Source organism: Bactrocera tryoni, chromosome 1 (genome assembly GCF_016617805.1).
Source record: "Bactrocera tryoni isolate S06 chromosome 1, CSIRO_BtryS06_freeze2, whole genome shotgun sequence".
In the NCBI taxonomy this organism is placed as follows: domain Eukaryota; kingdom Metazoa; phylum Arthropoda; class Insecta; order Diptera; family Tephritidae; genus Bactrocera; species Bactrocera tryoni.
Genome location: NC_052499.1, coordinates 13,598,846 through 13,659,793, shown reverse-complemented (window position 1 = coordinate 13,659,793; position 60,948 = coordinate 13,598,846). Strand labels below are relative to the sequence as shown.

The window sequence follows — 60,948 nt, the reverse complement described above, 5'->3', positions numbered from 1 at the left end:
TCAAAATTTTGTGTACTCCTCGATCATTAATTGTATTCTTCTGTAATAATAACAAGCTTTTCGGTTTTTGGATGCATAAAAATCGTGCTCACCGCCAACCAACTTTTTTCGGAGATCTTCCTGGAGAACGGCTATGACATCAAGGGAATTAAAACTTTTTCAAAATGAATGTTAAATACTGCAAATGTACATTTTATTAATAATATTAAAAAAAATGCTACTTCAAAAAAAAATCTCAAAAAACGTTTTTTCTGACTTGGAAATTGATATAACCCCTCAAAGTGCATATAACATTTTATTACTGTTTTTTGTTTTTTTATTTTAGTGAATTAATTTTACTTATTTATTTTCGTGTCTTAAACTGCTATATTAAACTGTTATGTGTATTTAAGACTCGGCGTTTTGGCTGCTGTGAATTTCCGAAGAAAAATAATTATTTTGTACGTAAATATTTTTGGTGCGAAAATTTAAATGCTTGATTATTAGATAGAGGAACGTACACGGTTTGCTGGTTAATATTTAAGCTCAGATTGCAAAAATGAGCGAAAGCTCTAACAAAAGCTCAGTTGTATAGAAAAAAGTATTGAGTTAATTAAATTTTTTATTACGAACCGCAGCTAATCAATCATTTACTATAATATTGGGTAGTCGAATAAGTCGTTTCGTATTTCTAATCAAACTTCAATTTATTTTTTTATATGTTTATATTAATAAATAAATAAACAAATATGTACCATTTTGGTCGACCACTTTTTGCAATTTTACCGCTAGAGACATTATTCTATCACTGTAAAACTTTCATTAGTGTAAATCGAAGTTTCGAAATTTTCAGAACGGAAGCGAGCGAAGCATTGTTGTGCTGTACGAACTGATACAGCATCGTCTCCGTAAACTTCAAAAGTTTCATTGGTGGCTTGCGTGGCATTCTTTTCATTTTTTTATACAAAAACTTTAAAATATAGCGAATCTCTTCATTATTTTCAGACCATATGTAACTTTTTTTTTTCAATTTTCCCAAATTTAATTTTTTTTGGTTAAATGCAGCTTAAAATCTCACCTTTGGTATGACACAATGTGTTTGGTAGCACTGTAGATATACGACTGCAACGACATCTATTGACAAAATACGAAAAGACTTTTTCGACTACCCAATACATACTTGCCTATACTTATATATGTATGTGTATATTATTTATTTAATAAATATCTAATTGATTATATTGCAAACTTTGAAAGCGTGACTTTGTTGCACGGCAAAAATCGCGCAAAACTGAAACCTTTTAATAACCTAAACAAAATTCTTTCAAAAAGTGAATTTCCAAATACTGAAAATATTATTCATAATGCAGACCTTATACATACATAAATATGGAGCTTACGTAATTAATTATATGATTAAATTACTTGTATATTTTACTTTAATTGGGGAACAATAACTAGTGACTGTCTTTATATGATACCCGTAATCTTATAAACTGTCAGTCTTGTAGAAGTGACGAGGTTTAATTTAATTATTATTTACTTTTTAATATTTTGATTATGAGTTTTTGATGAGGATTTGAGAAACGAAGCAAATGCGAGTGAAATAATTTGATATTTTAGTTTATAAAATGTAATAAACATTAAATTGTTTAAGATTTTGTAAATATTTGTTAGCAACGCTTGTGTTAATAAATTGTTAATTATTATAAATATCCATTCAGCTGTAAAAAATGAAGTCTTAAGAACTTTAAGCTTGCTTTGGTGTTGGTATAAAATATTGTTACCGTTAAAATTGTGTACAAAAAACCATTAAAATTGTTTTTAAAATTTAAGCTTTATATTAGCAGCGCTAAAAATATTGAAAACTTCGCTAAAATCCTTAATAAATAAAAACTAAATTTGATTAAAATGCATTTTGTTTACTTTAAGTTTTGTCCTATGCACTTAACTTAAGTTAGATTGTTATCTTACATTCTCTTTTTCTCATTTAAGCAACAATTTTTTATAATGGAATCTGTATTTTTTTTAACATAAATATGTATCTTGCCATAACGATTTTCACTTAACAGTACTTTGCAGAATTCAGCTAACAGCGCATTATACATACATCTAAACCTCTTGTTTTAATTTTTTTAATTTTTCTTTTTAATTTAAACTTTTTTAGATTCAATTTATATATGCTTATTTCGTACTTGTATAACATTCCTTTGAGCTAATTAGTAATTTAACAGTAATATTTCTTTGCTTCCACTTCTCTGCGTTGCTCTCGGCTTATGTGTGTTCACTCAACTGCACCGGTTTCGGCAGTTTTGGCGCCACTGAGTAATGAATTGCCGCTGAACACGGTCGTTGCTGTCGTTGTAATACCGTCTCGCAAAGCCAACTGATAGGCCACCTCGAAGGCTTGTCCCAGCGTGAGTATGATATCGGTGGCCAAATCCTGTGGGGTGAAAATGTAATATTGCTTAAGTGGAGACTACTTCAGTAAATTGCATGAATTATCAAATATATGTGATATTGTTATGGCAAAAAATAGTAAGACTTTGTTTATAATTTTAAAGTTTTTTTAATAACGGGTTTTCGATAGGGACCTTACAAAGTAGACCAATAAGGACAGCAGCCATATTTTTTCGCTTTCGGACATTTCTCTTCAGTAAGGTTTGCATTTCATTATGGAAAGATATACGATCCGACAACGAGTCGAAATTATTAAAATTAAAATTTACTACCGAAATTCCGAGTCAGTGGCCTCATTTTTAAGAGCGCTAGGTCCAATTTATGGTCGTTATAATCGTCTTGTCAAAACGAGCGTCTAGTGGAAAAATTTGTATCCCCTGCCAGTGAGACAGAGAAGTACCCCTAGTGTCGAGAATATTCCTGCCGCTACCGCATTAATTGAGGAAGACCCAAAACAGTCTCTCACACGTCGTTCTCAAGCGTTGGGCATCTCTGTGACGTCGTTGTGGCGAATTTTGCGAAAATATCTTGGCCTACATCTTTACAAGATCAAATTAACGCAAGAACGGAAGCCGCTTGACCTCCAGAATCGTCGCATGTTCGTGAATTGGGCTGAGCAACAACTAGAAATGGATGCGGATTTTCATCGAAAAATCATCTTCAGTGATGAGGCTCATTTCTGGCTGAATGGCTTCGTCAATAAGTCAAATATGATTTAATGGTCAAGCAGCAATCCACACGTATTCCATGGGTCAAGTGATGATCAAGACTGGCACGCTACTGTGAATGGGAATCGCTATCGCTCAATGATAACCGAATATTTTTGGCTCGAATTGGATGATATGGACTTCGTCAATATGTGGTTCCAACAGGACGACGCCACAAGCCACACAGCGAATGTTACAATCGATTTATTGAAAATCAAATTTTGGAAGTTGGCAAGTCTGGACTTCTGCAAGCGTGGTGGCCATGCAAAAGAAACACTCAAATAGTCTCCCTTATTGACAGCTAGGCCGGTCGGAAGGAATTCGGAGCGCATAACATCTTGATAATCGAAGAAAACTGTAAATATAACCTTGATTTTTGACTTTCGTGGACGTGGTTTTTCGGCTTCGGGTCACCTTTGCCAGCCGATTGATCGTCTGTTTCCGGGTGGTAAGCATAGATCCAAGACTTATCGCCAGTAATAATACGTTTTACAATATCCTTGTAGTCGGAAAGCATTGTTTCACAGATGTTAATGGGACGCGACGTTCAAATCTTTCAAAATAGCTTTCACTGATCTTTCCGATATTCCAACGATTTCAGTAAGATCTCTGACTGTTGATTGTCGATTCTCAAGCACAAATTCGTTTATTTTATTGACGTGTTGATCGTCAGTCGATGTTGATTTGTACCAATCAAAACCACTTGCTGGCTACAAATAATTACTACCGAGGGATGTGACATTTGGCACGGATGTCACTGACAGTCATACCAATCAAGAAATTTAAATTATAAAGTTTACTATTTTTGCCCACAGTATATTCATTAGGTTGCCCGTTATTTCTCACTTTGTAGTCCAGTCATTTAAGCTTAAATTAGGTAAGAATCTCGGAATTCGATATACCCATTTATATGTCTGTAAATACTTGTATATTGACACCCTAAAGTTTTTTTCAAAACCTACATATGGTAGGTATACCCTTGGGAATCGCTATCGCTAGGTATACCCTACCATATATAGGTTTTGAGACAACTTTAGGTTATACAAGTATTTGCAGACATATATATGGGTATATCGAATTCCGAGGTGAACTTACTAAATGACTGGAATATTGATTCCTTTTTGTAAAGGGCCGCTGAATTTTAGGTTTTAGCACTAAAAGGCGATCTAACGTAAACAATCTTTTTATTTTCTATTTGTGCCGTGTCTAAATCACGTTTTTTTAACCAATTTTTTAGAGCGAAAACTCAAACTTCCGGGGCTGTTTGAAAAAAAAACACTACTTGGGAGATATCGGACACTATAAGTAGTATGCACATATAGAAAACTACATAAATTAGCAATAAAATCGAGCGCTTTTACTTACCGCACCCTCGACATAGAAAACATGGCAGTAGTGTACGTCCAACTCTTTGGTGATGTAAGCGAAATGCCTCAAATCGTCCGAGTCTTGGCAAGCGCAGTTAATATTTTGGATTTCATGTTCACAAATCGTTTGCTGAAAGTGTTAAAAATGTGTTTTATAAAAGCAGAATATTTACAAAAAAACACTAGATATATCTGAGATCGCAATCGTATCAGTAGGTTGAAATGCTGACACAAAATTCTGGTAAATAAAATATTTCCAGAGCAGTGATGCTTTCTGCACAGATGTAGGTGCAAATGGGGTAGCAGACACGTTCTATTTATTATGAGTTAGGTTCAGTGAGGCTATGTAGTATTTTGAGCAACTGGAAATGGGGATTAAAGGAATTTGTTCTGAAATAACTCCGCCCTGAGATTATTGAAGGAAGCCCGTGCCAGATGAAAGGACCCTCTCCTACTTGTAGTAGCAGAGAAAGTGCGGGTAACCATTCAATGGAATTATAAAATTGAGAAGGGCTCGTCCACGCTGGGATTGTGTATAAAAAAGAATATCGGGTGTTGACAAAATATTGCTTTTTGAAGGAAAAAAATGCAGTTGAAGCAGGAGCTTGGCTTGATGACGAGTTCTGAGACACTGGCGACAGTTGTTACCAACGAAAACATCAAAAAAGTCACAAAATAGTTTTGGATTTTTTGTTTGAGATATAAGGATCTCGATACTATGTGAAAGCTTTGTGCAGATGGGTGCCACGCGATCTCAATTTTCCCCAAAAACAACGACGAGTTGATGATTCGGAGTAGTGTTTGAAGAAGTTCAAGCGTAATAAACCCAAGTTTTTGTATCGATATGTAACAATAGATGAAATATGGCGCCATCATTTCACTGCGATGTCTAATCCGATAGTCATCAGAGTGGACTGCACAGGATGAACCTGCTCCAAAGCGTGGAAAAACGGCTGGCAAGGTTATGTCGTCTGTATTAGGGATGCGCATGGAATAATTTTTATTGACTACCTTGAAAAATGATGTTTCTTCCATCAACAGCGACTATTACATACATTGTACCGTTTGAAGGACGAAATCACTGAAAAACAGGCGCATTTGAAGAAAAAGAAAGTGTTTCACGAAGGTAATTCACCGTGTCATAAGTTAGTGAAAACGATGACAAAAATCTATGATTTGGGTTTCGCATCCACCGTATTCTCTAGATCTAGCCCCCAGCGACTATTTCCTGCTCTCAGAACACAAAAGAATGCTCGCTGGGAAGAAATTTTCGTCGAATGAAGAGGTGATCGCCGAAACTGAGGCCTATATCGCAAAAGCAAAGGACAAATTGAACTACAAAAATGGTATGGAAAAGATGGAGGGTCGCTATAATCGGTGTATCACACTCGAAGGGAACTATGTTGAATATGAAAAAACGAATTTTGCCAAAAACTGTGTTTTTTTTAACTAACCTTGCTGTTCACATCGATAAATTCCACGCCTAAATGCGAGATAGCCAAACAGACTAGCGCCGGTTTCTTTCGGTTCACTTTGCCAGAACGCTGTTGTTCGGCGGCTTCATCACGTTTCAGTTTTTGTATGGATTTACGCGTTGATTCGGTGCCACGTAACTCCTTCACAACCGTCGAGCCCAGATACTGTGGAACAATAAAATAATTAGAGAATAAATAGCTATTACTTAATTTATTCTGTAAGAAAAATATTTTCAATTTATTCTATATTTTTATTCCAACAAAAAAGGGGGTAAGCCAAAAAAAAAGATAATCAAGATATTTATGAATCTGTACTCACATAAACTTCATATTTGATTTGTTCGTTAAGCAAAACATTCGCCGAATGTCGCCATTTTGTGCGTAAATTTGCTGGTAGCCCGAGTAGTAGTTCCGATGGTGCGCGTATTTGCAATTGCGGCTGTTGTTGTGGCTTTTCACAAGGCGGCTGGGGTGCAGGTCTGCAGACAGGGTTACGACAGAGTCAACAAATTTTCATAATACATTAGTCTGAAAAGGCTTACCGATTTTTTCTGTAACCCGTAATTGAGGTGCGCTGCTGAGGCTGCGCCTGTTGTGGTTGCCGTTGTGTTTCACCATTCACGGTTGTAGCCATTTTTGGTATTTCGTTGTTTTCGTTCTGGCCACTCTTTTCTGTTTTATTTGGCTCTCGTATTTGCCTTATATAAGCAACCGATTGGAGTATACGTCTACGATGTCCCAGCTTGTTGATTTCTAGCACCGTCTGCAGTTCGACATCCCATACTCCGCAGACGCTATCGATGGTATTGTACAGGTGCTTGCTGCGAGATATACAGAGTACCGTTATTTAGTTTTGTGATATATTTTTTTTTTTTGTGAAATGCAATTCACACTACCTGAAAGATTCAATGTACTCGGGTAGACAGATACTCTGCAGCCATTCGCTGAGCGTCGTCACACCTTTCTTCTCTGTGTTGGCATCACCGTTGTTATCGGGTTTTCGTTGCCTTTCTTTATTTACACCCACAATTTGTGGTTGAAATTCCGCCTTCGGTAATGTGCTTACAAATGCGATCAATTTATTTGCATCTGGCTTCGGTATATCCATCAGTTGTGTGTCGGTTGTTTCAAAGACACCATTCTGAAAAATTGTTGTAAGATATTAGCGATACGTTTAAACCTCATTTGCTTTCGTAAAAATATAGAAGACGTCTTTTTACTAACCATAAATTTAAAATTGTCGTAGCCATTCTCGAAGAGCATGCGTTCCAAGTGCAGCAATCCCGCATTTCGTAAACGCACAGCCAACTCTCGCCGTTCTGTTGGTTCGATACTCTCATCAAACTCCAAATCGATATCGTTTGTCGGTGTTAAAGTCGTATTCAGTATACCGCTACCGAAAGACTCGATTATCTCTGAAATCTTCTTACGCGCCTCTTCGGCGTTGAAGGGACTGAGTATGCCACTGCTTTGTGTTGTGGCTGTTGTGATTGCCGACAGCGCCGCCTCGATATCCTCATTTCCATTACCATTATTTGCATCATTCGCATTTTCATTTCCATTCGCATTTTCACCCTCCAAGCAGATACTTACATTTTGACTCAACCGACTAGTATTATCACTACGGGTTTCGGTTTCATCACAACCTTCCTGATTGCCTGTTGTCTTTAAGTCTTTAGCGCTTACGGTTATAGATTTGAGCATTTTGTTGAATTCGGGCAAAACCGGTTTGGTTGGTATCGGCGGCCGTGTTCGTTGTGGTTGTTGACCCTCGGCTGCAGATGCGGAAGCGCTTCGTGTTGTCGTGGGTATGACGAGTTTACGATTACCCATTGTACGCTTCTCATGTCGCAAATTCACACTCGAACCCTTGAAGAGTCCCGCAAACGGCGCATCGCCTACGAATTCTTCTACACAATCGGTGGAGATGCTGTGATCCGAAAGTGAGACGCTTGAACTAAGCGAACCGGAGGAGCCTTGTATGCCGCCGCCGCCGCCACCACTACGTCGCGCATTAGACAGTGTCGTTGTGGGTGAAGCATTGGCACTTTGCTTCGGTGACAGATTGCCGACGGGGTAATCAAAGGTCGGCGTTGGTATGAGCGCAGACTGCCAGTGCTTGGCCGGTGATGTACTCGAATCGATCATACTTTTGCTGTGCTGTTTCTGCTGTTGTTGTAGCTGTATGAGTGCTGACCGCCGCTTGTACTCCATGCTGAGCGGTCGTATGCGCTCGTGTATGGTGCGTTCGGCTTGACTTGAAGAGGGTGGCGGGTGATCGGGTGTCGGCGGTTGCTGATAGTTTGTCGGACTGAGCGGTATTTGCGGCTTTTCGACATTCTTATTCTCTTTGGTGTCGCTGATGTTTAATGAGCTGAAATACGGTTTTATAAATAATACATTCCTGGTGATAGTAGTTCTTTTCAACTTCAAATAGATACGTACTAGCTGTTGCGATTCCTTTTGAGCTTCCGATTTGGATTGTAAGACTTCAGTGTTGGATTCTCGCAATTAATAATTTCGGTGCTCACGTCACGTGACTTGTTCAGTGGTCTTTTCATTGAGTTCGAGGTAGCCAGCCCTTCTACAGACTCGGCGCGTTCTTCGCTGCTATAGTTCATACGCTCCAACATATCATCTAAAGAAAGAAAATTGTAGTTAAATTGTGGACCTCAGCTTAAATTAAAAAATATGTACTAGAGCTCGACGCCAACAATGCGCCTGTTGTAGAACGTGTACTCTCCCGAGCGCTCGCGTATAGACGTTCGCCTCTCTGTCGATCGCGCAACTGTGCGGTCTCATCGAAGCTCATGCCGCCCACACTACCGTGACTTTGATGTCCACCATGAGGACTCTCTGCTGAGGGGCTGTGGTGTGGTTGTCGTGTACGTTGTTGTGATTGTTGTTGTTGTTGATGATTTGGCGATGTGTAGCTAAATTGTTGTCCTGAGTGGGTAGGCGAAACCGATAAGTTTCGTCTCGGCGGTTTTTTGGGTGGCGCGCCAGGCGCAAAAGTGCTCATATGCATAGGATTGTTAACTGTCATGCCGATAATGCCGCCTATCAAGTGTGTAAAACAGGCGTTAAGATTTTTTAGTTAAATATAATACATTTATATATAATGCAACTTACCCGTTGAAGAGCGTGAACGTGGTGACACCGAGACTGGCTCAAAACTACTCATCGACGATGATGGACTCACGCCCATTTCACTACACAAGATAATTAAGAATGCCAAGTACATTGTAGTAAGGTCGTGAGCGTAAGGTGGCATAGAATGTGTGGTAAATGCAAATTTCATTAAGATTTTCAATGAGATCACTGAATTTTTTTAATGCGAATCAACAGATTTTGAATTATTCAGAAATTGTGTCCATGCAAAAATTGAATTATCGTGTTCAGTGTAGGTATGTTGCAAAAAAGTGCTTAACTACAACTCTGTTGGGATCTTAGTCTTACTTAAATATGATCATTCAAATAGGTGACGTTTCATAATATCATGCTATTTAGATAATTTATAGAGACCATGTGTCTGGATCTCAATAACAAATTAAGATTACTTAAATATATAGTATTCTCTTAATTTTTGAAATTAAAAAACTTTTACCACGTTTTCAGTTCGTTGCATACTTCTTTCAGAACCCTCTAACTTTTTCTTAGCATCAAAATGAATATAAAAAAAAATCGATTTCAAAGGATCCAATGATCCAGTATATAAGAGTCTTTTAGGTCCAATTACGTACCAGTTTTCTAAGCTGTTTAAGTGAGATCCATTTTAGGATCGACCTCTTACCCTTACCTAACCAAACAAAATGCTTGGCAGAATCGGTTTTTCTTTCCATTGAAAATCCAATTTTTCTTTATGGAATCTTGTCTATTAAAATGTAGCATGAAATAGCCGGTACACTCGAGAACTTTTAAGGTTATCTTAGGTGCATCTATAGATTTATTGATGAGGAATGCATCTATATGTAATCACATTTGCATGCGTCTATTAATATATTTTCATCAAATATATCAGGTACGGAGTGTCTTTCGGGACGAGGTTGCAGCCATTAAAGTAGTAGTAGATCTGCTGCTCCAGAGTGCAACCTCCTTCAGAGAAAAGTTTATTCTTTCACCTCGATACTAGCCTTGAATTCATTAACAGTGCGTTCAGGGTTGGTCGAGGAGTGCCAAACCTCGCTATCAATAGCATCGAGTGGCTTTGTGATAAGTCTTGTATGAACGCCAAGCCATAGCGGAATCGCAGTAAACTGTGAAGCTAATGAGCTAACGAAGAAAGGCACCCTAGAACCGCTATCGGTAGAATGGGAGCGGGTCGGTGCTCCCGTATCCTCTTGTATTCTACTACTAGAAAGCTGGGTTTCGCGGAAGCTTGGCCAGCCCTGGGCCACCATCGGTACATGCGCTGTCGCAACAGCCTTTTCCTAGTTGTGGGTCTTTTTACTGACCATTACCCTATTGGCGTCCATGCTGTAAGGAAATCTTACCAGACGCCATTTGCAGAAACTGTATAGAAGAAGATGAGGTGATAACAACTCTTACGATACCTTACATAAAGTTCAAATGCCAATAAGGCAAAGAGCCGCTCGAAGTAACGAAAATATTGCTGCCGTTCAGGCAAGAGTTGCAATTTGTCGATTCCAAAACCCAATTCTCAAGAATTGGGACTGTCTCAAACCACAAACTGGCGGATTTTGAGAAAGGATTTGGACTTGCATCCATATAAAATTGTTCACACTCAAGAATTGAAGCTATGTACCACCGTAAACGTCGTGAATTTGCTGATTTTGGCTTGGAACAACCTGAAACCGATTACGATTTTTTAAGAAAATAATCTTCTCCGATGAGGCTCACTTTTATCTGAGTGGTGCGGTAAATAAACTAAATTGTCGATTTTGTTGCGAAGAAAAACCATTGCACTCACCTAAATTGACAGTTTGGTGTGGTTTTTGGCATGGTGGAATCATCGATCCGTACTTCTTTTAAATGTGGTTAATATAGATCGATGTTAACCAACTTTTTATGGCCGCAATTAGAAGAAGTTGATTTCGACAATATCTGGTTCCAACAAAACGGGGCTACGTGTCAAACAGCACGTGCAACAAGCGAATTATTGCGTGAAAAGTTTGGAGATTTGATTATTTCAAGAAGTTGTGATATTGAATGGCTTCTAAGAAGTTGTGTGAAGCATCTGGTGCGGTTCTTTGAAGTCATTGGTCTTTAGCAGTAAACCAGGCTCTTTTCAAGCCTTAGAACTCAATACTGAACGTGCTATTCATGGCATACTACTTGATTTAGTGGAAAAGTAATAGAAAATTGGTTTCTTCGAATTCGCTTCTGCAAAAGTAGTCGTAAAGGTCGTTTGGTTGGTGTTATATTATTGTAATTCACGCTAAAAAAACTTTTTGGAAAACCCTGTATTAGCAAAATCCACACAAATAAGCACAAATAAACACATATAGGTACTTTCTCACTATTACAGTTGCTCTCATGCATATAAGAGATACTCTAATGCATATGAGAGATACTGCGATGACGCTTAACAGTTGTATTGTTGACATCATATTAGCGAGTAGTCTTAAATTATATGGATTACTTTAAGATCAACAGAGTTTAGTTTTAAAATTCATAACTTATAATTTTATTTACAAAATAATTAATAAGAATGATTGAAAACATTTAAAATATAATTAGTTAAAGTTAAAAACATACTTTTAATTAAGAGTAAGTACAAATGTCATGTGAAGTACGTAAATAATAATGATTTAATAATTTTTACATATGAACATAATATGGAAAACATGCGAATACATATAAAATAGTTAGTAAAATTAATTGCATAATAAATTATAATTATTGCAACACAGTAAAATAATATTACACTGAAAAAAAAGTATTCTGAGCATGCGGTATCAATGAAACCAAGTGCTTGATGACAACAAATAAAAAAGAAAGCGCTTTCATGCCGCTGTTAACATACTTCTGAGAGTTATTGGAGGTGCTGTGCACAGGAGAATTCACTTCGTGATAGCCACCACGTCCCACGACGGCATAATGATCCGGCTGAAGACCGCTATCCAGCGATTTGCCGCCATTAAGATTTGTGCCATAACGTTGTTTACTGTTATTACCAACACTGCCAAGGGTGTTGCCACCACCACTACCGCCTGCGCTGCTGCTACTGTTGAATGTGGAAGACTGTTGTAGCGAGTGTGCGTGATTGAGTAAATGATTGTTCGAATTGAAGTGGTAGTGATTGTTATGTTGTTGTTTTTGATAGTGACTTAGACTGCTGCTTTGGCGCTGTGGTGGCGGTGGCGGTTGTTGATGACGAAAGACGACCACCTCGTCGCTATCCACGTCCATATCCATTTGATTGCGAAAATCTGTAATACAAAGGTGGAATAAACTAAGAAAGGACACTAGAAGTAGGTGAGAGTTAAAGAGCAGGAATGATTAGAAAATATGCAATTAAATATTCTAAAACACTTTTACAAAGTCGTTATAACAATCAGACTTTGGTCAACTTCGAACCACTTTCAAAACGAGAAACCTTCTTATTTGACCGCTAGTGCCTTCGAATAGGTTTACTTTGCTTCATTATTTATTTTGAGTACTAATATTGCATATAATATCTATAAAATTATAAACCAGTTTCCTCGTCTCTTGAGACTTACTATTTATGACAGCAATAATATGCTTAGTCACATGCGGTGGAAACTCCTTGAGTATATCCAATGCAGTGCGGCCTTCCGCGTCGGTCGCATTCAAATCAATACCCGCTCTAAGTAGCGTACGCACGACCGACTCCTTGCCACATAACGCGGCCTCATGCAGCGCCGTACCCGATGGCGTGAGCAAGTTAACACTTACACCAGCAGCGAGCAACACATCAACCACATTCTTGTGTCCATTACGGCTAGCCACATGCAGACAGGTGTGCGGGAAGATATTCCGCGTTGGCGTCACGGGCGAAGAAGTAATCGATGGCGAAGAGGGTGACGGTGTGGAAACCGAACCGGAGTGTGGTAGTGGCGACGATCGACGCGATTTTTGATATTGCTGGCCCACAATGCCGGTGTCGCCACCCTCAATCGCAGCCACACTGTAGTGTGCGATCAATTCCGGGTGAGCGCGTATCAACATTTGTACGGCCTGCAGACGGCCATACTGCGCCGCCAAGTCAAGTGGCGTTTCACCGCGTGAATTACGCATGTTCGGATCGGCATTATGTGCCAAGAGCACCGCTAAAGCGCCCGTATGGCCGTGCTGTGCGGCGCAGTGCAATGGTGTCTCGTTTTCGATGGTCTGCAAGTACAGAAAAATAAATTTTACTACTATAAGAAGTCACTTCTTGTTTTCAACTGGGCACTTACTTGTAAATTTGGCAGCGCCGGCTTGAAGGGATGTGTTAGCAGCATTTTTACTATGTCTTGATGGCCCGCCCAAGCGGCTAAATGTAGTGGCGACGAGCCACGTGAATCGGGCAGATTAGGTGAAGCTTCGTTGTTCAACAGCAGCCGCACTATGTCGCTGTGTCCGTTGAGACAGGCATGGTGCAGTGCCGAATAACCGCCGCTGTCCTGTATATTGACACCGGGTCCACGTCGCAAACTGGCTAACGGACCGGCGCGTTTTGCTCGCTGATTGAGTACTTTTTCGATATAGGTGATGTTGCCATTGCGTGCTGCTTCCAAAAACTCTTGATCCTTACCCATAATGACTAGTCAGTGACTGAGGTGAATTCGTGAATTGTTAATGTTTGGTTGGTAACTGTATAACAACCTGTAAATCAATAAGGAAGAAATGTAAAGTCGCAGTAAAGAATTAGAAATTCAAAGGAATAATAATAGTAGAGAAATTATGTTTTATATTCCAATATAAATGAGTGTATAAAATGTATCAACCCAGTTTTTAGGGAAACCCAGTTACCCTCGAACGAAAACGGTCTATTTTCAATAACTTTTTTTTCATATGAAAATTAAATATTTTATTCAAACTCTCCTTTTTATTCCAATGATACAAATTTTTCAAAGATTTTATGTAATTTTCAAAGGAACATATTTAAAATCTGGTTATTAAGACGTCATTTCAGCAGTCCCTCGGGAAAAAGGAATCTCTTTATTGGCAACAGAACTTCTTACAGGATCATCCGAAGTAAAAAGAAAAAGCTGTGTTTTAATTAAGACCTAAATTTGTATCTTGATCGTAATTTGTATCTTGAAGACCAGTGTAAAATTTTATTACGATCGGTTGAGCAGTTCGCGAGAAATCTTTGAAAATACAGTTCAAGAAAAACGCGTTTAATTTGAGCTAACAACAGCGCGCCAGTCGTTTCTTCTTTTCGCAATATGGCGCCTATTGGAGATTCCGAGCGAAGCCAGGTCCTTCTCCACCTGGTCTTTACAACGCAGTGAAGGTCTTCTTCTTCCTCTGCTTCCCCGGCGGCTACTGCGTCGAATATTTTCAGAGTTGGAGTGTTTTCGTCCATTCGGACGACATGATCTAGACAGCGTAGCCGCTGTCTTTTAATTCGTTGAACTATGTCAATGTCAGCGTATATCTCATATAGCTCATCGTTCCATCGAATGCGATATTCGCCGTTGCCAACACGCAAAGGACCATAAATCTTCCGCAGAACCTTTTTCTTGAAAATGTTGTCATCGCCCATGCATCTGCATCATACAGCAGAACGGGAATAATGTGTGACTTATAGAGTTTGTTCTTTGTTCGTTGGGAGAGGACTTTCCTTCTCAATTGCTTACATAGTCCGAAGCAGCACCTGTTGGCAAGACATATTCTACGTTGGACTTCGAGGCTGACGTTGTTGTTGGTGTTAATGCTGGCTGAAAGAAAGACGAAATAACCTACGACTTCGAAGTTATGACTGTCAACAGTGACGTAAGAGCATAGTAGCGAGTGTGACGACTGTTTGTTTCATGACAGGACATATTTCGTCTTGCCTTCGTTCACCACCAGACCCATTGGCTTCGCTTCTTTATCGATTCTGAAGCAGAAGTAACGGCGCGGTTGTTAATGCCAATGATATTAATATTATCGGCATACGTCAGCAGCTGTACACTTTTTAAGAAGATGTTACCTTCTTTATTTAGTTCTGCAGCTTGAATTATTTTCTCCAACAGTAGATTGAAGAAGTCGCACGAAAAAGAGGCGCATCGGCGGAAGCCCAGTTGGGTATCGAATGTCTCAGAGAGGTCATAGCCGATCCTGACAGAGCTTTTGGTATTGCACGGCGTCAGCTTACACTGCCGTATTTGTTTTGCGGGGATACCAAATTCAGACATGGCGGCATAAGGGCAGCTCCTTTTCGTGCTGTCAGCTTGAAATCGACGAAGAGGTGGTGCGTGTCGATTCTCTTTTCACGGGAATTTTCTAAAAGTTTGGCGCATGGTGAATACCTGGTCAGTTATTGATTTTCCAGGCCTAAAGTCAAACTGATAAGGTCCAATCAGTTTGCTGACGGTGGCCTTAATCTTTCAAACAATACGATCGATAGAACCTTTTTTGCGATTTTGAGGAGGCTTATCCCACGGTAGATGGCGCAGATTGTGGGTCACTCTTTTTGCGTATTGGGCAGAGCACACTTAAATTTCAATCGTCCGACCATATTCTACAAAGAAGCTGATGCATGCTCCTTATCAGTTCTTCGTCGTCGTATTTAAATAGTTCGGCCAGCAATCCATCGACCCCGGCGCTTTGTTGTTTTTCAGACTGGTAATTGCTATTCGAATTTCATCATTGTCGGGCAATGGAACGTCCGCTCCATCGTCTTCGATTGGGGAATTGGGTTCACCATCTCCTGGTCTTATGCTTTCACTGCCGTTCAGCAGGCTGGATAAGTGTTCTCTCCATAATATTAGTATGCACTGGGCATCACTCACTAGATCACATGTGGGAGTTCTACAAGCGTATGATCCAGTTTCTGGATTGCGAGTTAGTAGCCGGGAGAAGTTGCGGTGAAGATGTATTAAATATTGATGGGTTTGTATTGATCTCTCCCAATTTGATACTGGGAAACCGGTGTTGTGCATAGACCCCAGAACTTTCAAAAAGCTGTTCTCTGTTTCAAATCTATGGAAAACAGAAATGAGGTGCTTTGTACCATTTATGCAATCGCTTCAAATTCTATCAATTCATATTTAAAATATTCCAGTAAAATGCATGGAGAAGCACTGCGTTGTTTAAAAAACTTACTGACCTATGAAGCAATCTGCAGAAACTAAAGCCGCCACTAGCCAATTCGTTTCGGGCGCATTTGACAATGGATGAGGAGATTTGTCTTCAAAAACTCACAACATTTATATTATCTAACCTTCTTTTATCATCCTATATATCTAGATGTACGTATAACTATAACCTAACCAAACATTTGCGAAATGTGTAGCTAACATGGCAAGCGTAATGCCTGACGTAATATGACATTATTTCAAATAATAAATAACCATTTCATAAAAGGATGATACAAATTAATTATATACCACAAGCATTCAAACATTCTTGTCTTCAATCAATTTATTGCCAAGAACTCCTTAAAATTTGAGTCACTACACTATAATTCTAATAGCTTTAGGGTGTGTACGGCCTTCCCTTGAGATTAATGAAAATTGTCTGCTTTGAAGAAGCCCAAGAGAATAAAATCATTAGGTAAAAAAAAATTTATTTATAAATATAGATGTATGTATATGTGATGCTAGATAATTTCGAAATATGTGTGGCATTCATGGAGTGTTAAATAAATGGTAGCGTGCCACAAAACAACAAACAATTTAAGACAAACATTAATAGCAAATGTTAATAGCATTCTATAGACTTCAAGAATAAACAAATACGCTCAGCTTACAAACATACAAACAAACCAATATACAAATGCATATAAAGTTGTGGAGGTGTAGAATCACACGCGACTTGATATAAATAGAAATGTGTGCATATTTCTAAACATATAGTAAGTCGAAACAACCCATTATACTAGGTGGGAGTGTGTGCACGCATTGTGTTGTAAATATTTGTATATATGTAAGTGTGGTACATACTTAACACCTCCAAATGATAATATTTACATGAAAAAAGTGTTGATAAGAAGTGTAAATAGAGTGAAGTACTTTAGCCCAAACGTAAACAAACATACACCAATACATGTGAAGGGGTTATATGTAAGGCAAGGTAATTAGCCTCTAAGTATATAAAGAAAAATTCAAAAAATTTGTGGTAGTTTTGAAAATTCCTGCATAAAAACTAAATTTTGACACAATTCAGGTAAATTGGCTGGTTGAAAACGGAGGCGCACGCATGTCGGACTCATTTAAGTGGCCATTAGGCCCGTTTTGCTCCCGTGTGTAAGCAATTTAAGCCGTATCCAGAAACATGGTGAATTTGGTAAAAAAAACTGAATTTTTCCACCCCAGCTGCGCATTGTCTCTTGTGATGGATTATTGGGAGCAGTGGAATAGTCCTCTTCTCATCCAGCTAAATGCTGGGTATGCGCATAGATAATATTCCAGCTTTATATCATCCTCCGCGCAGGCTCTGCATTTCGCCGAATCCACTCCCATTTTCTAAAGGTGGGATCTTAAGGGTTGCCCTATAATGACGCTTAAAGTGTTGCAAAGCTCGCTTTTGTCAAGAAGTAGGTAGGTTTGGTCTGTACACCATCAACACTACCCAAAGTAACTTTTTGGTAAGCCCTGTGTTGCTTGAGTACAAAACCTGAGGTGTTCCTATAGGGTCCATTGCTTCCAAAAACCCTTGTAAGAGTTGAATGACTGCTTAGGGGAATTGTGTCTCCAGCTGCACCCGAGCTGGCTAGCTCATCTATCATCTTCAGCTTCTTCTATTCCTATATGACCGGCTACTCAGATGAAATTAACTAAGTTAGCTGTTAAAAGTCTAGTTATTGCCTGCTTGCATAATTTAACACCTCTCTGGGTTCATTGCCTCCAACAACCTTTGAAGGAGTTGAATAAGTGGGACAGCTTAGAGGAATTCTGTCTCCAGCTGTCTCCGAGTTCGCCAGCTTGTCTGCTACTTTAGTTCTTCCTATTCCTATGTGACTGGGTACCCACATGAAATTAACTCAGTTACCTTCTAAATGCACAGGTATTGCCTGCTTGCATAACTTAGTAACACAGTGAGACTTAGTATAGCCGGATATTACGGATAGTCTTAATCAGCTATCCAATATCTACAAGAATATTTATTGATTTGCTGGTGAGAGCAGAAGCCCACTTGGTACCTTCTGCTGTGCTCACAATTTCGGCCTTCTGCATATGGATTCCTGTAGAACAAGCACGTTCCTGTTTTAGCTTCAACCTTTGATCCGTCAGTGAATATGTTGATTTTGCTGTTGGAACCATCGATCACATAATTATTGGCCCAATATTTTCTGCTGGGGAAAAATTTTTATTTTTTCATATCGCATTTTCTCGGTCGCATTGGCAGCTTAACCCGTGTTCATTAACAGGGTCGAGTATGACACCATGCCCGTAGTGACGCCTAGTTTGTCTTTTATGGTCTAAAACAGTAAGCTAGCTGGGCGTAAACATCACACCTCCTCACTTGTATGTGTATTGGCCGGATGTCGACGATAACCTCCAGAGCCTTTGTTGAGGTAGTTTCTGTTGCATCCCTAATTCACAGCAAGCAGGCCCATTGTACCTGTTCCAGGGGTTTAATTCAACACCTTTTCGATAATGACATTCACCACACCACAGTACTTTGTTAATTAAAACAAAAACACGTTAACGTCGAAGATATATTTTCAAATAAAAAAGATTTCCATACAAGGACTTGATTTATATCGTCTCGTTATTTCATTGGGAGATTGTGGGATTGTCGTGAAATGCAGTCTGTATCGAATTTCCTGAAGACATTTTGTCGAATACAAGGACTTAAATTGAATTCCTCAGTTTGTATGGGCGCTATATATTATAGAAGTCTGATATCGCCTGTCACGGGCGATAAAAAGGCGTTTGCGAAATTTCAGATCGATATTTCGAAAGCTGATGGACTATCTTGCATTTATACATATAATTCTCAATATTAATATATCACTTCTTCATCTCAGGATATCAGCAATAAACAAGTTATTACGACGGTCTTGTTAACACAAGGAAAAAGTATAATATCTATGTCAGAAATTTCAGTATATCTTTCAGTGGGATAGAAATAAACAAAGATATCCTTTAAAAATCACCACTATATAATTTATTTATGTGAATATTGTACAGATGTAAGTCCTTTATCCCCAATTTTTGTATGTTAATAAATGTAAATAATAGTTGTTTGTGCAGGTATCCACCAATAATTCCAAGATTAAGAAGGGACACAAAACTATGAACTGAATTTAATATTTTTAAATGCTGCATACGCCAAGGCGCTTAAACTGTATGCAATATATCGTCACCTAAAATGCAAAACAGCGTATCATAAAAAAAACGAAAATCGCTGTCAGGTATAATAACCAATATATAATCATTTTATAGTCAAAACATAATTTTTTTTTCAATATGAGTGCATGATAACCAATATATAACCATTTTCTAACCAAGTATATAACCAAAACACAAATTAAAAAAAATCAAAATGAGTGTGTGATAACCAATATGTAACCATTTTATACCTAAATCTATAACTAAAACTCAAAATTTCTTTCAAAATGTGTGTGTGATAACCAATATATAACCATTTTATAACTAAAACTCAAACTGTTTGAATATGAGTATATGATAACCAATATATAATCATTTTATAACCAAAAATCAAATTTTGTTTCAATATGAGTGTATGATAACCAATATATAACCATTTGGTAACCAGATATATAACCAAAACTCAAAATTTCTTTCAAAATGAGTGTGTGATAACCAATATATAACCATTTTATAACTAAAACTCAAACTGTTTGAATATGAGTGTATGATAGCCAATATATAACCATTTGGTAACCAGATATACAACCAAAACTCAAATTATGTTTCAAAATGAGTGTGTGATAATCAATAGACATATAACCAAAACTCAAACTGCTTGAATATGAGGGGTTTCTATTATATCGTTTTTCCTTCACCTGTAAACTTATGAAAAGTGATGTTACGTTATTTTGCGTTTTAGGTGACGATATGTAGTAGATGTATGTATGTATATAAAATACTAATTTGTATGTGGTTGCGTTTTCGTGCGTACAAGCAAAGCACACACACTCAAATCAAACCGAAGGTAGGTTAGGTGTTCCATGAATAAAAGGACACTCCAAATAAAACAATAAAACAAGTAGACAACAAAACGCGTTTAGGGTAGGCTAACAAATACGAGGCATCAATGGGACAACTCCCAATAACGTGTAACGACATTACACGACAGACAATGGAAACCGACGACGAAGTAATGGAAAAGTGGCAAAAAATTGCATGCAACACGATTTTCTACGCTACGCTAAAATGCGGTGGACGTTTACAAATACAATTTCAGGCACAAGGTGGGCGCGAGAGAGCGGCGACTATGCGAAGCGATGGCCGATAAGGAGTAAACACAGATGTGTTAGTATGAGCCGGAATGAGAGAAAGAGAGTTGGTCGGCTCAGGGTGCGGGCTGTGGAGGCTGCTGCGCGCATGTGGCTTGCTTTTGGAGTACACACGGCTGCGAGTAGTAGTGCAAACTGAAAACATGAGTATGTGTGCGCGCGCTTGATAAGGATAGTCAAGCAGACAGCCCGTCGGCTGGGCGAAATTCGACTACGCTTAACCGACAGGTCATCAGATTGTCACTTCGGTAAATATGTACATATACATACATATAAACGTAAAAATATTGGCATAAAAAATGGCGTGCACAAATAATTGTAGTATACTTTGCAGCGCCGTTCGGCCGAGCAGACGGGCAGGCAGCCAAATTGAACGGGCCAACGAAAGACAAGTCGCCGTCGAGCAGCTGCTTGTTCAAACATTACGCGCCCACGCGAACAATGCGCGCCGTGACGAGGGCAGCATGCAACGGTAATTTTGATTTATTCGACACGAACACAAATGAATATGTAATTTGAGCGCCAAGCAACTGGCAATCATAAAATTATTTGTGACATCAAATTACTCGCATATGACCAAAGAATAACCACAAAATTTGACATCGGTTTTCGAAATCTGTGTGCAATATATATGCATATGCATATGTATATAGCTGGTTAGTGGTGTGTGTGTGTAGTATGTGTTGGAAGCGTGAACGACTCGGATGCGGAAAAGCATTGTTGAAACTGGGTCAAAGGATATTGACCTAGAGTAGGTACACAAACGTAAGCGCACAAACACACACGCGCAGAAACAGAGTTACTGAATTGCTTAAGCAATAACAAAGCTTTCGGTTTATTTGAGATGAAAATGATTCTGAAACGAATCGCATGCAAAAAAAGTGCAGGAAATGTTGAGTCAACAAATGTTTTTAGAAATTTACTCTTCCATATTGTGTATAAGCATATTTTTGGTGTCAATTATGGCTACATTAGTAAACCTAACAAGCAGTTTAATAACTCAAATACATCATGTACTCTTTTTGAGAATATCACAGCTTAGAAAACGACTGTAGCATCGGTCGATTTCACAACTGCATTCCTTAAGAAGTAAAAATAGTATTTTAAGTGTTTAATTTCTCTTAGATAAAGGATGCATGTATGATATTGATGCGTATAAAGGGCGTGGTTGATTTCAGCATACTTCATAGTTATATGGAAGTTTTTTATTGACTAATTTATGACGATTTTGCAAACATTTTCGGTGAGAATGTGCTTATTACTGATGCTTTTGACATTTATTTACTAAAAATTTCTGACGGTACTACAATTTACAGTTAGGACAAGTTACAGTGTCCACATCTATGTAGAAAAAATAATAAATATTAGAACCACCTACGTCAAATGACTGATTCACTCAGTAAAACTTCGCTGAGGTACTGCGCTAATATCATCAGGGTCTAGACCCGTTCAAGTAGTTATAAAAAGTAATAGTTTAACGAGTTGGCCGAATCAGCTCAGGAACTTTGCTGATGTGTTCACTAACTAACAAACTGTTAAGCCCTTCAGTGCCTTCAAAATCAATATGAAATAGTTAGATTGGGTAGTCGAAAAGTCTTTTCGTATTTTGTCATATATCTCTAGTGCTACCAATCACATTGTGTCATACTATATAGCGCTGGAAAGGTAAGATTTTAAGCTTCATTCTAAAAAATTCCATTTCAAAAAAATTAAATTCGGGGAAGTTGAAAAAAAGTTATAGCTGTTCAAAAATGAGAGAAAATAATAAAGAAATTTGCTATATTTGCATGCAAGCCACCAATTAAATTTGTAAAGTTTACGGACACGATGGTGTATCAGTTCGTGTAGCACAACAATGGTTCGCACGCTGGAAATTTCGATGTGAAAGATACACCTCGCTCTGGTCGACCTATCGTTGAAAAAGTCAATGAAATTATAGAAAAGATTGATCAGAACCGTCACATAAGCAGGCATGGCATCGTTAAGGAACTTAAAACTCATCATCAAACGGTTTTGAACCATTTAAAAAACCCTGCCTACATAAAGAAGCTCCGTGTTTGGGTATCACATGATTCGTCTGTGAAAAATTTAATGGACTGAATTAACCTTTGTTGAAACGAAATGAAATCGAGCCATTTCTGAAGCGAATGGTAACAAAAGGCGAAAAGTGGATCAAATACGATAATAATGTGCGAAAAAGATCATAGTCCAAGTGTGGTGAAACTCAACAAATGCTCGCAAAGCCAGGATTGACGCCTCGAAAGGTTATGCTGAGTGTTTGATGGGATTGGAAAGGAATCATCCACTATGAGCTGCTCCAACCTGGTCGAACGATTGATTCTACATTTTACTGTCAACAACTGATGAGATTGAAGCAAGCAATCGAAAAAAACGACCAGAACTGATCAACAGAAAGGGCTTCGTCTTCCATCAGAACAACGCTAGATCATACAGATCTTTGATGACTCGGCAAAAACTGAGAGAGCTTGGTTGGGAAGTTTTGATGCATCCACTATATAGCCCTGACCTCGCACCATCGGACTACTATATGTTTCGGTCAATGCAGAACTCTCTTAATGGAGTAAAGTTGGCTTCAAGAGAAGCATGTGAAAATTACTTTTCGCAGTTTTTCACCGAGAAACCAGAAAAGTTTTACAATGAAAGAATAATGTGTTTAGTGGAAAAATGGCAAAAAGTGGTCAACCAAAATAGTACATATTTGGTTCATTATAAATAACAATAAATAAATTGTAATTTGATTAGAAATACGAAAATACTTTTTCGACTACCGTATATAAGGGAATGGCAAAATCGACTCAGTTCATTATGATGATTTTTATATATGTACATATATCCGACAACTCCTTGTTACAAATTTCGTGGCAAAATTAATATGTTCTGTTCAGGGTATAAAAAAAAGAAAAACTATATATACTGTTTTTAAATTATTAGTTAATTTTTGCATATACCTGTACATATTTATATGGGAAACCGTTGCTCATTTTGTATTAAAACCTGTATGCAAATTTTTAGTTTTTACTTCTAGAGCTGTTTCCTAACTTTTTGCAACAACAAAAATACATGCATACATACAAACAAGTATGTATGTATGTAAAATGACTCACATGAAGCGCAACAATAACACTAATCAACTATTTGCATAACTAAAATGAATAAAGTACGTGCATACATACATATGTACATACATATACTTTCCCATAATATTGTATTTGTGCATATTATTAATTCTAATAGCGATTTGAATTTTGCATTTAAACGACTTTCGCAGTTAACTTTTTCTAGGCTAACCTACCATTTAAGGCTGCGCTTGAAATTCCTGCTCGCTTTGGTTGCAGCGCTGAGGGCAGCTAGCGTTTGGGAGCTGCTTGACTAGCACACTAGCGGATAGCAGCTAGTTGCTGGCTGATAGCTGGTGGTTGATGCCTATGCTGGCTTCAAAAGGCGTGTTCCCGTTTTCGTTTCACTTTCTGGCACATACACATTTTCCACTTAGTATACTACTCCACAAAAACAACAAACAGCGCGCTTCAATATCGTTGTTATTGTTTCACTTGTTGTTGTTGTGGTTGTTGTGGTTGTTGTCGCTGTTGCTGTTGCTGTTTGCTTGCGCCGCCACCCAAAAGTGTATCCCAACAGCAGTCAGCGAGCAAAGATTTTCTTCGAGTACTTCAATTCCCAACGCACATACACGCACACACACTGTGCCACACATACGCCCAGGCACACACGAACTATTCACGCTTTTGTTTGCTCTATAAGGGATTCTATCTTCAATTAATTCAATTGAAATCATTCATTTAATGCACGTTTTTTCACATTCAACTCAATTATTGCATTTCTTATTAGCTTTTTTCCCATTTATCATTGCATTTATTCACATTCATTTAATGAGTAATTTCGGTGCCTGCACAACCGCTCCGCACTTCTTTCTTTTATGTTCTGTTATTACAACGCAGCGCAACGCTTCTGAAAACTGACTGAATCTTGATTGCTCCAACAGAGTTTTCGGCTGCCCCAGCTTGACGAGGCAGTGAGCGAGCGAGCGCAAGCAAATGAGTAAATATCTACACATCGCATGCATGTGTGTGTGTGTATGTGTTTGTATCGGCGTGCCAGCGCAAAACCGTTGTGTATATGCTGTCAGATACTGAATTAACATATGTACACTTGTTCACATGTGAGCACCGTCACTCGTGTGCTGTGAGAGCAACGGCTGCGCGGCGTTGTTAGTGACAGCGCCAGCGTCCGCGTTGTGTTCTGTCACTTATTGTTGGTAGGGCAAGTGCATTGCCGCATTGGGGCGCAGTCAAAACACATGCGCTTCTGGTTGGCGCTTCTGCCACCAACTGCTTCTACACTGTATGTGTGTGTGCTTGTGTGTTGCTACAGCGTGTGGCGCTACTTCAACACCCACACATACTGCGAGAGCACGCGCCACAAAAAATGAGTGTGATAGAACACCAGCATGCCGTAGAGCGCGAGAGTGCTTTGTTTACAATCGTATTCTTAACGGGGGATGTACAAGTGATGGCTGTGTAGAGTTGCCAAGTGATTGGAGTTGATGAGAATAGCACAGAAAAATAAATGCGCATGAAAATGAAGATAATTCTGGAGGTCATTAAATATTTATATATTTTGTGAAATTTACATTTGTTAGAATGAAGAAATCATTCTATAGTATTTGTTCCATTATTTTATAGAACATAGACCATGGTATGAGTGCATTCTAAAACCAGAATTTCATAAGAAATTTCAGAAATCCAAAAAAAAGGAATATTATTTTTTTAATTATTTTTGTATAAACATTTTGAAAAAGTGGGCGTGGCCCCGCCCTCTGATAAGTTTAATGTCCATATTTTTTAAACTTCTAAAGCTAAAACAACCAGTGCTGAGCGCAAATATTATAAGAACCCCTATCGACAGTGTAAAAATGAATGAAATCGGAAAATAACTTCGCGTGCGCTAACGGTACTATTCCAAACTACTAAAAGCGCTATAAATCAATAACGAAATGCGTCAGAGACATTAAATTTCAACTCCTAGATGCTACTAAAGGGCTTTATGGGACGATTGGCTGATGAGCGTGGCACCGCCCACTTTTTGGTGCAATCACATAGCTCAAAACCCACGCTACCGATTTAAACTAAATTTAGTACGTAGCATGATTTTATTTTCCTATGTCATGGTGTGTAAATTGGCGAAATCGGACTACAACCACGCCCACTTCCCATAACACAACTTTAAATTTCATTTGATCCTTTCACTTTCCGGTACATAAATCCAGAAGTAATTATTATAACGGAATACAATTTTGTAATAATAATTATTTTAAAGTATGCCACCTTTTGATCAAAACTTGTTTCAATCCAAACAAAACTGTTCAAGCCCCTAGGTACCTAATATTTTGGACCCCAGTATCTGTAGTTGACTTTTGACCAAAAATATCGGGCAAAGTGCGAGATATATAATTGAAATTCTGAGAGAATCCCTTCCCGACATTAGTAACTCTGTGTATCAAAAATGGGTTGAATTTATTCAATACTTCCTTGAGGCCTCATACATATACCTAACATAAAGAATTTTGAACTTGCAGGTGACTTTATACTGAATATATCGGCCAATAATTGGGTTATCTCAATGAAAATTACAGAGAGTGGTTACCTCATAACAGTGTAGATAAAATTGGTCGAAAACTTGACCTACCCTCCATATAACTAATATCAGGTATTCGATGATCTGCCTAATTTTACTCCATGTGATTGGAGACCTAACAAATCTTATGCCGAATTTGTCGGTCAGTGTATGAGCTATATAGGGTATATGTAAATGTAAATTTGCTTAGATTCCGATCCCTTGGTTGAAGCTTTATAACTCAAGGTATTTTCCTGGCTTTGATTCTTGCAAGGTGCAACAGCATAAAATGTTCGGTTGCACCCGGACGTGGCACTTTCTTACTTGTTTTATATACATACCAGCTTTTTTCCGCAGTTAAATATTCTATGTTTTTTCTAATCCCATGAGACATTTGTGTATAAAGTTTCATGTTGGTTGGTTTCTTGGTTTCGGCGTGAAAGCGTAACAAACATACTAACATTCACATCCACATTTATAATATTAATTATAATATTACAAAAGTGCTTCTCGACCCGAACATCTAGAAATCCGCAGAGGGCTGGGGACTTAAATACAGAACTTAAGTGCAATCTTTATACAACTTTCTGAATGGTAAATGTCTTCAATTCGAAATGCTGTTTCAATCATGGACCTATGTTGCCACTAACGTAAACTACCGCAACGAGCATAATAACTACAAACCTTCCAAGAAACGAAAACATTATCGTTTTCTCTTCTGTGTTATCTTAATTTGCAATTGTATGATTTTGAAAAATTGCTCTAAAATTTAATTATTTCTGTTTAGCTTTTTGTATTTTCAAAATTAAAACTTAAAAAATGGCAAGACTATTGGTATTTTATTCGTTTATTCAAAATATACGATTTTTTTGCTCTTCTTATCAAATGCGAATACCTACTCCTTAATGTTTAGTGAAGTAGACCAACTTTTTCTTGAATGGTATGTAGTAAATACCATTTGCCTATATTTGGGCGTATTACCTTAAACATGCATTTCAATTTGGTTCCTTATTTTGTAATTTTACGTTTTAAGCATCTTCCTTATGTATGTTTATATAAACGTGAACATGAGCGCCCACCAGTTGTCAAAATTTGTTACAATTTGTAAACAAATTAAATGTCAAAATGGCACATGCGCTTAAAAGTATGCTACTCCCCCTGAGTAATACCGTTTATTTTTGTAGTTGCCACATTTTACACATTAATTTTGAGTGCACTAGTTATCCTTCGTCAGAGTACTTTGAGTACAGTGATGGCTAAACTATATGAATTCATTTATAAAATTTTAAAAATTAAATATTGAAGATAAAAACATGAATCTGGTTTGCAATTTTCCAAAAGTATGAAAATTTCCAATTGCTGAAAATTCTGTATGGTTTTCACTTGAATTTACATAAAACATTCGTAAACTAGTTCAATAGAATATTGGAAAATAGGCCTTGAATTTTGTGGACGATTTTTATTTGACATTACAGAACAGATTTGAAAAATTGACGAGTTCCTGAAACATTGCTTAAAGAAAATCAACCATCAAAGGTTGGTATGTTAAGTTTAGACGTGGTGAATTGAGCACCGAAGACGGTGAACGCAGTGTACGCCCAAAAGAGGTTGTTACCGACGAAAACATCAAAAAAGTCCATAAAAATATTTTTCGATGACGGAAGTGAAGTTGTTCGAAATAGCAGGGACTCTAAAGATATCAACGGAACATGTAGTACATTATATCATTTACAAAAATTTTGGTATGAGAAACTTCTGTGCAAAGAGGGTGCCGCGCGAGCTCACTTTTGATCAAAAACCACGACAAATTGATGATACGGAGCAGTGTTTGGAGAAGTTTAAGCGTAATAAATCCTAGGTTTTGCGTATATATGTGATAATGGATGAAACCTGGCTTCATCATTTCCCTAAGAAGTCCAATCTACAGTCATCCAAGTGGACTGCAGGCGATGAATGCACTCCAAGAAGAAAGGACCATTAACATTTCATAGCGTTATTTGAACGTTTAAGGACGAAATCATCGAAAAAGAACCATACTTGAGTAACCGGAAAGTGCTGTCTCACCAAGACAAAGTACTGTGTCGCAAGTCAGTGAAAAGGATGGCCAAAATCCATGAATCGGATTTCGAATTGTTTCCGCATCCACCGAAATCCAGATCCTCAGTGACTATTTTCTGTTCTCAGATCTTAAAACAATGCTCGCAGGAAATAAATTTGTGTTGTTGTTGTTTGTGTTGTTGCTGTAACGGGTTCCTAATCCCGTTAGAATAGTAAGGATTGGATAAGTTGTCGCAGATGTCATCCAACGGTAGGTCCAGGAAATGTGCTGTTTCGACGGGGTCGGACCTAAGAAAGAAAGGTGTCAGATGTCAAGATCAAGTCTTCTGACAAGTCTGTAGCTTCCATGTCTGCGTTTCACTGCATCCTGGCGACCATATTGTTACGGCCTAGTTAAAGATGATTGCTTTGTAGGTTGCCAACAACGTTTCTTTGTAATTTCCCCAGGTGTTGCCGGCTAGCGACTTGAGGATTTTGTTGCGGCTCCGTGAAGAAATTTTGGTCGAATGAAGCGGTGATCGCCGAAACTGAGATCTATTTTGAAGACAAATTGTACTACAAAAATCGTACCGAAAAATTGGTGGCGCGCTATAAGCTGGGTATCACCCTTGAAAAGAACAATGTTGAATAAAATAAAAAAATAATTTTGTCAACAAAATTTTAATATTTTAAAAACGACGAAAACCTAAAAAAATCGTGTTGAAAATGCATTCTAAAAACGAAATTAATTAGTGAACGATCCAATATATCTCACAAAATTGAACAATCTATTAATTGTGTGTAATATTTCAAATAGATTGACAATAAAAACCGGCTTCACAGTTTTCAAATATTTACCACTGCTAAATAATTTCAGCTTAAAATTAATAAGTAATTTTTCGTAACCGAAATTGTCAATTTACGGTATCATAAAAGCGGTATCATAAATGTGACGGCGCCCGCCTTCACTACTGAATTGGGGGTGTGAATTACCAAAAATCGTATTCAATTATTGATTATGAAGCTGTTGCTGTGCTAGAAAACACACCTACATGGCAGCTTTAGAATAGAATAAATGAATGCCAACAACATTTTTGCGTCAACTGAGTTTATGAGCCACATGCATTGCATGTAAGAGCTTGCTGCGCCAGTAATGACGTCAGTAGGAAATTATTGCTGGGTGGAAAAATTAATGTATATTCTAATTTATGGGTATCTTATAATCACTTAAATTACTGTACTTAAAAAGTTTTTTCGTATTTTGTCAATAGAAGTCGTTGCGGTCGTATATCTCCAGTGCTACAAATCACATTGAAAAAGTCGATGAAATTATGGAAAAGTTTGACCAGGACCGTCACATATGCAGCCATAATGGGGATTGGAAAGCAATCATCCACTATGAGCTGCTCCAGTCTGGTCCAACGAATGATTCTACATTTTACTGTCAACAACTGATGAGATTGAAGCAAGCAATCGAAAGAAAGAAAGGGCTTCAAGTTCTATCAGGACAACACTAGACCACACACATTTTGATGACTCGGCCAAAACTGTCAGAACTTGGTTGGGAAGTTTTGATGCATCCACTGTATAGCCCTGACCTTGCACCTTGCACCATCGGACTACCATTTGTTTCGGTCAATGCAGAACTCCTTTAAGGGAGAAAAGTTGGCTTCAAGAGAAGCCTGTGAAAATTACTTGTCGCAGTTTTTCACCGAAAAACCAGAAAAGTTTTACTTTGATGGATTGTGTCTAGCGGAACAATGGTAAACAAAAATGGTACATACTTGGTTCATTAAAGTTCATTATAAATATAAAAAAAAAATAAAATAAAAAATAAAGTTGAAGTTTGATTAGAAATACGAAAATTCTTTCTCGACTGCCCAATATTATATTTTAATAAATTTTGTTTTTATCAAATATTGCCTACATTCAGGAAAGCGTTAAAAGAATGTGACAAACAAGGTTCAAAATATTTACTTTCATAAATTTTAACGTTTTTAAAAAAGAAATTTTGTTTCACATATAGATTGTTGTTTCAAACAACACCTAAACCGAATGTTTTTCCTGCAGGGGTACCATTGCATTCAATTAGTCATTCAATGACTCAATTCTACTACAGAATTATTTTCATAGAGTTCATATTCCGGCATATACTCTATATTCCACGCTTGTAAATGTCTACATGTACATATATATCGTATATCTCATATGTATATAAATTCTCTCTGTATTTCAAACAACAAGAAATGTTTTTTTCCGTCCGCTTCTAGCGAATTCGTGGTTTGTCAGCTTATGACAGGTTTGGCGCATTTTTCACCCACCATAAGTACCGTTAAACGGGTCACAGCTGAATGAAGTGATTATTGCATTTTTGTGTCGAAAAATAAAAAAAAAAACAAATCCAAATACAAACGAGCCAAAATGTTCTACAAAATCGTGTTTAGCGTATCAATGGCAAAGCTGCGCGCTGGTCAAAGCGTGTAGTTTGACCATATAGCGACACATAAAGGTGGGACGAAATATGCTCAGAATGATTGTTGACTATAACATGCAATCTCAAGTCAGAACTAATTTTTTATGGAGGAAGCCAGGAATTGTAGCTGCTTACGATTGTTGCAATGAAACCTGCTTTGTTATCAACTATTTTAGGTGTTCGAAACCCAGTCACTATTAGATAATGTTTCTTAACCCTCTCTCATTTGATAAACTATTACAAATAGCCCTTTTTAGCTCAAGCTGACAAGAACCACTTTACCCGATTTATTAGATTGATATACAGTAATATTTACAATTTTTTATAACACATCGTTTGTTGTTTCTTCGTCGAGTTTTTCAAACTCCCCGCACACATTCATACACACACATGCGAATCAATAGAAATTGCCTTGTCCAACGTGCGGAACTGACAAGTTCGCCGCCATTGCGCATTACTTCAAGTATTTAATTGTGGGAATGCTTTACCCGCTTGCCCAGTTTTGAAATAAATGCTAATTGAAAACGGTCAACAGCTGGACACTATGAAGTTTTCTCTCATTTTTATGTAGTCTATTTTTATAACTCTGCGTGAGTTGCAATATTGCCGCAGCAAGTTGCATAAACTGTCATCAAACCGTTGTTGCGGTAAACTGATAGTCGTGGGTAAACTTTATACGTATATCCATCCATACATGCAAACATATACACGTATAGGTAATTGTGTCTGCATAATTTAAATTATTAATTTGCCTAGCTACCGCTTTGGTACATTTATTGTCTATCGATTGGGACACACCCGGGTGTAAATGATTAAAATCAACAATTTTGATTATAATTAATTAATCAAGTTCATAGCCAATTAAGATTTATGGCTTTCGCAATGTGAGACAACATCATAGAGCAACTAATCAGCGCATTGATTGGCGATCATTTATTAAAATTTTGTGAAATTAAGTAAATATTTGTTGTTCCATTTGTTCGGAAATATTAACGGTTGCAACTGGGCAGGAGTGGGCAACAATAACGAGTTATTGCGAGCGAGTGGCGTTGAAAGCGCTGTAAAATTAACAATATTTGTACGTTGATTACAGTTGAAATTAAAATTTTTAAACAAATTGACCCTCTAGTGTAAATTACAGAGTAAAAATACATATTAAATTCTTCTTTACTGGCGTAGAAGCTGCTTATGCGGTTATAGCCGAGTTAACAACAGCGCGCCAGTCGTTTCTTCTTTCCGCGGTTTGGAGCAAATTCGAGATACCAAGTGCAGCCAGGTCCTTTTCCAGCTGATCTCTCCAACAGAATGAAGGTCTTTCTCTTCCTCTGATTCCCCCGGCGGGTACTGCGTCGAGAATACTTTCAGAGCTGGAGTACTTTCGTCCATTCGGACGACATGACATAGCCAGCGTAGCCGCTGTCTCTTAATTCGCTGAACTATGTCTACGTCATCGTATAATTCGTACAACTCATCGTTCCATCGAAAGCGATATTCGCCGTTGTCAATGCGCACCTGAATCTTTCTTTCAAAAACTCATAACGTCGACTCATCAGATTTTGTCATCGTTCATGCCTCTGCACGGAAATAATGAATAACTTATAGACTTAACTTCCCAATTAACTACTCAGTCAAAAATAGTAGCTATTAGTAAGAGTTATTCTGCATTGGGTTTCGAAGCTGACATTGTTGTTGGTGTTAATACAAGTTCCAAGATAGACAAAATTATCTACGACTTCGAAGTTATGACTGTCAACAGTCATCGTTTGGTATTGAATGGGTCGGAGAGGTCCTTCCCGATTCTGCCGGAGCTTTTGGTATTGCTTAATGTCAATTTACACTACTGTTTTGGTTTAGTTACACAACCTTAACGTCAATTTACAATTTACACAACCTTATTGGTTTAGTTTTGCGGGGATACCAAATTCAGACATCACGGCATAAAGGCAGTTCCTTTTCATGCTGTCAAAAGTAGCTTTGAAATCGACGAAGAGGTGGTGTGTGTCGATCCTCTTTTCATGGGTCCTTACCAAGATTTGGCGCATGGTGAATATCTGGTCAGTTGTTGATTTTCCAGACCTATAGCCACACTGATAAGGTCCAATTAGTTTGTTGACGTTGGCCTTCAGTCTTTCACAAAATACGCTCGATAGAACCTTTTATGCGATGTTGAGCAGGCTTATCCCACGGTAGTTGGCACAGATTGTGTGGTCTCTTCTTTTATGGATTGGAAAGAGCACACTTAAATCTCAATCGTCGGTCATGCTTTCGTCCAACCATTTTCTAAAAAAGCTGATGCATACTCCTCCGCCGTATTTGAATAGCTCGGCAGGCAATCCATTGACCACCGCCGCTTTGTTGTTCTTCAGACTGGTAATTGCTGTTCGAAATTCTTCATGATCGGCTAGTGAATACCACCTTTAAAATTTTCAAAATTTTTGTACTAAGAATGTTGTTAAGATTTAGATGTAGATGAATATAGTTCGAAAAATATCATTGACCAAATACATGGAATGGCGAATTCCATTGCGAACGTTCTTAGGAAAATTGTATGATGTTTGTCGTAAATGTAAGCAAACCAAGAACCACTATTCCTTATCGAGAATCTTTCAAAAAAATATTGTACTTTTTTAGTTTGTAACACCCAAAAGGAAACGTCGGAGGTCCTAAAAAATTTTAATATAGCTGATACTAATAATATAATCGAGCTGAGTCGATTTAGCCATATCAGTCTGTCTGTTCATCTTTTGGGATATTCGCGTACCAGTCCCTCAGTTTTTGAGACATCTATCTAAACTTTTGCACACTTTCTTTTCTCTTTAAGTAGCAGCTCATTTGGTCGGAACTGATAATTTCGGACCATCGAACTGAACTTTTGGAAATAAGTGCTTGTTTGGGAAATTTTTTCTATTGAAGATATTTTTTTATGATAGTTTGACATGGTTCATTACATTATATAAGGCAATAATGCAATCTCCAAAGTAATTGTTCAGATCGAGTCACCATAGCTGTCATACAAACTGGCCGCTCAAAAGCAAGTTCTTGTCAAGAAACTTTTGTGTTTGTATTATAGTCTCGGTGGAACTAAAATTAACTTTCTTTATTGGTTTACTTATTTTCATCCACATTAAATAAGTATTAACCAACATTTTACTAACTCATTTGGCATATCCTGCATTGTAACTGTTCTGTAAAGAACAAAGCGTTTGGCAACGCTCCTTTTCAATTTGCTCGCCATCCCAACCGGCAAACTCGTAAATCAAACTTTTAGCTGCAAACCATTTTAAATTGTATTCAAATATTAATACAACTCAAAAGATTTATCACTTGTGCATACGAATAAGCAATACCATATAAATAAATAAATATGTACATAGGTAAGCGCAGCAATTTAAGTAAACATTAATATATAGGCGATTATGGCCAAAAAATAATTTGTATTTGCGCCCTGCGGTTTATAGGCAAATTTGATTTACGTCGCCACAAACTGTTGACATTTATAATAGCGGTATTGGTCAAGCACCGAGCGCAGTGCTGTTGTGGCATGCCACAGCCATAATAGCAGCCGCAAACCCTTACGGAAGTTAAACAAACACAAAATTAATGTTCATTACATATTTTGCATAAATTTTATGCTCCAACTCTAACGAATGGCAGTTGCACCGATTTGCGTACACACATATAGACATATGTATGTATGTATATATGGTGTAGTATGTGCGCCAAGTAACTACCTTTGCGCTTATGCAAATTTTCGTGCATAATCTTTCTGCTGTTGCCGCTTAAAGTAAATATACGAGCAAATTCAATGCAAATTGATTATTCTAATTTAGTGTTTAAACAGCGGACTTGGCTTAAAAAGCAAAGCACACACATTAATCATAACAAATGTCAATAAAGCACCGTTAAAATAAATGCAAATCACACGAAAATCTAAAATGAGCTAAATAGACAGAGTCCAAATCGACAATAAAACCGCAGAAGAGACCAGCGCATTGTCATTGCATGCCTGCACACATACATGTGCATGGTACATACTCACATATATGGCCAGTGGCATTAAAAGATAATGTTGCTGATATCTAATATTCTAACTCACATAACGATTGCACGAGCGACGCTGCACACCTGTTGCCAAACACCGCGCTCAGCTGTGCGCCATTTCCTTTTTTGTTTATTCCGTTTTGCTTTAGTTTTGTGATCGCTTAACCTTTATTGTCTCAGAACGTTTCCTGTGGCAAGCATCTGTGCCGAAAGATTTGCTATGCTATAATCAAGAAGGTGCATTCCCTAGTTAATGGCAAGATAAAAATATAATTGCAAGAAATAAGTTTTGTGGTATGAAATACGATCTTTGAATTATGAAAAAATAAATATTAAAAATTAAGAAATATGAATTAAGAAATATTAAAGGTGTGAAATATGAAGTACGAAAAACGAGTTATGGCAGAAGAAATATGAGATAAAAATAGGAAAAATGAAATGTGTGATATAAAATATGTAATATGAAATCTGAAATACGAATATGAAATATGAAATAAAAAATATGAAAAACTAAAAATTAAAAAAAATATGAAATATGAAATCTTAAATATTAATTATGGTTTTATTTATTTTGAAATATGAAATAGAAGGCATACAATTTGATTCTTTGGATTTCTTGACTTATATCGTTCCGTATTTTTTTAGACCTGTCGGCCACCTCTCTCTTTGATCGTGTTTTTCTCGAAACGTCGTTTTCAAAATCGGTGGTCACGATTTCTCAGTAACTAGTGAAGCTATCTTATTAAGATTTTATTATTTTCTTCGGGTAAAAGACAGCCTTTCTTCAAAAATTTTTTCGCATATAAAACTTGAAATATTTTATAAGAATTTTTATTGTTACAAACATACACTATTAACAAAGAAATTATGAAATTTTTGGAAAAAAATATTTTAAACTTGGTCATTGCAACGCCATTTCTGGCGACCCCCGGAAAAAAGATGCGGCCGCGTTTGCAGGATAACTCCTTGCAGGACATCTAAAGTGAAAAAATACGCGTTTTAGTTAAAAACTTTGCTTAAAACTTGGAGAAAGAAAAAAAAACTGGAAATTGGATTTTTGGCAGACAGTTTTACAAATAAATTAAAATTTATTTCTTTAAGACTTGTATCTTAAATACCGGTGTACAACTTCATGAAGAGTGGTTGAGTACTTCTCGAGAAATCTTGCCAACCGACTTCAAAGACGCAGTTTTGAGAACAACGCGTTTAAAAACGCGCATTTAGCCTAGCTGGGCTCGTGCCTAGAGATGTAGAATTTAATAAGACCATAAAATAATCAATATTTTGAAAGCTATAAGCCCATGTAAACGCTTAAACGTTTTCACAGCTCCTCTATAAAGGATGACCACGTGATTGATGGAATAATATTTTTTTTCGAGTACAACTTGTTTTTTCCAAAACAATTTGTGGTAGAAATGCGATCTAAAATCATACTTTTTTGTTTGCAACTTTGTCAAAAATTCATTTTTTTTTTAATTTTTTTCGATTAAAGGCGACTTATGCCGGTATTCTGCTTGAGACGATTGTTTCATGTCTCTAATTGTCACAATCGTAATTTAGTTACTCTGTTAGTCAGGAGTCTCATTTTGGTATTCTGGCAGATACAGTATACATAGTAGTATAATGTATAATGTGACAATTAGAAACATGAAACAATCGTCTCAAGCAGAATACCGGCATTATACTCATTTACCAAACGATCAAACTGGATTTTTTGATTTTAGATGAACTCTTCGGCTGTTATGCGGACAACCGCGGGGAGAAATTTTTGTTCTATGGTTTCGGCAAACAAGCGTCAATGGCTAAATTTCCAAAAAAATTTTATTCTACAAGTAAATTGACAAAATATTATTCAAATTTCGCTCTCTGATATGCTCAAAAGTTGTAAGAAATTAATTCATTTATTATATGAAAAAAATTGGATAAAATATAAATTTTTTGGCCTTCAAAGCATACATAAAAGCTTAATTGAAAATTAAAAAAAAAAATATTTGCAAGCTACAGTGAGTATTTTACTTGCAGTTATTCTTCAGACACTTTATGCAATTGGCCTTGGAATTTCCCCTGAGTGTAATATGTAGCATATCTAGTAGATTGTAGGTTATTGCCATTATTATTCAAAATTTCGGCGCCGTTTGTGATGCAAATGCTCGTTGTCATCAAATTCACTTACAAAGCCATTGTATTTATGAGCAATGTACTTAAATGATGCAGTGAGTTAAACATAGACTTTTAGAGCGCGTGTCCTTACTGAATTTATGGCTTATGCCTTATGATTTACGAGTTCAGCATAGAAACAAAATCAGTTGAAAGTTATGCTGACATGAAGTCATGCAGGTTGTCAAATTTTTTTCAATGAAAAAGCAAAATGGCATTCAAAAGCGTAAGTGTTCAGTAGTACTTAACCATAACACCATTAAAATGGTAACAACTAAAATGGCATTCGAACCACAACACAGGAGAGCGACAGAACATCGATAATGTAAACATGAGCTTCCTGGTCTATATAGTATTTGAATCGAATTTCAACTGGCAGCAAACATTTCACACAGGCATCAATACAATTAGTTACACTAATTTAATATGCGTGAGTACGAAGAGCTTGACAAACTAGTAGACAGGCGTAATGCACGAAAATTCTACTTAAAGATGCGACGACTAACAGAAAGTTTCAAGAATATACTCTTGTAGAACCCCAGAGGTGATCTAGTGACTGATATGCAGAGAATACTAAAATTATGGAGGGAAAGATGGAACAGAGGTTCCATTGCCCGACCATGAATTAGTTCGAATAGCAATTACCCGTCTGAAGAACATCAAAGCGGCGGAGGCCGATCGATTGCGGGCCGAGCTACTCAAATAGCGGCAGCGAAGTACTGATAAGGAGCATGCATCAACTTCTTTGAAGAATATTGTCGTACGGAAGCATGCTTAGTGATTGGATGTGTGCGATTTAAGTGTGCTCTGCTCAATCCAACAAAAAGGAGACCCCTTATTCTACGCCAAATATCGTTCTCAACATCGCATATATGGTTCTAAGGAGCGTATTGTGCGAAAGATTAAAGCCCATCGTCAAAAAACTGATTTGACCTTATCAGTGTGGCTTTAGACCTGGCAAATCAACAACCGACCAGATATTCACCATGCGCCAAATCTTGGAAAAGACCCGTGAAAAGAGTTGCGGCACATATAAATTCTTTGTCAATTTTAAAGCTGATTTTGACAGCATGAAGAGGAGCTGCTTTTATGTCGCGATGTCTGAATTAATACGGCTGTGTAAACTGACGATGGGCAATACAAAAAGCTCCGTCAGGAGCGGGAAGGGCTTCTCTTAGACGTTCGATACCTGCGTGGGTCTACGCCAGTAAAGAAGAAGAATTGCAGGCAATGGTGTCTATCATCAACGTTCAATTTTAGCTTTTTACTATCGAGAAATGCTTTTTACATATAGTATTCTCCAATTGAGGTTTAATGAAGATTTCATTGTATAAATCGATCAGCGACTGAGATATTTTTGTATTACTTACCTGAACGTAGTTGTAGCGCACTCGACACTCGTTATAGTTACTATACTTAGTAGCAGCTTTGGATCACCACTGATATCACTGACTAATATCAGAAGCTTCTGACGTGACCGCTTTTTTAAATAATTTTTAAATAAATAAAGAAAATAACATTCATAACTTTCAAGTGTAAAATAGATATCGGCCTGTGCAAGCTCACCGGCTATATTAAGATTTTCTAATAAGCTTACTTGTTTAGCTTATGTGTCACATATACATACATAATTGTTTTCGACATTGAGTCCAAATTATGGGCACAAAAGTGAATGTATTCCATTTTTAGTTTTAGTTTTTACTAAACACTTTTGGCATTTAAATCAATTTTTTCACAATAAATTTATAATGCAAATTTCATTATTCATAATGCAATAACAGTTTGACGTGCAACAAGTTTACACCTCGTGGACTGTTGTCCAGTCCAGTTGCAGACAAACAAAGTGTAGAACTGCATAAACATATTTAAAAGTAATAATTGCCTGCCTTCATGCGCATTAAGTCAACGGGGTGAGAAAATCTCAGTTATTTTGACAAAGCTGCAAGCATGCGATAGCATTAAAGTATTTATTTTGGGCAATATTGCCGTTTTGTAGGCAAAAATGGGTCAGAAGGACATAAAATTCTACAGCCTTTCAATAGCACAACGAATTTCGGCAAGCCACATTTTCGGCTACAATGTTGTCAAAAAGTTTACTTTGTAATTAAATAATAAATTAAAAACCGAAATTGCCGAAATTTCAAATGGCAGTCCAACAGAGCAGCAATCTTAACAAAAAGTAGTAATTTTCCACGCTTAAAAAAACATAAATTAGCATGCAAAACAATTTTATCCATGAAAAATTATACACTAATACTAACAACAATAGATGTATATGTGTAAGTTGTACATATAAGTGACACAACCAATACATATGCACACAAACTGTATTTATTATTAGCTATTATAAATGCTTTGGCAAGTTTGTCGCTTAAGTCTTTTGTTTGTGCATAGGCATGAGCGTGGCGTTAACGTTAGCGGAAGGTTGGCAGGCGAATAGGTGGGTCGTTTGAAGTGCTGATGTTGTTGCTCGGTTGTGAGGGCGGTTGTGGGTTTAACTTCGGTTGTGGGTTTCATTTCGACTGTCCTGTGAGCTTTATAGCTTAGCTCTGCGAAGTAGATTTTGAGAATGATGTGCTGATAAAATTTTGAACTTTTCTGAAACCTTACAACCGCATTGATAATGGGTGTAATTAGTATGAATAGCTTACTTTTCAAAGTGCTGTCGCTTCGTTGGAAATTTTGTACATGTAAAAAGCTTTCACCTAAAGCTTGCGTTTACGTTAAAATTTGCTAAAATTTTTATGATTGCAAATATCGCTTATTGTAAATGCGTTCTATTCATGTTATTGATATTTTTTGTTTAAACGCAGAAATTCCTCAATCACGCAGTTCTACTTCGTACGGTGTTGTGGCTGTGTAAGCTCGTGTGAAAGCTATTGTCTCAATATGTGCAGATAGCATGCAGACTGGTTTGGGTTTAATTCGACACATTCAAAACAAAAAAAAGAAAACAAAAACAAAAAAAAATTAAAATTAAAACAAAAAGCACAAAAAATAAACGAAAACAAAAAAATTGTCACAGCTACGTATATGATCGCCGTCGATTGCCAAACTTTGGCAGCTGACAAATCGCCCATTGATAATTGTCAATCGATTTTCTGCACTACTTCTTGCATTGTTTTCTCATTTCTCTTTTATTGTGTAGCCGCATAAAAAGTAGAGGAAAAATGATTAATTAGAAAAAAATATTTCCGTTGAAAATATGTACATATGTATATACTTGTATATCAAATGCATAAAAAATTATAGAAAAGTATGCGTAATGAAATGAATTTAGAGTTTTGTCTTTATTGTTTTTGTCAACAAAATAGTCGTTGTTGTTGTTTTTAGGCGGCAAAATGAATTAAGAGATTAGTTTTTGACAAACATATGTACATAGTCTGTTCATATGTATCAAAGCGTCGGTTACGTTGTTTTTCTTTTCAAATATAGATACTAAGTCTTTGTGTAACTTTACTGAGAATTAAAGCGAATAGACGAACACAATGTGAATGAAAACAAGAAAAAACGTTAATTTGGCTGCACCGAAGCTAATACACCCTTCACAGGTGCATTTTAGTAACTATGTGTTCAGCTTGTATAGAAGCTATATGCTATAGTCATCCGATCTGAAAAATTTTTCGGATATTATTTTATTACCTTAAGCAGTAATCCATGTCAAATTTCGTGAAGATAGGACGTCAAATGCAAAAGTTTTCCATACCAGCACTAGATGCCGATAGTTCAGTTTGTATGGCAGCTTGATGCTATAGTGAACCGATCTGAACAATTTCTTCCGATATTACATTATTTCTATGAACAATAACTCATACCATATTTAGTGAATATATATTGTCAAATGCAAAAGTTTTCCATACAAGAACTTGATTCCGATCGCTCAGTTTGTATGGCAGCTATATGTTATAGTGGTCCGATATCAGCAGTTCCGACAAATGAGCAGCTTCTTGAAGAAAAAATAATGTTTGAAAATTTTCAAAACGATATCTTAAAAACTGAGGGACTAGTTCGTATATATACAGACAGACAGACGGACAGATGGACAAGGCAGACGGACAGACGAGAGGACTGGACAGATGGACATGGCTAAATCGAAGATAGGACTCAGGTCAACATACATCATTTATATATATAATTTTATGGGGTGTTTGCATACTGATCATTTACACGTCGGACAATACAGACTAACGTTATTAATTTGAAACAAATACTTTCTAAAGCATCCATGTCCACTTAAACACTGCACAATAGGTGGAAATTCAGGGTCTCCGACGCTTCCTTCTTGGTGTTACAAACTTCGTGACAAACTTAATATACCCTGTCCAGGATATAAAAAAAGAAGAATTTTGACTCTGAAAATGATTTGACAAAATTTTGTTTAAATAGTTTTTATATATATTATTGGGTATATACATATATAAACAGAGAGGAGATAAAATTACAAACTAAAACGGCTTACTAAATTAAAATGATAAAAGCATAAAAACAATAATGTAGAATTTGACTTCTCATGGTATATTGGGTAGTCGGAAAAGTCTTTTCGTATTTGGTCAATAGATGTCGCTGCATTCGTATATCTCCAGTGCTACCAATCACATTGGGTCATATCATATAGAAAAGACGGAAAGGCGAGATTTTAAACTTCATTTAACCAAAAAGAAAAATAGTAACAGCTGTTCAAAAATTAGTGAAAATAATGATGAATTTCGCTATATTTTGAAGTTTACGGAGACGATGCTGTATCAGTTCGTGTAGCACAACAATGGTTCGCTCGCTTCCGTTCTGGAAATTTTGATGTGAAAGATGTAACCCGCTCTGGTCGACCTATCGTTGAAAAAGTCGATGAAATTATAGAAAAGATTGACCAGGACCGTCACATAAGCAACCATGATATGGCTAAGGAACTTAGCATTCATCATCAAACGGTTTTGAACCGTTTAAAAAAGGCTGACTACAAAAAAAAAAGCTCCGTGTTTGGGTACCACATAATTCGTCTGTGAAAAATTTAAAAGACTGAATTACCTTTTGTTGAAACGAAATGAAATCGAACCATTTCTGAAGCGAATGGTAACAGGAGACGAAAACTGGATCAAATACGACAATAATGCGCGAAAAAGATCATGGTCCAAGCGTGGTGAAGCTCAACAAATGGTCGCAAAGCCAGGATTGATGTCTCGAAAGGTTATGCTGAGTGTTTAGTGGGATTGGAAAGGAATCATCCACTATGAGCAACTTCAGCCTGGTCGAACGATTGATGCTACATTTTACTGTCAAAAACTGATGAGATTGAAGCAAGCAATCGAAAAAAACGGCCAGAACTGATCAACAGAAAGGGCTTCGTCTTCCATCATGACTTTTCGACTTTCCAATATTTTAAAGTATTTATTTTGGAATAAGGTTGTTCTTTAAAGTTTTTGAATGAAGTCACTGTTTCACGTTGACATACTTAAACTTAAGCTTTTGGCAGAGAAAGTATGAATACATTTAACTCAATAGATGGCGTTTTTGTCACCGGACTAACTTTTTAATATTGGAAGCTTAAACTATTCCAGAGCAAACTTTTTAATGCCCGAAATATACTCGGACACTAATAAAAATATATAAAATTGTTAAAAAAGGTTTATATTAATTATGTTAGTCGTTGAAAAGCACCAGAATGGATCCCTTAAATTCAATCAACTACTGTCATTTAATGGAAATACTTTCATAATCTGAGTAAGCGTAGTACACATAAGCCTACAACAAGAAATTGCGACCAAAACTTCAGCATGGCTCAAGCCGGTCATTCTACGAAATGAGAACCAACAAAACTATTTATGCAGATATCGGAAACCGCCCACCAAAAAAACGGCAACAAAAATAGCTGCAACACATTTCTTTTGGTGCTAACAAAGCTTTCAAGTTATCAAATCACGGCAGTGCCGTTATGACAACTCTATACGAGTACATATATATTTCTATGGGCGAGTGTGCTTTTGGTGGGCGCATGAGTGTCTCTCGAATTTCGAACAACAGTTATTTCAGCATTCAAGCAGCAATTGCATTGCCGTGCGCGCGCGCTGAATGCCTGTGCCACCAGCAGTCAGCTAAAAATAATAATTAATATGCTCCGGTTTCTTTGGTCTCGGCCAATGACAAGGGCAGGGTTACGACCGACCAGCAGTCAACTGCCAACTGCGACAAAATGTAAAATCTGCAATTGCAATGACAACCCAGCAACAGCAAAGCAGTAGCAGTAGCTGCAACAATAGCGTGCGAGCAACAATAACTGCAACAGCAACGCCAGCAGTTTGTGCAATAATAATGGCGAGCAGGCAGCCGCCGGAGTGGTCGTACATCAAAAACGGCCTATCAATTGTAACTGCAACTGTAACAGTAGCAAATGTTGCAAGATTAAGCCGCCAGCTGCTCGGAGTTGCCATGTGTCGCAGCTGCTAGAGGTGGTGGCCTTGCAGCAGCAATGACAACAAGCAATATCATTGACTTGTCGTAGTACGTTGGTAGGGGCAGTGATTGCCACATAGACAATAGTGCTGGACGGTTTGCTATTTATTTGCTTGTGGGATTGTGTGTGTGTGTGGCTTGTGGTAGCAAATGCTCTAGGCTGTAATGTGGTGTCGATGTGCTGATGGCGTTTGCTGCAGTGTTCTCAGTTCGCTTCGTTCAACGTGAAATTTGTGTCTAATATATTGAAGTTAATTTGATTTCGGCTTGGATCTTTCTTAAAGACTTCTGATTCTCAAGAAAATGTTTTCAATATATCTTCTTGTTATTTATTACTCCGATGTGAAATTTGTTCCAGACCTGTCTGAAGTTTTAGTGTCAGATTTCCACTTCCGCAGTGGACTCGACCAGGCAGTCCGCGATCACCATTAGAACATGTGGTCATTATAAAAGCAGTGAAGCTCAGACTTTAAGTCTCCGCTTACGCGGTTATAGCAGAGTTAGCAACAGTGCGCCAACCGCTTCTTCAGATATATAGAATATAATACTGATATAATAGATTTTTTTCAATTTCGTATTTGAAAGCTGGTTAATCCACTCGGAAAGCCTTGTATTACCAGCAGGGAGAAAGTCAATTGAACCAACCTTGTTTACAGTTTCGTGTATTAAGCTCGTCAGTGCGATTTTTAATAGATGGATTAAAGCTTGAAAGAAGGGTTGTTGGAGAAATACACCTTCGGGAACTCTTTATCAATTCTAGTTTTAGACTAATGAAGTGGTGTCTATTTACTTTCTGACTAGACTGGTTTGGATGCCTGGTTCCAGCGATATTGCAAGAAACAAGAAGGTCGATGAGCCTGCTAAGACAGATACTACAGTCTCAAAGGGAACGGGTTGGAGCTTCGTTGGCTTACTGTGGCTTGTTACTGGATCTCTGGCAGTCGTTAGTTGCCTCTGGCCCAAATAAAATCGGAAGAGGACTAGCGAGCTCTTCGCTCTCATCGAGCTTCTCCTTTCAATGGCAGTATGAGTTCTAACTGGACACTGACCCATCGGTATTCCTGCAGTAACATTCAATATCAACCGGATGCCAGCTGCAACAGCTGTTTGGAAGATGAGATAGAAACAGCTCAACACTTTTTCCTGGAATGTCTGGCTTTCGCCAGATCAAGGCAAAAACCCATCGGATCTCATAAATTTAGACAAGCACAAGAAATAGATTTAAAACACCTTAGTAGATTTATGAAATGTTTTGGGCGCCAACTACAAGAGAATGATGTGCTGGTAGAAGAGGACTAACAGTTCCATCTATGTTGCTCGGACCGAAAATTTGAAAATCAGCTGAAGAATTCTGGTATTTTTTCTTAGATGAAGTTGCTAAAAAGTGTGAAGAAAATATCGATTTTGGTTTGAAGATTTTACACCAGAGAGACAATTAGTGATACAGTTTCACAAAATTCTGAAAAAAATATTATATTTTCTTTCATATTCATTGATTTCGTATAATTACTATTGCTACTGTTCCAGCTAGCTGCGCACCACAGACGGATGTCATAGAAATATAAAGAACGAAGCTTAGCCATTTCTGACTACTGTAATGCATGTCGTGCAAAGTATGTCGCTGTCCTCATCATCATCATCAGCAGTGACCGCGGCGTCGTGCCATGCCAACAACAACGCCAGCTAACGGCTTCTGTGTGTTGCTGTTTCTAACTGGGCAACTTGCTAGGAATATTTCCGCATATCATTGACAGCAATGCTTATCTCACCACACACACCACGTACAAGTCTATAAGCAGCTACATAAGTATATGTGAATGTGTGTACGTGTGCTTGTATACGGAACATTACTATTATTGTTCCTTTTTGCGGACATTTGGTGCACGATACTGCGCCAACAATTGCAACAATTCAAGTGCAACAAAGAGCAAACGAAAAGCGAACAGGCGCCGCCACCATTAAAAGTTGAAAGGTAGCCAGTGCACCAGTGCGCCCAGAGCACAGGTACATAGCCGCAATCGTAAGCTGTGCGGTTGTTGTGCGGCTGCCGCTAAGCAATTTCATTCTGTTCCGCAGCGACAAAGGCGCGACTAAGAGGACGGATCCCCAGTGGTGGGCCACAACGTGTGTGCTGTGGTGCCTGTGTGTGTGTGTGTGGCGTGGCACAATCGTGCGCGTTTAGCTTTAAATGAAAGATGCTTATCTCAGGCAGCCGGCGAGCACACACATCTCCCAGACTCTACAACTAGCCATTGATTTTTAACGCGAATGCTTATTCCTAATGGAATTGCGAACAACGTTTGCTGCCCTTATAACTTCGTGATGCCGGAATTTACCACTTTGCGGCGCGCTACTTGTTGTGCTCATGAGCAGCGGCACAGCCACAACCACCTGCCGCCCATTCGAAGGCTAGTAATGCGGGTATTTAATACTTGTAATTGTTTCAAATGTTCGTGCCCACCAACAGTTATTCGGTCATGGTTCCACTTTGCTCTGTTGCTCTTTTATTTTGTTACGATGCTATGCTAGTGTGTTGTTTTTGTGTTTGTTGCTGTTGCCACAGCTGTCATTTTCATTCATGCGCTGATGATGACATTTTCCAAAGTGTCCGAATGCCCGAATGGACGTTGAAATGGACGTGCAGTAATTACGGTACTGGTAGCAGGAAGACTTTGTGACAACAACAATGGGGATAAAACGAAAATTTGGCATATGAATTGTAACCGTTATTTTTACCGTTATCATACAGTAAGTTATGCTTTCATCCTTTGACTGTTTTGGAAGCAGAGCACTGAGGCTATGAAGTGAGTTTGCTCAGAAAAATATTGCGTAAAATTCAAATATTTGGATAAAACTTCGCAAAAAAAGTCTGGGTAGAATAGTTAATAATTTTTGTTAGTTAATGTGTTATGAAACTCAAGTCATGGCCTAAGAGAAAATATGGTATTTGCCTCCTGAACCTAGCTGCGGCCAGATATGAAAATTCTTTTAATTATTTTTATTATTCTAAGTATTTGTAGCTGCCTCTAGAGCTCAGTTAACTACAGAAATACATGTATATTCTTGATGGTGACAGAAAAAAAAATTTGGAATAATTTCCCCACATTTCACTCAAATATGTTTAAGATAAGTGGCTGATAGTTCTAAAAATAATATATAAATCTGCGAGGTAAAGATCAAAAGTTGTTTAGATTATGTTGAAACGTTTATTGTTGAGTTTAAATAACCGCAGCTGGCAAGTTTTCAGTGACAATCAATAATTTCGTTGTGGGTGTGGATTTATCTTGCTGTTAGAGACAAAGAATTCCTTTTTTTCAGAAGTAAGGATACTTACATATTTATACACTCTAACCTTTATTAATATAAAATAATATCTTGTTTGTCTCCAAAACATTGCCATTATGACTTGTCACTTGTCACATGTCACTTATGATATTTAAACATTACTAACCAGAATTAAGGATATTTATTTATACTCTTCATCCTTTTTAATATAAAATAATGTCTTTTTTGACACCAAAAAAAATACTGTATTACCCTTATGACTTGTCACTTGTCAAATGTCACTTATAACATTTCTGATTTGCTTCTTTTTAGGTAATCGGAGCGCAGATTTTTGTAGGTAATGCTGTGGAAAGTGTATAAGATTAATTTTGGATGAAGTGACAATGACTGGTTACTTGTCACATGTCACTGTTGACATTTCAAAATTATTTTTTTCCAGTAGTAAGGATACCTATTTGTACTCTCCAACCTTCTTAAAATAAAGGATTGTATATCTTGTTTCTCAACAAAAATTGCTGTAGTTATATTTCCATTATGACTTGTCACTTATCACATGTCACTCATGACAATTCTGATTTGCTTCCTTTTAGCTAATCAGAGCACAGATTTTTCATTTCATTTTATTTGAAGTGACTTTGGAAATTACTCATCATGCCTATGACTAGTTACGTGTCACATGTCAATTATGACATTTCAGCTTTGTATCTTATTCTACAGTTAGTATTTCGGTTATATTGAGATGGAAAGTAGACGGGATTCTATTTAACTGACAGTGGGGTTGAAATTAAGTACACACATGTATCAGCTAATACATGTCACTTGTCATATATATGTCACTTGTCACTTACAATGTCCTTTTATTTTACAATTTCAGCATTTATAACTAAATAATTAAAATTTATGAACTTTTTGTGTGACTTGACATTTGTCACTAGTCAGTTGTCACTAATCACTTGTCAACAATTTAATTAAATAACCTTAATAAATTAACTCTATATATAAATTAGTCACTAGTCAACAAGTGTATATCACTAGTCATTTGTCAGCAATACTATTTAACTTGAGACTTGGAAATTAATTTGTTAGATAATGTAATAATTTGAGGAATATTTTAATAATATTTTAATATTATTATAGCAATATTCTAATATAATTATAATAATTATATTTTAATAATTTTATTATTTAGTTGTTTCATGAACTCCATTCAACTAAGTAAAATTTGTTAAAAGCCTTAGGCTATTTCGTGAAACTGTCTTTGATTTCGGACATTTTCTTTCCAGCCAATAACCTTTCTCTCAAACCCACACCGAATCGCTGGTAAACATCCATCACTTGATCATGCAATTGTCATGTTACGTTGGTGGTGAAACAAAATATATAGTTCACACCAGCGACCAGCTCGTCTGACAAGGTCATCAATATTGACAGCAACATGTGCTGAACAACAATTGCCGCTGTTGTTGCTATTATTAATGTATGGTATTTACATAAAGTCACTGCTACACAACTGTCATTGGCGTCACTGTTACACTCATTGTTGTGAAGAACGATATCGCCGCTACTTTGCATATTTAATTCATAAATCAAGCTAACAGCGATTTTTCTGCGCCACTGTGACACTTTCGCAGGAGCCCACTTGAACCCGGTGGACATAGACAGAGTTTAGCGCATAAATCGCTTTGTCATTGGCATGCCGCAGCCAACGTACGTCACACAGTTTTGCCCAGCAACTGTTAGTGGAACTTGGTATGCGGCCATTTTGGACCGAATTAATCAATCAATTATTGTTCAATGATACTGTCATGAATGTCACCGTTTGAATAGTGCGACTGGACCGTTCAGCTGTACAGCTAAGCGCCGCGAAAGCAGTGGAAAGCAGTGTATTCGCATCAATTTGTGTTGGATAGTGATAGAAAAAAGACGGAGGAGAAGTGCATGAGACACAAGACACAAAGACTTTGTTGCGGCGGCAAAGTCGAAAATGTGGCGCGCATTTGTTATCCGCGCAAATGCCGCAGCGTTCAGATTTAATTACCAGCGACATGATGGCCGAGTAAACTACCCAGATTGCGACGTCAAAATGGAGAATTTATTATGCGGCATGGAAGTCAAAACGATCAAACCGTCAGCGAGGAAAGATAGTTGCAACTTTTATGGTGCACAGCGCGCGGTAGCTTGAGGAGCGCGACGGTATGAGGAGCGCGCCGCAAGTGATTAAATTTCCAACTCTACGCTGTGCGCGGCATCTGCGCGCCGCAACGCGTTGTCGTAGCGCCTCTTGTGCTATGCGCATCTAGCATACGTTCAGCTGCAACCGCTGTGCCGTGCGTATGCGCACAAATACATACCGATGTAAAAAGCTATATCTGAGCGCGCCTTTCTTTGCGCACACATACATATATAACGCTGCGCATCTGCATTTGCAGCTGTGGCTCCAGCATCAGCTTTGGCCTTGCGCTGGCATAAACGAAACGTCATAGGCATGTCATTTCATAACTCATCGTTATGCTCGCACCGCGGCGCTATCTTGGTCTTACATGGGTGCATATACTCTGCGCTTACGGCGCCTAAAAACAATTTTCCAACACTGCGCGTACATTGAAACAACGCGTAAACGCATATACTATAAATAAGCATATTTATGCGTAGAATAAATGCACGCCTACCAGTTCTCGGCCAAGCAACGGCCGGAAGATGTGATGTGCGTCTACATTTGTACGACACGCATGTGCCATGCGCGCCGTCGTGGCGATGCCTCTGCCGTCATCGGTGGCACTTTGCATATGCATGGATGTCTTTGGAGGCGCGTAAGTTCTCTTGTGTGTGCGTAAATTTTCAGGCGGCATGTTTGCACTGCCATTTACATGCCGCGGTGTTAACTGTCAACACTTGGGTAAATGAAAATAAATTCCTCAAGTGGCTGGTAATTTGGTCGTTGCATTGATTTATGCCCTCATATAAATGATTATGTGTATATAATATATATTTGCGGACGATTTTACGCGCATGCTGGAGGCAGAATTTTCCTACTGGCATGTCACTTGTTGGGAGTTACGAATGGGCGATTTGGTGGTCAGAGAAATTTTCGGTATTGTCAAAGTAATGCTTTGTGTTGTATGAAATAAATATAAACTCAATTTTATGGAGGTCAAAGTGCAAACGTGTTGTGGGTATTTCCCGCACTGTCGGAAATTTGAAAACCACTAAACGGTAAACTCGAAAAGGCATACACAAGTTAAACTCAAACTCACGGATCAGTTGGCGCTGCAGTCGACGCATTTTCAAAAAATATCATGTTGATGCATTGAGTGTTGCCTTTAAATTTTAGGATAAGAGAATAAAAATGTTAACAATCGAAAATCGCTTTATTGTTTTTCACAATATTCGCTATTAAAGTCGATACACTTTTGCAAGTGGTTGAACTAATTTTCGTAGCACTTTCGCCTCTTTGATTAGGGTATCTCCAAAACATGCCTTTTGATCATATCAACCGTCTCTTCAGTTGTTGAAAAAGGTTGACCTCTTATTTTTTTTTTTGAACGGGAATAAAAAGAAGTACTTCGGTGTCTAGTCAGAAATATACGATGCGTGTTCATCAAATCAATGTTTTGAGTGCAGTTGTTTCAGTCGATATGTGAGAGTATTGTCATGGAGAATAGTAATCCGTCCTTGGCGATTAGATTTCCAGTTCTCTTGAAAGCCAACTGGCAAGCAAATGACTGTGTACCACTCAAAATTTACTGTTCTGTTTTGTTCTAGTGCTATCGTCATGTACAGTTCTTCCAAAAAATCATGACTATTTTTTAATATTAGTTTGTTTCCAGCATCAATAGTTTCCTTTCCAAGAACTGTTTTTTGAAAACCTTCACTAAATTCGATTTGGAGTGCTCTACGGCCAAGCGTGAATTTACCATACCATCGACAGACATTGGTCCTTGATGGTGCTTCATAGCCAAAAATTCAACTAAGTTCATCGGTGCACTGTGGCTGAGTTGGCACACGTCGAAAGTTTTAAAAAATAATCGCACAAAAATGTTCGCGATTTAATTCCTTTTTTTGGCCGAGATGAATATTTTAAATTACTGTAAGTAACAGAAATAACACTCGTATGTCAAAATGAGCAGAGTATGTATATCAGAAAAAATGCCAAATTTTATGATAAAGTGGAGCGTTGCCAGATTTCAACACTTGCCAAATCTGGCAAATTTTCAAACACAAAAGTAAATATATTAAAAATGATTTGTCAAAAAAAAAAAAATTACAACACTTCGAACGAGTAATGACTTGTGAAATTTTCAAACACAAAAGTAAATATATTAAAAATGATTTGTCAAAAAAAAAAAAAAATTACAACACTTCGAACGAGTAATGACTTGTGAAGTCGATCTTATAAAATGATTACTTGACTGGAGATCTAGTAGGTAGCTTTATATTCATCTTTATTGGCGAAGACACCCCTTACATGGTTATAGCCGAGTTTACAATAGCGTGCCAATCGTTCAGTTTTCCAACAGAGGGGTTCCCCCGGGCGGGTATTGTGTCGAATACTTTTCATCCATACGGACGACATGATTTAGCCAGCGCAGCCGCTGTCTCTTAATTCGGTGAGCTGTGTCAGTATCGTCGTATATCTCATACAGCTCATCGTTCCATGGAATGCGATATTCGCTGTCGCCTTTGCCCAAAGAATCAGAAATCTTCCGCAGAACCTTTTTCTCGAAAACTCATAAAGTCGACCCATCAGATTTTGTCATCGTCCATGTCTCTGCACCATATAGAAGAGCGGGAATAATGAGTTACCTACGGAGTTTTTTTCAAGAGAGGACTTTACTTCTCAATTGTCTACTCAGTCCGAAGTAGCACCTGTTGGCAAGAGTTATTCTGCGTTGGATTTCGCGACTAACATTGTTGTTGCTGTTCCAAGATAGACGAAATTATTTTCAACTTCGAAGTTTTGACAGTCAACAGTGACGTGGGCGCCAAGTCGCGAGTGCAAAGACTGTTTGTTTTATGACAGAAGATATTTCGTTTTGTCCTCGTGCACTACCAGACCCATTTGCTTCGCTTTCTTACCCATTTTGGAGAAAACAGTACTAAAGGCGCGGTTGTTGAGGCCAATGCTATCAATATCATCGGCGTATGCCAGCAGCTGTACACTCTTATAGATGATTATGATATACCTTTTCGATTCAGCTCTGCAGCTCGAATTTTCTTATCGAGCAGTAGATTGAAAAAGTCGCACGAAGTCGGATTGACTGAAACCTCGTCTGGTATTGAACGACTTGGAAAGGTCCTTCCCAATCCTGACGAAACTTTTGCTATTGCTCAAAGTCAGTTTACACAACCGTATTAGTTTCAGACATCGCGGCATAAAGGCAGCTTCTTTTCGTGCTGTCGAAGGCAGCTTTGAAATCGACGAAGAGGCGGTGTGTGTGGCTCCTCTTTTCACGGGTCTTTTCCAAGATTTGGCCCATTGTGAATATCTGCCCAGTTGTTGGTTTTCCAGGCTTAAAGCCACTCTGGTAAATTCCAATCAGTTTGTTATCTCACCTTTTAGTGATTGGGCAGAGCACACTAAAATTCCAATCGTCGGGCATACTTTCCTCCGACCATATTCTACAAAGAAGTTAATGCATGCTCCTTATCAGTTCTTCGTCGCCGCATTGTTTTTCTTCGGACAGATAATGGCTATTTGAATTTCTTCATGGTCGGACAATGGAACTTCCGCTTCATCGTCATAGATTGGGGAATCGGGTTCGTCATCTCCTGGTGTTATGCTTTCACTGCCATTCAGCAGGCTGGAGAAGTGCTAGAGTAGGATTATATTGTGCACTCTAAATACGTTGGTCAGGATCCTAGTACAATTTTTAATATAATAAATTGCCAAACAAGACTCTGTCTTAGTTACGGACTGAAAAGGTAGTTTGCTTTACATTTTCAAAAAGAAGTTCGTGTGTTAATAATACCGGGTTTCACTTCTGTATTAAATAAATATAATCCTGAGATATGTGTCTACGTCTAACCATAATTTATTTACGCAGTGATTCAATGGTTATTTCTAAATTGAAAATTACATTGACAGCGCATATTAATTGGTGTTTCGGATCCATGCGTATGAGTTGGTGTTTTTGTTGTTTGATTGCTTGAGCTGTTGAGGTTTCCACATTAGCTGATGTGGGCTGAAAATATGCCCCGCAGTCAAGAATGTTGCACGCACGGCATGCGCAAAATATTTAAACTGTTAACGATGGCGTATTTGATGCCAAAGGAATCCGAATGCGTGTTTGTGTGTATGAACGACCACGCGACGTATAAAATTGTCACTCAAATCTCGCTACTTTGGGTGGCACATATGATGGCCGCTTGTGCAACGCGGCGAAATGCAAAGACGTAGAAATTAAATGGGCGGAGCACTATGCGGAATTAAATAATATGCAAATATAAAGCTGGAGCTTAAATAAATTTTGTAAACCAAGTATATTTTCTTTTTTAGCTACTAGCTTAAAAATTCTCTTACTAAGCCAAGTGTACTGATACCAAGTCTATAGTCTATCTATGTAAGGATTTCTTTAGAGAATTTCGTGCATCGTTAAAGACCGGTATGATGGGGCAAGAAACTCTGCAGAATTGGACTCAGTATATAACACGATAATTTCGGGCATTGCGGACCCAACGAGTTAAGAAACCTGATTTAAAAAGGAAATGTGGAAATCTGTCTTCATTAACTGGCTGATCGTTTACTTATTGGAACATATGATGCATCTCCATTGCTTTGCTGTCCTATAAAAAGTATCTTTCCATAGTAAGGTTAGGTGGGACAAGTTACACTGGTTGGTTTTCACGCCATATATAGACCCAAAGGTCCTTTGTAACGCCAGTTGGAGGTTTTTTATTTATACGAGCTGAAGTTTACGTCGTGCACTTCAACTTCAACGCTTTTTACGAAGTTCATTAGAGACTTGATATCTAATTCTGGAGACTTCTGATAGCCACTTAAACTACGAAGCTCCTAACTATCTAAGCCGAGTTTTATATAATGTTAGACATAAGCAGAGGAGGTGTTCCAACGTTCCTTTCATGCCTACTTTCCTGCATGTATCATCGATAATAAGGCCAATAGGGCTCACATGTGATGTTAGTTAATTGTGATCTGTGACTACTCCAACAACCATCATGTAGTCCCATGCGCAATCAACCCTCTTTTAGCGTGACTTAAAAAAAGATCTCCCACATAATGTCATAACACAGGTTTAATATAAAAAATAATAAGCTTGAAAATCCACCAACGAGTAGTAAGCTAAGGATAAGATCTTGGCGCCTACTCCATCAGCCATGTTTAATCCGGCCGGTTATACCGAAAAGAGAAAAAAAAACTCCGCATACTATCGTCAATATAGGGTTCAATCCAATCAATCCGCTCAGCGTGATGTTGAAAATAGCTTGTCAATACTGGTGGTTCGCGATTAAATTTTGTGTGAAACTTGGGAAATCTGCTACAGAGATGTTTGGTCCGACAAATACATCGCAGCCAATTGAAAGTTGCACCACGACAACGCCCCGGCTCATTCTTGTGAACAGCTACTTAACTATGGCCGGCATCCCAACGCTTCCGCAGCCGCCCTACAGCCCAAATGTGGCTCACCTGACTCTTTTTGCTTCCTTGCTTGAAAAGGCCGATGAAAGGTAAGCATTTTGAGACGACAGAGGAGATCCAAGCAGCATGCACCTCCGATCTCAGGGCTATTCCGGAGAATGCCTTCCGTTACACCTTCAATGCTTGGAAACCGCTCTGGCAGCGCTGCATCGACGCAGAAGGAGCTTATTTTGAAAGGTTTTAAAGAATTGTAACGACTGGTTCAATAAATTTCTTTAAATCGACTCAGTGATATTACTTACTGGACAAACCCTGTATGGTTTCTAAATAGTACCTTTGGATAATTTGTCCTGCAAACGAGTAAACTATTATGCTAGCTCATCATATTTCTAAGCTTTGTACTAAGTTATGCTCAGTATGAAACTTTGCTTTAAAAAATATATTTAAAATATCCTCAAATATTTTTCAATATTATTTTTTCCTTTACTTACATAAATATTTTCATACAATTACTTCAATGTACACACATATGTATATACCTAACTAGGGTATGCGAAAAATGCGGATGCTTTGACTTGCCACGGAACTGCCAATTATTACTGGGTGTTGAACTGGTTCATTTAAAATCAGCTTGCCGCAACGACACTTGTCAATTTGTGCAACACAATTGCTATATTTACTTGCCATGTGGCCGCACCTACGCCCACTCTGGTCATGCCGATCGAACGCCGCCGTGCAAGTTTAGTCATGTAACTAAGTTGTTGTTACTAGAACACAGTGTCGCTTAGTTATTTGCAAGCTATTATGCGCAAAGTTGAAAAGCAGATCGTTATGGATATCGAGTGCTAAAGTGGCAATTTGTGTATATAAAAGTACAAACTTTAGATTTTAACATAGAGTTACGTTAGGTTAAAATAGATCTTCGAAAAGATGTTGTACAAGAAGTAACGGTTGATCCAAGTTGAAGGGTTTTGTTTTAAAAACCCGTTTTCGACAGATCACGCGTGAGTCTTGTCAAGCTGTCTTGTTATTTCTGTTCAGTATTGTTTGGCATTTCATCATGGAAAGAACTCCTGAACAACATTTACAAGTCGTTCAGCTTTATTATGAAAATTCACGTTCTGTAAAGAATGTGTTCCGCGCGCTTCGCTCAACTTATGGTCAACATAATCGGCGTACCGAGTGTACTGTTCCCAACACCGTCACCCATCTTGTGACCCAACATTCCTTATTGGATAATATGCGACCGAATAGACCACGTTCAGCACGCAGTGAAGAAAATATAGCAACCTTAGCTGAGAATGTAGATGAAGGCCGTGGCGAGTCGATTCCGTGCCGTTCGCAGCAACTCGGACTGACGTATGGAAAGATTTGGTGCATTTTACGTTGAGATCTTTAATTGAAAGCGTACAAAATATACCTTGTATAAGAACTGAAGCTACTGGACCTTCCCAAATGACCTCTAAGGCCCTTGAAAAGTTCCAAGAAGATCCGACATTTTCAAGCGAAATTTTGTCAAGTGATAAAGCCCACTTCTGGCACCATGAGTCCGTAAATTTCCGCCTTTGGGATGAAGAGCAACCTAAAGGGATTCAAAAGCTGCCATTTCATTCAGAAAAAACATCGGTTTTATGTGGTTTGTGGACCGGTGGAATCATCGGTCTTGAAAAATGAAAAAAGTGTTACGTTGACCAAAATATGGTCACATGTAGAAAGCCTTTTAGTACTGGGTTACACGTCTAATAAGGCATAATCTTAACTTGCCACAATCCTCAGTTCACGCTTGTATCAAACTCAAACGATTTCAAGGGAAAATAATAGCTACCTACGATATCAAATTACAAACAACTGAAACGAATTACTCCGATCTAATGGCATCTTCTAGTTTTAAAATGCCGAAGCTTCTAGTATTTGTTGCTAGCGCATCCATCTTGTAGAAATTCTCAAAATTTTTTAGTACTGTCATAGCACATACTAAAACACCAACAACATTTTCTCTTGCTGTTAAATACATTTCTTATTCGCCTTTATCGCCGCGTTACTGTACATTTTTTACAAGCATTGCTGAGCTACTTGAGTTAATGCAACAAAATTAATTACTCTGTTATGAGCGTCAATAAATAACCAGAGGAAAAATCACAGCGCAAAGCAAAGAAAAATAGCAACAAAAACATCAACGCGCGTACAATATATTTATGACACAATTGCAAAGTATGCGGAGGAAAACATTAAATACGCTGGCATTGTGCTGATCTCATTGAAGTGCGGAAATTATTAAAGCCGCCTATTGATGACGGCATTATTGTTCGTCTGCGTTAAGCAAAAACAATAAAAAAACATAGCAACAGTAAAAAATGTACCGGCGGCAAAATAGTAATCGATCCATTGAGTAGTGATGAGGGGTGGAAGAAGAAAATTGCAGTATATGAAAAGGCGACGGCAAAACATTGTAACTCATCAACTGTTTAGTGATGTACCGTTGTTCATAAAAGTCGATAGCAGTCAGACATTTCGATGGCACTAATCGATATTTAAGCTGATGTTTTTTATTGTAGGGTACTAGTAGACACACGAGGAAGGATGAAGGCAGCGAATTTTTTACCGAACTATGGGAATATACCCTGCAAAGTATTAGGTTCCAACTAAGTTAGCGTTAACTTTTTTTGAAGCAAGAATCCAGCTATTTTTCTATGTCCTCTTGCGAGTGGAACTGCTTCTGAGTCAGACCTTGTGTAATCGAACGGTACAAATAATAATCGGACGGTGCAATATCTGGAGAATATAAACGTTTACAAGTAGGTTTTTACAGAGGTTCCAAGTAGGAAACGGAGTTTCTTTTTTAAATGTCTGGGTTAAGTTTATCACATTTTCGATATATCAAGATCGACCACCACAAACTGCTACTGACTGGTAAAGGGATATCGAAAGCGTGAGTTTTGGGTACAGTGAACTATCTGGAACTCATCCTGGATAGGAAGCTTTCATGGAAACTGAATATTAAAGAGAGAGCAAAGAAGGCATCGATTGCCCTATACTACTGTAGAGGAGCCATTGGCAAGAGGTGGGGTCCCTAACTAAAAGTGGTTCCCTGGCCCATTGTGTTCTATGGAGTATGGAAAGATCTAGAAAAGACCACACTTACAAAGAAACTCAAGAGCCTTCAACGGGCGGCGCCAATCAGCATTTGTGGTGCACTAAGGTCCATTCACTCAGATAGCAGAGCGGCGATACTAGCTTTGAACTCATTTACGGTGCGTTCGGGGTTTGTCGATGAGTGCCTAATCTCGCTATTAATAGCATCGCGTGTCTTTGTGATAAGACTGGTATGGGTGCCGGGCCACAGCGGAATTGCAGGAAATTGTAAAGCTGATAAGCTTGCAAGGAAAAGCTCCCTAGAACCGCTATTGAAAAAATGGAAGCAGCTCGGTGCTCTCGTATCCTCTTGTGCTCTTCTACTAGATAGTTGGGCTTCGCGGAAGCTTGGCCACCATCGGTACATGTCTTTTCTTAGTTGTGGGGCTTTTAACAGGCCATTGGCCTATTGGCGTTCATTCATTAAGGCTGGGATTCCTACCAGATGCCGTTTTCAGGAGCTGTTTGGAAGAAGATGAGTTGGAAACAACTCAAAACTTCTTTCTTGACTGTTCCGCGTTTGGGAGGTCAAGACTTAAACACTTGGAAGCGTATACCTTCAGATATCCCACCGAACTGTCGGGTGTTTAAAATTAAGCGCCTATGCAAATTTGTATTGGCTACTAACCGTTTTGCCAATCTGTAAGTCCGAACCCAGGAGATCTTTTTTTCTATGGCTTCACCATGGACTATATATAACAGTCCACGTACGATGATCGATCATCCATCAAACCTAACCTAACTGCTAGAGCCATTTATTGACAAAGAGCGAGAACTTAGTTGCGGGCCTAATGATAAAATGTCTGACGGTTAAGCGAAGACCGGGGCTTATTCTTATCTTCTTAGATTAATTTTAAGTGGAAGTAGTAGAATATCTCTTAACAGGTACACTTAGTATGAAATTTAAAAAATCGAAAATTTTCCTTTTCCAATTGCTTATACCTTGCAAAAGAAATTTCAAATCGATATGTCAAATAGTTTTTGAGTTATAAACTTTTAAAATGTCGCCTCTCAGTTCAATCAGCTTCATCAGTTTAACATTATTTAAACGAATTTTGCCTGCAATCACTGCAGCAGTAGAGGAACTGTCTTGTTTAGCACTATCGGCGTCCGCGTGTAACTCGAAAATAATTTAATTTATTTCTCCAACTCTCTTAAGATATATATGAATATATCCTTAAAGTTTTAAAACAGTTGAAATAGTGTTTTTTTATTCCTAAAAATAATTCTCTTTTGAACTGTCATACTAGGTCTGTCTCTTATTTAATTGGGAGTTTTTCGTATCAGATCAGCTAGCAGCCGGTTATTCATATCTTTCCGTGAGATAACAAGACAGAAAAAAATTATCGATCTCTACAATATCGATATTTTGTCTTCATCTTCTTACACGAATAGTTATGACAAAGGCAATAAAATAAGCATTAATAACAGCAGTAGCAGCGCAACATGAGCGATTCGTAATGAAAAAGTGGCGGCAATTAATTGTAGACTGTTATATTGTTTTGCACTTCAGCAATGCGACTCTGCAACTCTGCTGAACAGCTGCGCTGTGCCGCTATGGTGATAATATATGAACTATGCACGTATGTATTGAATTTTAAATAGAGGAATTAGCCGGAGAGGCCTCCTTTGGTTACGGGAACTAAACGTGTTTTTATACGCAAAGTAAACCTGCTTCATTTCGAGGTTCTTTTACTAAAAATTGTACAATTTTGCAATTAAAAAAAATGTACATTTAATTTTCACAAAAAAATGGTGAATTCGGCCACAAAAAATCTTGTATCAAGCAATAAAATCTACTGCATTAACAGTATTCACCATAAATACGCACACATATTCGAAACATGTTTTTATGACAAAGCCACACTTCTAAATTGCAATCATAGATCTATGAAAAGTAGAGAAATATAAAAAGTGTAATTGAAAATTGCTGTGAATTATATATAGAATGTCAATTGCTGCAACCCAAATGTTTTGTTGATTGCCAACATTTAATTGTTTAACAACAATTGTGGCAGCGCCGAGCGCATCAGCCTAAGGCTGGACACATAGTGAAGTGTAGAGTAAAGCAGTGTGAGATGTTAAGGCGAATAAATGAAATGTTGCCACTAGTTTGGTTTGGAAGTTTGATTTGGTAGAAACATTTAACATTTTTAAAGAAATATAATACAACTATAACTATAAAAAGTGAAGGATATGGTGCTTGTGGCAAGTGCCAGTGAAATGGTAAGGGAGTTCGATATCTCTCGCGAGTCCTTTCGAATGATTTTGGTGGATATTTTCGGTACCCTAAAAAGGGGTCTGGTGGCGAAGAAAATTGTTCTGCTTAAAATTATATAAAATCAAAAAACCCGAAAAAAAATTTCGTTGCAATAGATGAAGACAGGTAGTGAGTGAAGAACCAGCCAAGATTTAAATTAAAAAAAAATGACGGCTTCCCGAAAAAATCGTTTTTTTGTTAGACTTTACTAACCTTCAGACTGGCTTATTCTTTTGAACGTTGTGGTGACAGACAGACAAATATATCTGAGAATGTTGTGTGCAAATTCCAAGCGGATCGGTTTAGCCGTTTCGGAGAAATTCTCCTCATTCTCACTGAAAACGACGTTTCGAGAAAAATGCGTTAAAAGTTTTGTTTAAAACACTGAGTTAAAAAAAAACTTACAAAAAAACCTTTAATCTCGGAAAATATTTGCCGGAAAATAAATTTGGCGAAAAACTCACGAAGTATCAATGCAGTATGCGACGGTGCATTATCTGGTGCAAAAACCAAAAGTTGTCGGCCCATAATTCCGGCCTCTTTTTACGAATAGCTTCGCGCAAATGACGCATGATACTCAAATATTATTCCTTGTTGACAGTTTGGCCGTTTGGAGTCGATAATCGAAGAAAACTTGATTTTTGACATGCTTTGACGTGGTTTTTTCGGCTTGGACTCACCTTTGCCACGGTATTCGGACGATTGGTCGTCTGTTTCCGGGTTGTAAGCATATTTTCATGACTCATCACCTGCAGTAATACGTTTCATGACATCTTGTTAGTCGGAAAGCATTCTTTCACAGAAATTTGATTTCGTACACAAAATATAATGGCACTTCTTTGTTGAATTATTTCATTCGACGTAAAAATTAAAAAGTCTTACTATTATTTGCCCACGTATAAAAAATTAATTAAAAAAATAGATAGAGTCAAATTAAAAAGCGCATATAACCCCTTTACACTGTTAACTCAGTTTACTAATCGCTTTAAATGCTTCGCTCTGTGCTCCACTATGCACTTAGCCTTATAGCAACGTTTAAATCGCAACGAGAACGGCAAACAAGCTACAACAACTGCAAAAATCAGTTAATCGATTGCCATCGATGCACAGCAATCAATCGTTTATTTATTTTTTCGTTTGTTTGCTGCTGCTCCCGATTTGTGTGGAACCATTGAGTGTTGAATTTTGTCGTTGTTGCTTAGGAGTACAACAATTCTTGTACGCTTTTTAGTCAAGTGTCCAGTTTTTGCGCAAGCTACTCTTTTATAACATTCATGTGTGTGTATGTGGGCGCATAAACTGATGCATTGATGTAAATGAAATATAACACACCGTTA

The 60,948-nt window shown here is 37.8% G+C and overlaps 1 protein-coding gene across 1 annotated transcript; it reads right to left on the bottom strand.

The window, feature by feature from the left end:
* Window positions 1-1,815: 1,815 nt before the first annotated feature.
* Window positions 1,816-24,512, bottom strand: LOC120782452 (ankyrin repeat and SAM domain-containing protein 1A). Its single transcript, XM_040114740.1, has 14 exons — window positions 23,847-24,512; window positions 13,371-13,779; window positions 12,672-13,302; window positions 11,975-12,380; window positions 9,121-9,200; window positions 8,686-9,048; window positions 8,434-8,626; window positions 7,213-8,362; window positions 6,885-7,129; window positions 6,531-6,809; window positions 6,308-6,467; window positions 5,968-6,153; window positions 4,512-4,643; window positions 1,816-2,422 (listed from the first exon to the last, which is right to left on the bottom strand). Exons 2-14 carry the CDS (start codon window positions 13,710-13,712, stop codon window positions 2,264-2,266), a joined length of 4,326 nt encoding a protein of 1,441 aa, XP_039970674.1. The 5' UTR covers window positions 13,713-13,779; window positions 23,847-24,512; the 3' UTR covers window positions 1,816-2,263.
* Window positions 24,513-60,948: the final 36,436 nt, after the last annotated feature.

Coding starts and splice junctions, on each gene's coding strand:
- LOC120782452 (XM_040114740.1), bottom strand. CDS start 13,712: ATGGGTAAGGATCAAGAGTTTTTGGAAGCAGCACGCAATGGCAACATC. Junction 7,130..7,212: donor ACGACAATTTTAAATTTATG/GTTAGTAAAAAG, acceptor ACAATTTTTCAG/AATGGTGTCTTTGAAACAAC. Junction 6,154..6,307: donor AAATCAAATATGAAGTTTAT/GTGAGTACAGAT, acceptor ATTGTTCCACAG/TATCTGGGCTCGACGGTTGT.